The 69,666-nt window shown below is 56.5% G+C and overlaps 1 protein-coding gene and 1 long non-coding RNA gene across 3 annotated transcripts; one reads left to right on the top strand and one right to left on the bottom strand.

Annotated features, from left to right (window-relative positions):
• The first annotated feature begins 19,428 nt into the window (after positions 1-19,428).
• Positions 19,429-62,721, top strand: LOC131818975 (uncharacterized). Its single transcript, XR_009348994.1, has 4 exons — positions 19,429-21,777; positions 33,818-33,938; positions 56,362-58,686; positions 62,088-62,721. It is a non-coding gene; the product is annotated as an uncharacterized LOC131818975 (long non-coding RNA).
• On the bottom strand, positions 41,493-67,841 carry ZDHHC7 (zinc finger DHHC-type palmitoyltransferase 7). Of its 2 annotated transcripts, none has more exons than XM_059153792.1 (8): positions 67,600-67,841; positions 55,553-55,638; positions 52,378-52,708; positions 45,796-45,920; positions 45,524-45,620; positions 44,979-45,060; positions 44,121-44,164; positions 41,493-43,488 (listed from the first exon to the last, which is right to left on the bottom strand). In XM_059153792.1, exons 3-8 carry the CDS (start codon positions 52,690-52,692, stop codon positions 43,312-43,314), a joined length of 840 nt encoding a protein of 279 aa, XP_059009775.1. In that variant the 5' UTR covers positions 52,693-52,708; positions 55,553-55,638; positions 67,600-67,841; the 3' UTR covers positions 41,493-43,311. The 2 variants fall into 2 exon arrangements, with proteins under 2 accessions (XP_059009775.1, XP_059009774.1); XM_059153791.1 differs by having other exon boundaries at positions 44,121-44,251; positions 67,600-67,838.
• Between the last annotated feature and the right edge of the window lie 1,825 nt (positions 67,842-69,666).

Genomic DNA, 69,666 nt, shown 5'->3' with positions numbered 1-69,666 from the left:
GGTCTCCCTGCCTCCCCGGCCTCCCTTCCTTCCCCGCTGCTGTCCCTGCCGACAGCTGACCCTGGGTCCCCACCCTCCCCATCGCATCCCCGACCTCGGGTGTCCTTGACACGAGGCCCGCCTCCGCCATCTCCGGCCTTGTCTCTTCCGAGGCCTGTAGCCTTCTAGAGCAGCAGCCACAGGCCCGTCTCCTTGGACCTTCCTGACCCTTCAGCTTGCCAGGTGCAAGGGAGCAGGCCTCCTAGCCTGTCTGCACCCCCACGGCCACGTCCGTGAGCTAAGGATCGGCGGCAGCTCTGACCTCGGAGGACCGCCCGGGAAGATACAGCGGGAAGCTGAGCACGGGCAAGTGCTCAGAATCAGAGGTTAGTGTCTTACCCGGCAGCTGCAAAGGCACACCCCACACGTCCAGGTCAGGAGCCCAGGGAAGCTGGAGGCAGGACCTCGGCCAGGTTCCCCCACATGCCAGGCTCAGAGGACACAGTTGCTCTCCAGGTGTCTGGAAAGACACCCCTGCCCCTTCCTTCTCCAGCCCACGAAACAAAGCCAAGGCGGAGCCTTCCTGCCCTTCCGTGATGAGCTCTGGGGTTAGGAAGCAATCTCCCTGGAGAGGACAGACTAGAACTTGAACTGACTCTTACTAAAGTACAAATGACTGATAGCAGATTGGTTACCAAGAGAAAGCAGTTACGAGGAGGCTGGCCTGGGGGCCCCTGGAGCAGGTCCCTGCGTCAGTCTGCAGTCAGGGGGCACCTCCCAAAGGGGGGGGGATGCAGAATTGCCCACCACCAGGGGGCAGCAGAGCACTAGGGATCAATTTATAGATCTAAACCCAGGGGTCCGAAAGAATACTCCGGAAATGGCAAACCTCCCCCATCTAGGCAGCCCGCCTTCCACCTCCCAGATGCCCGTGTGTCTCATCAGCGTACCCCATAGCACGCCGGGCGGGGGACCAGAAAGGTCTGAAGCACCTCCCTTGTGATTCAAGGAAGCTTCCTGCGGACCAGCCCAGGACCAAAGACCTTCTCAAGGTGGGAAGCGCTTTCTTTGCAGACATACATCGATAGGGCCTTGGGGAAGAAAAGGAAGAACGCGGCGGGACGCAGGGCGCTACAGGGGTTGGTCTGAGCAGGGGAGCCCGTGGCGGGCCTGAGGGGAGTCCGCGACGGTCACACAAGCACTGGGACTCAGCCCAAACAATTTCCAGGAGAAGGAGGGAGACCGCGGCCGCAGGGTTCCGGTTCTCCACGATGAGCACGGCCAAAAAGGAGTAAAAAGGAGACACGGAGGCTTTTCCGGGGGCTAGAACGAACAGAGACCACCCTTCGGGAGGCATCAGAAAGCGACGGTTCAAATCCCTGCTCTGCGCTTGCAGGCTGGGCCGCGCTGCGGGGTGACTCAACCTCTCTGATTCATCTGTTCCTGCCCCTGAGCAGTGAGGCCAACAACAGTGCCCACTGCCAGATAAGCCGGCTGTGAGGATAAACTAAGATAATTTCCGGGACCCCCGGCTCTGAGCCGACACGTAACAGGTGTCCATGAATGTTCTTCATAAACACGTCGTGTATGTTGGAAACACCCATGTTTTCCCAGTCCGGCTGTTCCCAAGGTGAAATGGATTTCCCGTACGACCCAGGCATTCTGTGTGTAAGGAGACATCCACCTAAGTCCCCACGGAAACCTGCCTCGAGATGCCCCCAGCAGCCAGAAGGAGACTCTCCTGCTGGAAGCTTGCCAGGGCCGTGGGTCACAAAGCCCAGGCCTCCCTTTATACGGAGAGTCTGGAATGCGCAAATCCACAGATACCGAAAGCAGATTCATGGCTGCAGGGGGCCGGGCGAGGGGTCGGGACATTGAAAGGGACGGCTCAGGGTACAGGGTGACGACAGGGTCGAGAGCAGACTGTATCCATAGCTTCACTCTGAATATGCCCCCGACAATCGAGTCGTACTCTAAACAGCTGAACGTGTCGTGTGCGATTTAAATCTCACAAGAGCTGTAAAAACAAAACAAAACAAGAAACAAAACCACCACGTTTTCCCCATGAGATGTCCAAAACTATTTTTGTTCGTAAGTGGGGTTGGGAGGTAGGTAAGCTTGGACATTGTAATTTCCCCCCAACTGACTGCTAAGCAAAGAGGGTTCGCAAAGGGACTTTAGCTCCGTTTTGTCTCCAAGGGAGCAGGGCGCTGTCATGGGCCCCTCCCTCAAGATCAGGCCCCCTGTAACAGCATTGCAAAGCAACCCCTCGAATTGTGCGAATTGTGCATTGTTTGGAAAGGCTGCAGGCTGTCTGTTTGCATTCTGTCTGTAAACACTCTGCAGACCAAGGTGGGTTAAGCCCCTAGGATCGTTATAGTCTCGGGGTTAACTTATCAGAAAAATTCCAGCATTCCCTGCCCAGGGAGGCACGTCCAGATCCACAGCTGTTCGCGAAGGCATCCCTCCAGGAAGGCCTGCGTAGACCTTATCTCCAGAAGGAAATGTCCCCACCCTGCTCCAAATGTTTGTCCAGAAGGAGAGGGCTGCAGGCCAGAGGGAACATCTCCAGGGAAAGGAGGGGCTCCTGGCACGGGGGCTGAAGGGCGCTTTGTCCCCTGCCTTGTCTGTTGCTCAGAGCCCCCTCTGGCTTCCCATCACCCTCCCATGGCCTTCAGGCTGGGGGGTGGGGTGCCCTCAGGTCCTGCAGCTTGCCCTCTATCTGCCTGTGCAGACTCTCCTGAGCCCTGATGCTTTTCCTCTCACCACAGACCCCTGGGCCTTTGCACGGGCTGGTATGGGAAGGCTCCACCAGGTCCTGGCTGCATGCCCTTGGGCAAGTTACTCCCTCCAGGGCCTTGGTCCCCACTGTAGGCTGAGGGGCCTCTGTAGGCTGCTTGTGAGGAACCCATCAGGTGAAGCCAGCCCAGGTGGACTCTGAGGCTCAGGGCCGAGCCAGTACTCTGACCCACTCCCACCTACAAGGTGGCTTCTCCGGGCTCAGCCTGCTGACCACCCACTCTCTTCCAGCTGCAGCTTCCCTCCTGCCTTACCCAAGGAACCTTCCAGAATGTCCAGGTGCACTGGGGCTCCTGTAGGATAGTCTGGTGGCCTGTTTCCTCTTTAGTCACAGTGACCACCCCTGGAGGGGCAGGCTCTCTGGGAAGGCGTTCCATGGAGTCAGTCTCCAGAATTCTCTATCTGCCATCATCTTTCTGCGTCTTCACTGGTCCCTGGGGGCAAGAAACAGGCTATTGGTCCATGTGGACAGCTGAGAAAGTGAGCCTCAGGGGACTGGGCTCAAGGCCTGCCTCCTCCTCCCCAGCCTCCTTGGGGGGATGGGGTAGTGAGAGAGGTTTTGGGAGGTCTGGGGGAGTCACCGAGAGTGAGCCACTGTGAACGGCTGAGCCCATCCTACGGGAGGACGGAAGCGTGTGTCACGCACTGGTACAGTGGCAGACGGGTCGCTCTCAAAGCTCCCAGTTGGCTGCAGGGAAGGTCTGTTTCTTCGAGCTGGGGAGCAGCTTGGGGAGCCCCAGCATCCTCAGGATGTATCTGGTCACATATCGCTCTCCCTAGCTGATGGTGGGGAAAGCCAAGTCTGTGCTTGGTGGATCCAGAAAGGGCCTGGTCCAAGTCTATGCTCGGCCCCCACGCAGTTTCTGGGTCACATTTGCTGGGCATTGGAATGTGGACATCTTTGGGGGTCATTAGTTCACTTTCCATGTACTCTACCCACGTGGTCTATACCTAAGAAAGTGGTTGGAATATCACTCACATCACTTCAAGTTTAGGGTTTGAACATAAATTTTCTTCCTATAGTTGCCACCAATATCCATCCCTTCCTTCCTTAGATGGTAGAATGTCTCCGCTTCACTGAGCCTAAGACCACCTCATCTGCTGCAAGGGATGACCCCATGGCTGTGTCTGGCCCTCGGAGTGAGGCAAGGTGGTTCGCGATACTGCTGGGTGGTGCCTTTAAAAAGAATGAGCATGGCTCCCTTTGCCTTTTCCTCCTTCCCACTTTCAGGGATGTAGACACGATGGTAGGGTCTGCAGCAACCACTTTGGATCCAGAGACAAAAAACCAAGTGCTGGGGCGCCTGGGTGGCTCACTGGGTGAAAGCCTCTGCCTTCGGCTCAGGTCGTGATCCCGGAGTCCTGGGATCAAGCCCTGCATTGGGCTCTCTGCTTGGCAGGGAGCCTGCTTCCCCCTCTCTCTCTGTCTGCCTCTCTGCCTACTTGTGATCTCTGTCTGTGAAATAAATAAAATCTTAAAAAAACAAAAAAAAAACAAAAAACAAGTGTTGAAGCTAGCAGAGCTGCCCTCCTAGCCCTGGACCGCCCCCCCCCCCACCTCTGGACAGTGAGAGAACTACTACCTTGTTTAAGGAATTAGGGGCCTCTTTGTCACAACAGACAACACCGTGGGTATGCAATACCTTCAGACCCATGGACCTATGTATCTGAGAAACTGCCTTGACCCTCACATTGCTAGTGACCCCAAGGGCCTCTACCTCCTCTGTCTACACCTCACCACTGCTGAGCCTGTGGAAACTATGGGCAAGATCATCAAACCTTCCTCACTCCGGCAGAGTGGGGATGTTGCCGAATGTTCGTCACATGTTCAAAGCCTTGGCCACAGGCCATTGGCATCACCTGGGAGCCTGTTAGACATGCTCACACCTTCCGCATCCACCGCCGCGCTCCAGGAGACTCTCACCTGGGACGTCTAATCTCAGCTCTTCGGGGCTGTGTGGACAGGCTGCCTCTGAGTCCTCTAGGGCTGTCCTTGGGGCTCCTCTGAGGGAAATGGGAAGCAGTTGGGTCTAGGTTTCCCACCCCTGCTTTAAAAAAGTCAACAGCACATTTTTTGTTTCATTTGACGAGGTTCTGCATGGGTTAATTTGCTCAAGTGGAGGAATTGGGAAGTCCTGGTCCTGGGCTGGGTCCCCTCCAGAGACCACGGCAGGGATTGCTGGAGGCTCCAGGGCACAAGGGGGCAGAGAGACCACTGCAGCGGAGTCCGGAATCCCGGGGCTCTCTCGGGCCTCACTGGACTGTTCTTCCATTTCCTGTGGAGGAGGCCATCTCCATGGGTGGAAAGGCCTGGAATCTCATCTCCAGATGCATTTGAGATTCTTATTTCTATTAATGTTGTTTTTAGATCATTTTCATTCATTTGTTTAGTCGATAAATGTTTATTGTGTGTTAGACATCATGCATTGGGAATAAGACACTGTTCATACCCAACAAACTTCTCTCATGGAGGTTACGTTTTCCCACATGTGTGTCCAGGAAAGAGACTTCAAGTCAAAGGGAACAGCCAGTGCAAAGGCCCTGAGGCCAGAGGAGCCAGGAGAGTGTGTGGAGCAGGTGGCTGGCCAGAGTGCTGTGGCTCGGGAATGAGGGGAGGCAGCAGGAAGGATGCACAGGGGTGGGGCAGTCATGGGTATATGGGGCGGTTAGACTGCTGGAGCAGACCCGCTGGATACCTTCCCTCCGTCCGTGGCCCCTCTGAACTCCCCATGGCAGCTTCCTACTTGCGGTGCATGGTAGGGACTTCTGAGACATTCTGTGGCTGTAGGAGCAAGTTCACTGTGCATCAGGGGGCCCGGAAGAGCCAGAGAGTCGGGTGACCAATTTGTGCCAGTTGGCCCAGACATCCCTGTCTCTAACACTCAAAGTCCCGGAGCCCAGGAAATGTCTGGGTCCCAGGTGGACTGGGAGGGTTGGTCACCCTTCGGAGGAGTTACTGTCCCAGGAGCAGCCCTCCAGCAAGGAAGGACAAGCTTGGGTGTATGCATCCCTGTCCCCTGGGGTCCCCAGCAGGATGCGCACCCAGGAGGCCTCATCCCTCTGCCCTGCCCCCTTTCCGCTTTCCCTCACTTGGGCTTCCTGGGAACACACACCCATGAACCACGCAGCCTGAGGCCTGAAGCAGAGGGGCTGGTGCATACAGGAGGGAGGCTAAGCCACCTGTGTGAGTTGCCCCTGTCTTATGGGGAAGGGTCTGGGAATCGGGGGGTGTCCTTGTCCTGAGTCCCCTCTCTGCCTGTGCTAAGTCTGGCCTTGAGTCAGGACACACATTTCAACTAAGAACCTGGGTGCCTCCCCAGACACCGAGGTCATCCCAGCTGCCCTGCCATCTCGGCCTCCCCCACAGCCCTTCATCAGCCCCTTCCCAACAGGAGGCAGCCAAGGTCTTGGCCAAGTGTGAGTGTTCTTTGCCCTCAGGCAGCAGCAGGGTCACTGCCAGGAACCCCCGGGCTGAGATGCAGCTCCTGCGACCGTCAGGCTCTGTGAGGCCCAGTCAGCATCTCCGTGCTGACTCTGGCCTGTGTGCTCAGCTGTGGCTTGGTTTGGAGCCCGGGAGCTGACACTGGCCTGCTGACCCGGCCTGCCCCCGCGCCCTCTCTCCTTCACTTGGCTCAGCTAGTGCTGACCTCGAATTCCTTTCCTGGCCTCCGGCCCCGGAATCTCTAGTCCTCTTGCCATGGGGTACCCAGATGGCTGATGGCCTGCCCCTTCCTCGTGCTCTGACCTGCGGGGGCCTTGACGGAGCCCACACACTTGGGCCAGCGGGACCCTCTCAAGCCAGCTGGGTGGCTGCTCTGAACGAAGACCAGGGGACATCCTCGCGTCACCTCCCACGGGATGGCAGCCACTGGAGCACAGCTCCGCCACACGGAACGTGCATGTATCCTCTGGACACGTGTCTGGTGGCCAGCGGCCCCGCGCCCCGGCAGCCCCTTCCCCATGCTCACGGCAACACCCACGCCTTCCGACCGCCGCAGGCCGGGTCCGAGGTGCTGGTGGCCACAAGGAAACCCGGCCTTTCCTCTCTAATGACCGCTCTGGAAACCCCTTATCCCCAACACCTGAATCACATCCTGCCTTAATACCAGCTCATGGAAAGTTCTCTTGTTCTCCAGCCGGCTTCACAGACTTGGCCAAATCGAGATCTTTTTCCCCCTGTCATAGCGAAGCAAGAGTGATTGTGAGGTCTGCAAACTGCTTTCTTCGAAAGGAGGCCCCCACTTCCTTTCAGATAAAAAGGTTTTTTCAGATTCAAAGACAACTTTGCCTTTAGTGGACCATTTGTGCCAGAGCCGGCGGACCCCTACGCCTTCCTAGAGCCTCCCTTGTTCTGTAATATGTCACTTCTGTGTCGGAGACTGGAAATCAGGTGTTGCCCGGGTCCCTCTGGGGCCCTTGCGGTCGGAGCTGAGGTATTAAAGCGCTGTGAGGAGTCCTTTGTGGTTCAGAATGTTTCCGTTTTATAAGAGTCATAACTGCAACCATTTTTAAGTGTTTGCAAAGTGCCCTGCCTAGTCTCTGTGACGCTCTCCCCGCGAGGTGCCCTAGCGGCCATCCCCATTTTATGGGTCAGGAAACAGAGGTTCGGAAAGCCCAAGTAATTTGCCCAGAGGTGCACAGCGGGACTCAGACCTGGCCCATCAAAGAGGGCCAGAGAGGCCCCGGTGACTCATTCTGGAATGTCTTAAGATGGATTTTGGAATCAGCATTTATTTTACTCTTCGTCTTCTTGTGGGTTTTGTTTTTCCAAATCAAAACCAGTTGCTGTTTTTTCTGATTCAGTTGGGTCCTAGGAGGACCTCCCCAAAGCAGGAGGAGATGTCTTTCCAGAATAAATGGAAACCGTTTACACAACAGTTGTCAAATGCGTTAGCAGGAAATAAATCATATAGAATAACGCTTGAAAAGCTGAAATAAATCTGTGTGGGCAGCTGGTTTAACCCCCAAATTGGTTCCAGCCTTAAAAAAAAAAAGAAAAAGAAAAAAAGAAACAAAACAAAAGCACACTTTCCCCCTCTTTTTCTTGTTGATTTCAGCTGATTTTTTTTTCTTACACATATTTTCCAGGCCTGGCTGTCCGTGATGTGTTGTCGGTGAGTCAAACCATCCCGCTTATCTGAATGTTACTAAGGGGCACCCTGGTTCCTGTGTGTCTTCGTTCAGACACAAGGACAGAGGTAGCCAGGAGGGGTGTCCCCATGGGAAGGGTTCCCAGAGGGGTCGCAGGTTGCCGCGCCTGCTGAGCTCCACCAAACCCCTTCCTGTCGGGGGTCCCGACCCGGCCCTCCAGGGGATCTGCATTGTGACGTGTGCCCCGCGTTGGACCCACTGATCCCCGCAAAGGAAGCCGGGGCGGACAGGATGTTCCGCTACGGCTCCTGGAGCACAGAGAGGACCTGAGGCTCCCATCTAGGTTCGCTCATCCGAGGGACGGCTCTTGGGAACGATGTCGGGTTCACAGCACCCTGGCCCGGCCGTGCCCACCCCAGGGCAAACGTCTGCTGGGCTGAGGGCTGAAGGAGCAGCTCAGAGACGGGATAATAGCCCCCGACCACCTTCACCGTCGCCTCGGCGTGGACAAGTCACTTCTGCCCGTTTCCACATCATTTTCCCTCAACACATCACAAATAACGTCGAAGAAAAGTTGGGAACTGCCATGCCTGTGTCTCCGAGTGCACAGATAGTAGAATGAACCCTCGGAGTCCAGACAAGCCCTTTCTCTGGGGCTCCCGGGGGTCATCCACTCGTGTAGCAAACCCTTCTTTGAGCTTCTACGGCGTAGGAGGCACAGACCCAGAGGGACGGCTGGACGGGAGCCAGCCGCGCCCCTGCCCTCCCCGGGGCTGACAGCTGGGAGACACCCCGTGTGACAAAATATGGAAGCAGGGGCTCCGAGGGCTCACGGTGGGCTGTGACCCAGTTAAGGAAGCTGGGGACTGTGTCCCCTGAGAGCTGGCGGGGGTGGGGTAGTGGGGTGAAGGGGGCTGGGCTGGCGTTTGTGACAAAGGAACAGCCCAGGGAAGGCCCTGCAGTGGGACAGGACTTGGGGCATATTAGGGTCCGGAGGCAGTAGAGAGTCTGGTGAGATGGCGTGATGTGAGTCCTCGTGCCCCATGTGAAGGTTCCAGAACACCCTGTCCATCCTGCTTTTTTCCGGCCAAATCTGGGACAGGATCCAAGTGGGATCTGCCTCTCAGCTGTCCCTCTGGCCATCAGATGTGAGTCCCTCAGGTGCCCTGGGCCATCCGCTTGGCCCCGGTCCCGAGTTAGCCGAGGGCCGCCTGCGTGGAGATTGGGAAATCGGGTAAGGTATTCCAGATGTCCAAGGCAAATCCAGGCCTGGCTTCTAAGAAAAACACTTTGTTGGGCTCTCTGAGGTTTACAAACAGCGGGATAAGGTTCCCTTCCTCTCCCTCATGAGATCTGCGCGTGAGGAAGCCAGAGGCCTGCCATCCCCGTGGCTCCTGGGGCGGGCGGGGGGGGACAAGGGGGCCCTTCCCGGCCGGCGATGCTGGCCTCTGAGGACACAGGCATTGTTCCGAAGGCTGCTGCTGCTCACGCCTGTCCGTCCTGCACCCTTTGCCTCCCGGGGCCCTCCTGTAGGGACCAGCTGCCTTTGGGGTCCTGTGGGATTTGGCCAGTGGGAGACACAAGCAGGAGCTGGGGGAGATACGCGGGTATTTGTTCCCCCAATTTCCTCCCTGTGGGTCTTGGGGGCTGGCCAACTGCAGGTCTGGGCATGGCGCACAGACTTCCCAGCCCCTTTCTCCGGCCCCGCGCTGCCCACCTGAGCACGGACGGCTCCCGGACCCTCCCTCAGTCATCCTGATGTGGGCGTGCCCGCGGGAGCCGCTCCGCCCAGCCGCTGTACCGGGAAGCGGCTTTCCCTCTACCAGACCCAGGGAAGCCCTTTCCATGACCCCCTGCCTCCAGCCCAGATCCCGGGCAAGAGAGAGAGCCCGCCGCTCTCGGGCCGGGAGCTGTTCCTGCAGCCGAGGCTTGGCTCTAAGTTCCCAAACCCCGTGGCCATGTTAAGAGGGGACCCTTCTAAAATGTATTTCTGGAAGGGACGGTTGTAGGTTGTAAGAAACTAAGCATGAAATTGAGCAAAGCGTGTGCGATTTGAAATTGTGCAGATGCGACCTGCCCCAACCCATCCCTGAATGGAACCGTCTCTCCCCCTAGTAAAATGGGGGGAGACATCGTGATGCTGACGGGTGATGGGGAAGGAGGGTCTGATAAATCTTGGCCAGCACCTCGGGCGTATCGCAGTGATGTAAAGACAAAGGTTGATAATCGTGGGGGCCGTGTGCTCAGTGCCCAGCGCATCGCACACATTTCCACTGCGCTACCCGCCAGGGCTCGCTGTCACCCCATTCCACAGAAGGACTAGTCGAGGCACAGAGAGATCGGGCGGCTGGACCCCCAGTTAAACAGCTAGAGGGTGGCACAGCTAGTCTTGACTCCAGGTCCCCCAACCCTGAGCCCAAGTTTGTAACCCTGTGGTGATCCCCCAAAACCTGCCACAGGGATTCCCTGGGGCCGTTCGGTCACCTGCTTAAACAGAGACTCGGGTTCACCTGATCATGACTATTGCCTTAGGGAGGCTCGTGCCCTCCCAGGGTCGGTGTTGATTAAAATATTGCCCACCCTGATCCCCAAAGGTCTCTCTGAGACTTGGGTATCCTCCGTAGCATTTCTGCTCCCCGTTCAGGGCGTAAGGGTTCCATTCCGCGCCCAAGTGCCCGGAGCCCAGCCCCCAGCGAGAACGAGCCAGGAAAACCCCACAAACTTGAGGAAAGTTGTGCTGCCGTTGGACCAGGCACAGAGGATTCCGGGACACGCCTGTGACATGAGCACAGCCCCCTGCTGCCTACGAGACCCCCCGGCCCCACGTGGCGCCTCCCCACACAGTCACATTCACCCGTCTGCCGCCAGGCTCAGCGGAGGCGCCGGCCGCTCCGACATCGGGGCTCAGCCCCCGGGATGTGGTGGGGAAGGCTGGTTTCAGATGACAAGACACAGCGCCTGTTTCCCCAGATAGATGAGGAGCGTGCCCTCCTGCTGACTCACTTAGTGGCAGATGCTCCCAAGAGCAGCCCTGGGGGGAGTCGCTCCCAGCACCACAAACCCAACGCAGAAACAGCTCGTTGCTCTTCTTCTAGAAGCTTCCAGAGGCCCCCGATGATCCTCACCGTCCCCGCCCTCCCCCGCTGCCCCCTCCTCTGGAAGCTAGGGCACCTCTGTCCTCTCTTTGTCCATATCTCTCTGCACACCCCTGTCCCTTCCTAGCCCCCCTCTGCCCGCATGCTCCCGAAAGACTGCCCAGCTCCAGCCCGTCTCCCAGAGTTCAGGCTTGCCCAGAGTGGGACTTTGTTGTTGTTGTTGTTTTTTAAATAATTAACCGAGGGAACTCACATAACATGTAATTAACTCTTTGAAGTGAGCCATCTGGAGGCGATCGTGCACTCACGATGTTGTACAGCTGTGAGCTCCGCCTCTGTCAACAGGCGTCCGTCACCCCCAAGTCAGCCCCCGTACGATGACACGATTGCTTTTATCCGCTCTCCCCCAGGCCCCGTCTCTGGGTTTATCTGTTCCGGACATCTCCTGCCCATGGAATCACGCCGTGTGACCGCTTGTGTCTGGCGTCTTTCACGCGGGGCGTCAGGTTCAAGGTTGGCCCCTGTTGCTCCTGTATCAGCGCCTCCGTCTTGTTTATGACAAAATGAAGTTCACCATCGACCAGACCATGCGCCGTTCACCCGTCATCGGCTGGCGGGACCCTGGGGCGGTTTCCGACTTTTGCTCTTGGGAAATCCACGTACAAGCCCTTGTTCCGGTCCCTGCTTTCATAATTCTGGGCACATCCCTAGGAGGGGGGTGGCAGGGTCGTAAGGTGACGCTGTGTGTAACTTTCTGAGAAGCCCCTGTATGTCTGTACGATCTTTGACCTCCGTCCTTGAGAGGCAGAGGCTCATTCCCCTCCCTTCCATGTGGACCTGCTCACTAAGTCACTAAGTCACCTGCTCACATCTAACCAGTAGAACGTGGTGGAGGTGATGCTGGCCCACCTCCCAGGCTGATTCCTGGGAAGGAGCCCCCTCTGCCTGCCTCCCCATCCCTTGGGTCACTTGCTCTGGGGGGAGCCGGCTGCCACGCCGCGAGGACACTCAGGCGGCCCGTGGAGAGCCCTCGCGGAGGGAGACCAACATGGCGCCCACGAGTGGCTCCTCTCTCTGCCATCCTTCAGGCCTGCACCTTGGCCCTAGGAAACCCCAAGCCAGAACTATCCCACTGAGCCGTTCCCAAATGCCTGGTCCACAAAACGGCGAGAATGTTCCCACGTTGGTGCTGGGGTGGTTTGTTACGCAGCAGTGGCTGGCTAAGACACCCCAGCCATAGAATGGGTGAAACATGCGCACCACCTAGATGGCAACAGAAGGAAAGAATAAGTGAGTAACTGAAGGGAAGAGAAAACTCTCTCCGGAAAGAAAAGGTGTCTCCCTGACAACCATTTATCTGCCGGGTCGTGTATCTGCCAACAAAGGAATGCGTTAGGAACGAGGCGATGAGGTCCCTCACAAGAGACGATGTTTGGAGTAACAGGGCATTTATAATCTCAACGTCCCCCGCCCCCCAATTATTTATAATTTACAAAGGGGAAATGGTAACTTTTCAGTGGACAAAACCGGCAGACACAAGCCTAATCAAGTGGTCAGAACTAACACCAGCAGTTCCCCAGCCCCCACTCCACGCCAGCCCCCGCCACCCCCGGCAGCTGGGGCCCTCATGCGGCTCTGCAGCGGGACCCAGCCACCCCCCGCCCCGCCCCGGACAGAGAGAAAACACCAGCTGTGGAACGGGGAACACGGGCCCCTGGGCATGTGGCCGTTCTTTATAGAAGGTTCGTCTGGGCTCGAAGCTGGCCCTGCTCCAGAATGGAATATGAGTCGTCTGTTCGTCACTTCTGTATCTCTGTTGACATTTGGGGCAAGCGTGCTCGCTCACAGATCGAGCTCCGTCCGTCTGTCATCGCAGAAGGAAAAGACAAGCAACGTATCTTGGGCCTAAAGGATTGTGATTTTCTGTTCGTGAGGGGGACATGTTCTGTTCGCTTACAGTTTTGCAGGGAACTTAAGAATTGATTTTGAGGAATCTCTTATTTCCTAAAACAAATTAACTTTTATTTATTTATTTATTTTTAAAAACACAACATCACCTGTATTAGACCAAACCAACATCATGTCTTCAGAGGAGACGTGCTCAGGGGATGGGAACATTCCTTCTTCGGGATTCCTGCCCCGAACGCAGAACCAGGGTCTGGGTGTGAGACAAACCCAAACTGTGATGCTCTACAAAATAACGGGCTCATGCGCTTCAGAACTGTCGCCATGAAGACCAAGAAAAGAAGAAAAGGCCGAGTTGTCCACGCACGAGGGAAGGACAGTCAGGAGACCCGGCAGGTGAATACGGGGTCCTGGGCTGCATTCTAGAAACAGCAGACACAGCCACAGGAGACGAACAGGACGGGGTGAGATGGGAATACGAGCCACGTGAAATGGGTTAGATACGAGGGTGTCCGCGGGGATGTCCCGACTTCGATCCGGTTAAGGAAGAGAATGTCCTCGTTCTCGGGAGCTGCCCACGAAGTGTTTCTGTCACCATTTTGTCAGCGCACGGTGGACACCCAGAAAGCTCTCCGCGTTCAACGCACACAACTCGATGTGTTTGGAGATTAGGCTACACCCATGAAGCCAGGCCCGTGGTCTATGCCGTGAACATCCGCATCACCTCCAAAGCTTCCTTCCTTCCTTCCTTCAGTGATGACCACGTTTGACACGGGAGCCACACTCCTAGCAACAGCTCCCCATTTTTGCCGACAGCTCTGTGCCGTGCGGTGGGCCCACGGGAGGGCCCCATCTTACGGACCTGACGCTACGTGCCCTTCGACGACCCCCTCTGCTCCTACGGGTCTGACTGTTGGCGTCCCGGATGTGGTCACCTGCGGCGTTTGTCCTTCTTTGTTTGGCTTGTTTCTGAGCATCACGTCCTCCGGGTTCAGCCACGTGGCAGCAAACGGCAGGCCCTGCCTCCTCCTTTCTTTGGGCTCTGAAATCGTCTGTGACACGTGTTTGCACACTTTCTTTTTGGGGGACACATCTGTGACATGTGTTTGCACACTTTCTTTTTGGGGGACACGTCTCTGGCTTCTGTCACACCGCAGTGTGCACAGGTGGCCGCGTCTGGGGCTGTGACTTACGGTCACGTGGCTCAGGGAGGGGACAAGCCTCCACAGACGCCCAGAGCAACACATGGGTGTGAAGCAAATGGAACAAAACCCAAACAGCGGGTGAGTCTGCGTGAAGGGCTCCCGGGAGGTCCATGGTACTGTTCTTGCAAATTTTCTGTGAGCTTGAAATTACACCCAGTTTAAAGGTTCCCAATTAAAAGAAAAAAATATTCAGTGTGGGCCAAAGCAAGCAAGCTGTTTGGGCCAGGCGAACCCACAGGCTGCCAGGTTTCAAGATGGGGACTGGCCTGTAACCAAGGCGAGGACAGACCCGTCTCAGCTTCCTCACCCAAGTCCCCAGAACAGAGAACAACGTCCCAGTTCGGAACTTGTCTTTGGGTCAGAGAGGTAGTCCCAGAAGCAAGTGGGACAAAGAGAAGGTTCTGGGACAGTCCAGGGAAGGAGCTGGATGAACGGAGCCTTCTTGCTGGTCCTCAAACATGCCAGACACAGTGCCGCCCCAGGACCTTTGCATCTGCTGTGCCCTCTCCTGTGGGATGCCTTTCCCCAGAGACCTCACTTCCTCCCCACCCTCTGTGAGACCTTCCTTCCCCGGGCTACCCCAGCCAAGAGCCCCTCACCCCTCACCCCTCACTGGCAAAGTGAATCTCCTTTCCTTACTTTTGCCTCCCAGAGTGCACTTCGAAATTTACTTTTGAATTTATTTTCTTTTAGAAAGGGAGAGGGAGATAGAGAATCTCAAGCAGTCTCCAAGCCCAGTGCAGAGCCCGATGCGGGGCTCGATCTCTCAACCCCGAGATCACGACCTGTGAGCCAAAATCAAGGGTCGGACGCTTCACCGACGGAGCTACCCAGGAGCCCCTTGGAACTTATTTTTATTTATTTATTTTCTTGTCTTTCTCCCACTAAAATGTAAATTCCACCGAGACAGGATTTTTTGTTCTTTCCATTGGCTGCTGAATCCCCAGTGCCCAGCAGAGTATCTGGGACCTCGTAGGCATTTAGTAAATATTGGGCAGAATCAAAAGAACAGGAAGAGAGGGAGGGGAGGGGAGGAGGCATAATCACACATCTCCCCTTCTCCCCGGCCAGAAAGCCTCTTCAGCCTCATTTGAGGGCCACCAAGCCCCCCCCCCCCCCCCGCAGCTTCCTACTGCCACGTAGGCGAGCTGGTCTCCAGTTTGGGTCAGCCCACGCTCAGTGCGAGGCTGTTGGCCGGGGAAAGACCTGGTCTCTCTCCAAGGACGGAGTCTTCTCCTGAACGCTGATGGACATTTCCACTTAAAAAGAGATTGTCCGGCCCGAAGAAGCCCATTGTGCACTTCCTGTCTACACTGCCTGCTCGGCTGGGGCCCGCGCCCGGCCAGCTCTGGCCTTGCACACTCTCCGAGCGTTTCAGTGACCCTCTGCTCTGGTCCCGTTTTGGCCGCCCACCTCTCACTAACAAGAGGCAGAGTGGGGGTCCCAGCCGCCGGGCTGATCCTCCGTGGGACGGGCGGAGCTGGGCTCCGTGGATGGGCCGAGCCAGAGGCTGGCACTTCGTCTTGATCAGACCTTAATCCTCCCTCATCTTGGTCAGAAAGGAATGTGGTTGGTGTGACACTGTGGACGGGCCCAGGAACCAGCCAGAAAGAAGGCACACACCTTCCATCTGGGGGCCGGGTGTGGATTAATCCGAACAGCTCACAGACGACCCCAGCCTGCTCCCGGCCGCATGAGGTCCCTGGCCGGCCTCGCAGGCCACGCCTCCAGGTCATCACACATTTTATAAAAGGGGAAACTGAGGCTCGCACAGCTCCTGCCTGACCCTAATGGAGGCCACCAGGTAATCCCCTCTCTCTTCTCCTTCCTTATTCCTTTAGGGATCTTCCCTCCAGTGGTGGAGGTCCCTGTTTTCTCTTTGTCCCCAAGGACATGGGGCCAGTGGCTGTCCTTACAGGTGTCCGAGCATCAGGACCAAAGCCTTAAACCATCTTCACCGGATCATGGCTCGCAAGACCTGCCTTCAGGGACGTGGAACCGGGCGGAGCTGGGGACAAACGCACAGGGCTCAGGCCGCGGCACCCGCGTGCTGACCACCGCCTGTGGGACGGTGATGTAAAACGTGCAAACCCATTCCGAGACCTCTCTGATGGCAGGAAGCGTGGCCTCTCGTGCCCCGGGGGATGGGAAGGCTGCGCGCTCAGCCTGGAGGGCTGCTCGCCCGCATGGGGCCGGATCTGACCAGGCCTCTCCCTGCAGACGCGACCCCGCGCCGGCCCGGGCCAGCGGGAGTGGCGGGAATGAAGGTCGGGGTTGAAAGAAACAGAATTTACCACGTTTGGTCTCAATGGGCGAACCGAGGCTCTCTCGCACTTTGAAAAAGGGAAGAGGCATTTAAATGAGGGGACGTGAAAGGGGGTCCCCTCCCCATTAAATGTCCTGGGCCGTGAGTGAAGAGGGTGAGGGGAAGTCAGCCCAGCCAAGCCCAAGCCAAGGGCACGTGTTTCTCGTGGTCCAGGGACCACATTTCTGGTGTGGACATGTGGACGTGGCCCACACCACTCTCCTCGCCATTCCAGAGCCGCCGCGTGGCTCCAGAGCCCCACGGACGGAGCCTGCTCGGGCCTGAGGACTCTCCTCTGTGCCCAGCTTCTGTTTTTGGGAGCACAGGCTATTGCCTGTCTGGAGCCTTTGGTTTTGGGATTCTGGGCCCCATCTCCCTAGTCAGGGGCAGGCAGCACTGGGTAAAATCAAGAACATCTGACGGGATTGCCACACGTGGGGCAGGCATGTCCCCCTCGGCCAAGGCCACTGCTCGCTCAGGCCGGATTCGAGTCCCCGCTGCCCCTCCTGCCGGGTGCTTTCATTCAGTGCAGAAACTTCACAGCTACAGCGCGGGAGAGGGGGCCCTGGTCACCAGATGTTTGGAACCTGTGTTCCTTAAACTCTAACCAAGTTCCTAACGCACGTGCCGAGCGCCAGGCCATGCACAGCAGGTCACACGCGATGGCCAGACACGCCCTTGCAGGCTTCGCCGGATTAGTAATGCCTGTTTGGAGAGCTGGGATCTGTTTGTCATGTCTGCCGTGGCCCCGGGAGGGGTCCGGGGAGCATGGTGTGTGAGCAACCGTCACTGGTTCTGTTTCTCAGCTTGTCCCAGTGGGCACCCGGGCAGGAGGTGTCGACGGCCCTTGCTTTCAAGGGCAGGTTCACAGGCAGGAACAGAACAATGAATGATCGGCTCCAGCCCAGGGTCATGGTTCACGTGTGGCTGGAGAGTGTTTGGAGGCATTTGTTCATGTGGAATTTTTCTCACTGGGTCACCGCCCCCCGCCCACCATCCAGATAGCAGCATGGCTGACCCCACTGCCTGGGGAAGGTGCTTGGAAGCCACGTGGGGGGGAGGCCGCTGGCCTTCCTGGCCTGGCTTCCCAGTGTCCCAACCCCATGGGGTAGGCAGAGCCGAAGCAGAGTCACGGGCTGGCAGGAAAGAACCAGCATGACTCCGGCAGCAAAGAGATTCAGACGCCACCTCAGGGCCACCAAGCTGTTCCCGTCGTCCTTCAGCACTCAGCTCCTGCTGGGCCCCATGGCTCTCATGCCAAAGAAATGACCCTCTAACTGTGAAATTTCAGGCCAGATGGGAAAAGGAATAAAAGGTCATCTCTGAGCCATTAAATTACTCTATTAATTTAAATTCATGTATTTTATTAAATGAGTAAATACAAGTTCGGTTGGTATGTTGTGAAATTAACATAAAAGTTATATGTTCATGTAAATCTACTATTGGTTTATTAATTACTACTCAACGAACTGCTGCCTGACTGCCATCCAGCATTCCTAGATCCGGCCCTGGGCCATCTCGGTGCAGCCCGCCGACCGGCTGTCCTGCAGTGGGGCTCGAGACGGGTCCCCGTCCAGACCGGCTTCTAACCAGTAAACCCTGACACCTGGCGGCTGAACACACTGAGGGTTGCTCCTTGCTTATTGTCTGGGCCCACGACAGGTGAGCAGAGGTGGGCTCCTCACCGACACCAGGGATGCCAGGAGAGGAGCCGCCGTCCCCTGACCGTCGTGACACCGTGCGGGAGGAGCGTCCTGGCCGCGAGATGCTGGGCAGCGGCGGATCTCTGCTGCTCGCAGCTCGTCTCTGACAAGGAGTCCTCCCAGGGGCCCAGGAAGGTAGGAATCCAGAAGTATTTGGTGGCTAGCACCCACGTCCACCACAGGCAGCCTTCCAGCAGGGGTCAAGGCCATGCTGGCATCATGTGGGCGGGGGCGTCTGCCATGAACGAGGCTCGCAGACAGTCTAGCTGGGGAGAAGAGGTCACAGAAGCCCTGCAGCCACAGGAGGTATCGTCTCTCCCAGGAACGGCAAGACGGCCCTTGTTGCCTGAGCAGAGCATGGAGGGTGAGGAGAAGCCAGGAAGGCTGGCAGTCACATCATCCCTGGCCTAGGAAGCTGACTCTGTGAATCTGGCCTTTCTTCGGAGAGCACTGGGGAGCCATGGAAGGTGTCGGCGAGTGTGATGTGGCCATGGACGGCGCCCTCTGTTGGCTCTGTGAGGAATGGCCTCTTCAATGCTTGCCGCAGGTCCAGGCTGTAGAAACTGTAGCCAGGGCTTGGTCTGTTTCTTGTGGTCCTTCTGAGATGTCCCTCCTGTGATGGCTGGTGGACGCGACTCGCAGAGGCCAGCCTCCCAAGACATGCCACCAAGCCACGCTCTCCAGGGGACACCAGCTGGACCTGCCTGCCACTATGGCATGAAAGAGATGCATAGAGCAATTCGGGCTGGCCTGGACGGTCTGGGTCTGACTGCGGACAGGGAGGGGAGCCGTCCCCTTAGTCATCTCCGACCTTTGATCCCAGATCTCAGAGAGTGTGTGCCCGTGAGTGCTCAGAGACCAGCGAGCAGACGGAATGATGGCGACTGTAACCCTCCCCATCACCAAAGGTCGATAAGCCCTGGGCAGCCAGAAGACGGGGCATCTGGCGTCTGCTGCGCTCACCGTCCCTGGCACACTTCTGACCTGTTTCTGCCTGACCCACAAACGCGTATCACAAGTGGCGGGCGAGGGGGCTGGCAGGGCACAGCCTCAAGCTGGAGACTTTAAGCAGCTGTTTTTCATTTTTTCCCTGTATTTCAGACAGGATGGCTTGAGCCAACTGGACTTTTTGGAAAGCACAATGAGATGTTTTTCCTCCTCCATTTTCAGAAGGTAATGCCCACGCCCAGCAAAACAGAGCCAAAGGGACGGTCAGGGACCCTGGCTTCCTCCTGCCCCAACCCCGCTGCCCTCAGGTAGCAGCATCTTCTGTCCTTCCGGAGAGACCTGGCTTATGGGGCAGCCACATGTCACTAGTCTCTATGGACATTTGCTCCTGCGGATACTTTCTGTCGCTCGCTGGCGGCTGGTTTCACGTCTATAGAGGAAGGATATTATGGAAGAGTTCAGAGCTTTTCTTTTGGGGTGTCCCTCATCAGCCCCCCTACTGCTGTCGCAAACCTGCCACAAAATGCAGCTTATCGCTGGGGGAGGAGAAGAAGAGACACAAAAGGAGACACACTCAGCTTTGAGCTTCAAAGTAACTTTCTGAGGTTTTCTTACGTCCTCAGTGTTCTTGGAAGTCAGGCACCCAGTGTACATGGTGTTTCTGGAATTCCCAGACCTGGGTGTTCTCCCATGAAGAGCTACACGCGGAGAACCGGCCTCGGCCCCAATCCAAGGGAAGGAAAAAACCCCTGGAGGGGAGAGCGGGTGAAGCCAGTGGCCGGGTGCGGTGGCGCCGTGGGAAGCGGAGGCCGGAGTAGCCATCGGGGCCAGCCCGGGAAACACGCTCCCCCAGCACTTTGACGGAGGTCACGGAATGCAGGGAGCTGGCCGTGCGGGCCACAGAACGCTGAGAAGCCACGGGGCTGTGCCGCGACCTGAGTTCAGTGAGCACAAGAGGCCACCAGACCCACAGGGGAGGAGGGGGCAGCCGGCTTCTCCTCCAGTGCCCCCCTTGGCCTCCATCGGCAGACCAGGCATCTGGGAAACACAGCCGCTGGGGATCCAGAGGAGGGGAAGACCCAGATGCCCCAGCCCAGGGCCGGTTCCACATGGGCCTGGATGCTAGAGGAGAAAGGGCGCGAGTGGGGTCCCGGGAAGGAGCTGCCCCAAGAGCCCGGCTTCCTACGGCTTGTGCATGGCGTGTTGGGCTTCAGGAGTCCCGTGGACCCCAGAGGAGAAAGGGGGATATGGCCAAGCAGGCAGGCTGGTTCACTCCTGGGGCACGGGGGTAGAGGGGTCACCAGTGCAAGGAGCAAAGTGACCCCGATTGAGGACCCAGAACAGCCAAGCTAGGGAGCGACCAACGCAGTATCTGAGTTCAGGGTTCCGCGGCTCAAATCATGGAACACGAGTGACCGAACACCAGGGTAGGCCTTAGGCCGCCGCAGTCCTGCCTCGGGAGCCTGAGAGCCGTTTGAAGAGGTTTGCGGAAATGTGAGAGTAGAAAGTACTTCTGAAAGCTGATCTGATCTTCATCACGTGCCAATGCTAAAATTTAAAAAAATGCTAAAATTTTAAAAATGCTAAAATTAAAAAAAAACAAAAACAAAAACAAGAGCAAGGAATAACTGACTCAGGTTTGCACATCTGAACGCCCGTCCACAGGTTTCGACACCGGACTGCCGGGGTTGAGAAACGGACGCTCAATGCCACCGCCTTCGCTGCCCTGACTTACATGTTATCCTGCGTGTCTTTGGCACCTGTGCGTTTTTCTGCAAACTCGTCCTCATTCTGGACTGTAAGTCCTTTTGGGCATGAGGCATCTCTTCGTACCAGGAGTGACGTCGGAGCCCTGTCCCCGCTCGGAGAAGCACGGGGCACAAGGCACAAGGACACACGAGCTGCGGAAGTAAGCCAGTCCCCACGTTTCGGTGACTTAACACACCCGGAGTTTGTTTTTGGCTCAGCGGAGCAAAGCAGGTGTTAGGTGGGTGATGTTTCCACCGGGGACTTAGGGACCAGGCTCTTCCTGTCTTTGGCTTGGGCCACCCACCAGCAGTCTCGGCTTCAGGCTCCCGGGGCTGCGCAGAACAAGGAGGAGCAGGTGTGGCCTGCTCGGGCCCAGGTCGGGCCCAGGTCGGGCCCAGGACGGCGCCTGCCTGCAAGGGCTGCTGGGAAATGTAGTCCAGCGGGCCCAGGCAGACGAGGACATGAACAGCAGGCCGGTGGCCCCACACTCAGCCAGAGGCCCCCTGAGAGTGCCCGGACAAGGCCATAAGCGTCTCCTCCCGTCCCGGCAGATGGAGCTGGTTGGAAGCCCACCGGTTAGACCTTCGCTGCCGAGGCCCGTGGGCGCCACGCCTCTCTCGCTCCGGCTCTCCCTGCGCCACGCCGCCCAGACGTGCCCCTGGACCGTCCTCCGCGCACTGAGCGCGCGTCGGCCGCGTGGCTCGCGCTGGTCCTCCAGCCCCGCCCCCGACGGCTTTCCGTGTGTCCAGAGCCGCCAGACCCAGGAGGGAACTGCGGCGCACGGGAGCGAGGGCGCAGACCTTCTGCGCGCGCCTGTGCAGCGGGAGGCTGTCCCCGGAGCTCCGGCCAACGGCCCCCCGCGGAGGGAGGCCCCAGGAAGGACGCCACGTTCTGGGCACGCAGCCTGCTCTGTCCTCCCGCCCCGCGGACCCTCGCACCGGCCGCCGGCGCACCTCTCCGAGCAGGAGCGGGGCCCTGGGAGCGGCCGCCTCGTGCAGGTGGGTTACGCGCGCACGGGGTCGTGACTCCTCCGTGCGCCCCAGGCTTTCTGAGGCCTTTTGGCCATGGGCCAGATAATCCACGGCCGTGGGGCGGGGGTGGTAGTGGTGGTGGTGGTCTGCTGTGTCCGGTAGGAGCTTTGTTGAGCAGCATTCCCGACCTCCGTCTGCTGGAGACCACCCACTCCCCCAGTCTGAGTTGTAACAACCAGAAACGTCTCCAGACCCGGCCAAGTGCCCCCTGGGGAGCAAAGGCGTCCCCAGCTGAGAAGCGTTGACTTAGAGCCGTGGTTCTCAGCACCTGATTACACATCTGGGTCCCCTGTGAAGCTGCGGAAATGGACTGGTCCAGACTCAGCAGGTCCCCTCCTAGATATGTGTCCGAGGTGGGTGGACGGGTACTTCCGCAGAGGACCACAGGCCACTGTTCCTATCCGCTTGGTCCGTAATAACGGACACCTGAGGGCGGTCTGGTGCCCACCAGTGATGACTAGATGAGCAAACTGTGCTTGTCCCCGGTCCCATGTGCGTGAAGCCCTTCAGCGGGCATGGTGAAGCCTTGCGAGAGCAGCCGGGAGAGCAGTTATTTCTGGGGAGCCTTCTGGGGTGCTGGGGACGTTCTGTCGTGATCTACAGGGGGTCACGCAGGGACACGTGCATAACAGTCCATCGGGCTGTGGCTGATGGGAGCCGTGTGTGAGCTGTTCCTCATGGGCGTTTGCTTGCGACTGCTGTTGTCAGTTACCGCAAACTTGGGGTGTAGAAGAACGGAACCGACTGTCTGAGTTCTGGAGGCCAGAATTGTGAGACACGGGTGTCAGGGCCTGAAAGCTCTCGTCTCTTCTGGCTTCTGGCGGCTGCTGGCACGTCCTTGCTGGTGGCTAGATCCCCCGTCTCTGCTCCTGGGGTCACGCCATCTTCCCTTCTGTGTGGTGCACCTCCCTCTGCCTCCCTGTGGGGGACACAAGTGCTCTAGGGCCCACCAGATAACCCAGGATCCCGCTTACCCATCTCAGGAGCCTTTGTCGTATCCTCGAAGTCTTTGCCACAGAAGGAAACATTTACAGGTTTCCGGGATTAGGACCTGGTATCTTTGGGGACTGTTATGAAGCCTGCCACACGCCTAAGTTAAAAAGAAATTTTACAGATTCCCAGGGTGATAGGCCCACCCCACCCCAGTTGAACCAGAGTCTGCGCTGTGTTTGTTCATAAGTTCCGCAGTGGTCCTGCTGCGTAGGGTCCTGGGGCTTCCCTTTCCCTCGGTGCACCGTGGGGCACAGGGAATGCACACAGCTGACCTCTCGTTACGGGACCCTGAACGAGAGAATGCATGAATGAATATAGATTCGACTAAGATCTGTGTCTCACTCCTAACAGTTCTGACTCAAATTTGGGGGTTTTCCATACCCAGGCATTCTCCGGTTCCCTGCGGACACCAGCTGTGTGTCCCACGACTTTCTTCAATTCTCATGCTCCCTGGAGTGAGCCCAGTCCCACAAGACTGCCCCCACTGGAGAGGCCCGTGCAAGCAGTGGGTCCCCAGACTGCCCGCACTTCTGTCCGACATGGCCACACATGGAGGGTCCCCCCCGCCCCGGCCCCATCAGGTTTGATCATCTGCATTATCAGCTCACGGCACTCCAGGAAACACTGCCTTACGTAACTGGTTTATTATAAAGGAGAGAAACCAACAGCCAGGTGCAGAGGTACGTCGGGGGAGGTCCAGAAGGAACATCTGTCCCCTTGGGGCTTGAGGTGTGTCACCCTCCTGGCACATGAGTGCCTTCCTCAAACGGAAACTTTCCAAACCCCCTCATTTAGGATGTTCTTAGAGGTGCCATTACGTAGACGGGATGGGCTCAGTCACGGGCCGCCGGTGATCAACTCCGTCCCCAGCCCCTCTCCCTTTCCTGGAGGTCAAGGATGGGGCTGCCACTTGCAAGCCTCTCATCACACAGCTGGTTCCTCTGCCCGCCAACCCCAGGCTGAAGCCACCTAGGGGCCACCAAGGGTCACCTCACTGGCCTCGGCTCAGCTGTGGTGGAAGGGGTCTTGCTCCGGATAAACTAAGACGTCCGTCCCACCCCCTGAGGAAGTGACCCGGGTCCGAGGGCCAAAGACCACGTAGGTACTTCCTATCACAGTGGAGAGGCGTGTTGCCACCGTAAACTAGAAAGATTTTTTAAAGTCAGAAGACTCGGCTGTGAACCCCAGCCCTGCCACTTAGCGGCTGAGTGACCGTGGCCCAGGCCCTCCCCTGTGCCAGCCTGCTTCCTCATCAGGAAAGTGGGGATGAATTCACGAGATGACGTGTGGCCTTACAAGCTGTTTGAAATCCAGAAATGTGCCCTTCCTCCGTGCGGAAGTGTCCGACCCCCAGCCCGTGTGCAGGTGCTTCTGGGTAAATCAAGGTCAAAAGCTACTGGGAGTTAGGCCGGGGCGACGTGTCTGCCTGCGTCCGTGTTGGCATAAGATCGTCTCCCTGCAAATGTGCAGGGCTTGCGAGATGGCAGAGCCCCCTCCCACCCCCGCCACCGGAGGATGGACCCCTGAAGAATTTAAGCAGGGATGACCAAGGCCCTTCTGAAGAGGAGGGCTGGCGAACTCTTTCCAGGTTGGTGATGTCCTGAGTCAGGTTTGCTTTGCCTGCATGGCCATAGACCTGGGGCCATTTTAGCTCAGGGTCGGGGGTCGGGGGGCACTAACAAGCAAAAGAAAAGAAACACCGCCGCCGCCACCACCACCGCCACCGCCACCGCCACCACCACCACCACCACGCAAGCCCCATCTGGGAGAGCTTGAAGGCTGAAGGCTTCTCCACAAGAAGCCCGGCCGGGTCTGGGATTCCAGGCAGGGCTCTGGGGGAAGAAAAGGGCCCGATCTCATGGAAATTTCCTAGTAGGGTTTATTTTGAAGCGAAGTTTTGGCAGCCCTGCCCCAGTCTCCTTGGCTAGACAGTACCTCTTTGAAGAGAGTCAAAAACAGCAGAAGGATGGGAAATGGTTCTGGAATGGAATCCTCTTGGTCCAAAAAGAACTGCCAGAGACCAGGCCAGGTTTCCCCTGCTTGATGGAATTCAACGCCACTCACCTGTGGTCAGCAAACCAACACCCCACCCCTGCCCTGACGTCCTTGTCCTAATTCCCAGGACCTGTGCCTATGGGACCTCGCGCGGCAAAAGGGACTTTGCAGCTGGGACTAAGTTCGGGGCGTTGTGGTATGGAGGGTGTCCCGGGTTGCCCAGAGGGGCTCAACTTGTCCAGCTGTGATCACAGGAAGGGCAAGGCTCACAGAGACAGTGTTGCTGGCTCTGAGCTCTGGGGGGCCAGGAGCCCAGGAATACCCCCTCTAGAAGCTGGACGGGCAAGGAGTAGACTGTCCCCCAGAACCCCCAGAGGGAACTCAGCCCCGCTGACACCTTGACTGAGCCCAGGGACACCTGTGTTGCCCTTCTAACCTCTAGGCTGAAGACAGGAAATCCCTGCTATTTAAGCTGGTGAGTCTGTGGAAACTGAGTCCAGCTGATAGAAATCAGAAACGCCGCCCGTCTCGGGCACCTGCCGTGTGCCGGTGCTGCCGGGAGGGAATCCCGATGACATTGAACTTGCGATCCCGTCGCGGCTCTGGAAGCTGAGGCTCCGTGATGTGACGGGACCCCCGAGAGGCCTGCTGGGGAGGCCTTGGCTGAGTCCGGTGGCCTGGAGCGTCCGGCGGCTCACAGGGAGGACGGGCGTGCGCGGGTGAGCCTTGCTTCCCGAGGGCCACTGGGGCGCCCTTATCAAGGCCACCCCGGCTTCCCCTGTGCGGAGAGCTCCCGACGGACGCCGTCTCGGTGCACGAAGGCTGCGAGTCTCCCACAGGCAGAATGGGAGGCAGTGCCCCCGCCCCTCCCCCACAGGCCCTGACTGATGGCTGTGTGACCTCGGGCAGGTCCCCACACCTCTCTGGGAAGTGTGTTGATGGGGTTGGGAAGCATTCTCCACTGAGCCAGCCTCTGGGAGCCTGGGAGCCAGCCAGAGGACTGGTCGGGGTGGCGACTGCTGTGGGCTCTGTGCATGTGCCTGGGAAGTGCCACAGGGCCCTTACGACAAGGTTAAGTCCTTCTGCCATCCAACAGGCAAAGGTGTTGATTTCTCTCCGCCATGAATTCTCGCTCTTGTGGCCCATCCTTCCTGGGGTCTGTGTGCGGGGCTGGGGCAGAGACGCTGAGCTTCCTTCCCCAGGACCCAGTCCAGCCTGGGCCCAGCACCGGAGCTCTGCGTTCTGGCGTGGCTTTGTCCATGGGCACCTGGCTGACCTCGGGTTGGCTGCCCCTTGCAAGGGAGACATGGGGAACCTACATCTGTGGGGGCAGGTGGGACAGCCTGGGAGTCCCCAGCTGTGCTGGCTGTCCCCCTCCCCCAGACCTGGCCAGGAGGGAATTGTCCCGCTCCCCAGCCATTCTGACTCCTCACTGTCCGTGTGGGAGGGATGAGCCCTGTGAGAAGATCCATTACCCCCAAAGCTGTGACTGACCTTGTTTGGAAATAGGGTCTTTGCCAATGTCAAGTTAAATGTGGTCATACCGGATGATGGTGGGCCTGAAGCTGGTGATGGGGGTCCTTATGAGAAGAGAGGAACTTGGACACCCAGAGAAGGCCATGTTGTGATGAGATGGAGGTTGGTCAGGTCTGTAAGCCAAGGGACACCAAGATTGCTGGGGGCCCCAGAAGCCAGGACGGCAGGCAAGGGTTCTTGGGAGAGACCATAGCCTGCCCACACCTTGACCTTAGACCTCCAGCCTCCAGAACTACAGGTCTGCTGTGCTGAGCTCCCAGTCTGTACCACTTTGTCACATGGGGCCCAGGACGCACACACATTCACGGCCCCTGTCACCTGTTTCCCACGCTCAGTGCTCGGTGGGAACCCCAGCGAATGGGCCGGTGTCCCCACAGCGGAGCATGTCGGGATTCAGGGGCTGGCCTCTCCTCACAGCCTGTGTGCTTTCTTCGCTGTTGAGGGTTAAGCTGTCCTTTGGTGCAGGGAAGGCGGCCAGAGATCGCCCATCTAGCAGATGGAAAAACTGAGGCTCCAAGTGCTGCCCACGCAGTCGCTCCGCACCTCCCTGCCACGTCTCTTGCCGCCTGGCCAGTCCAGTGCATGGAACCAGGTCAGCCTCCTGCCTGCCCAGATGTTGGACCAAGTCCTCCGAATTCCCGGCAGAAGGGAGAGGTCTACAAGAAATTGCAGAGCTCAAATTAGGACAGTTGCCTGGCTCTGGGACCGGCTTCATGGAGAGCTTGGGAGGGGACTCCAGCCTGGGCAGCACGACCCGTTTCCATGGGTGCAAACCACCCAGAGCCCTGCTGAAACAGAAGCAGGCTCCAGGCCTGAGGTTGCGGCCGCCGGACTCCCGCGAGCCCTGCTGGGCAGCCCAGCCCAAGCCGCATGGCCACCGAAAGCCACCAGAAGCCACAGGAGTCTCCCCACCCAGGTGACCTCGCCTGCACTGTGCAGGCCCTGTTGTCTGCTCGAGCACCCACAGGCGCCCACCCCAGGGAGGGTCAGACCGGGTCCAGCCTTCCCTCCCTCGAATGCGCCGCACACACACCGGCTGCCAGGAAGGTGCATGGGCATCGTGCGTGTGGGCAGGGCACTGTTTCTGCAGAGCTACGGGGGCTGGGAGGCCACCTCCAAATGGGCCCCTTCGAGCCCTGGAATCCCTTATCTCAGAAGAGGACACCAGGGCCCCGAGAGGAGGAGCGGCTCCCTCAAGGTTCCGGTATTTTCAGCCTCCCATGGTGACAGGGGGCAAATGTGTCCTGCACGGTGTGTGATCGGTCACAGAATGTTGGGAGAAGCGCGGGCCCTTGGGCCAGGACATTGGAGACGACTCGTGGGGGTGGGGGGCATTGAGGCCAGTGTACAAAGGGTGTCATGGACCATCAGGGAGTCGGAACTCTCTGGAAAGCCAAGCAGACGTAGCTGGGGCTGATGGGTCAGCTCCATATGGAGCTCTCAGCTACACTGGGGGGCCTGACCTTCCTTGCTGGTGCACACCATGCTTCCTGGAACTCCGTCTGGTCACAGCTGGCTCTCCCCATGGATGGCACCTCTGTCACTCCGGTTTCTCAGGCTCAGATCCCTGGATTTCCCTGGGGCACACATTCAAATGCTGGGTCACTACCTGTTACTCCACTTTCAAAATGCAGCAGCCCGAGGCCAGGCACTTGCCCCTACCTGCCTTCCTCCACCTGGCCCGAGCCACGTGCCTCTCGCCCGGACCTTGCAGGGAGCTCCTTGCTGCTGACCCTGTGCCCGCCCTTCCTCTGGGATCTGGCCCAGAGCGTCAGGCGGAGGGATGCTCCCGTGTATGCCCCGCTTAGAAGCCTTCTAGGGCTTTCCATCTGTGCTGGGGTGAACGGTGTCCCCCTACGATTCACATCCATCTGGAACCTGTGTGTGTGTGTGTGTGTGAGCCTATTTGGAAATAGAATCTTGGCAGAAGTCAAGTTTACATGAGGTCTTACTAGAGCGGGTGGGCGTGATGACTGCAGTCCTCGTAAGAAGAGGGGATTTGGACGCAGACACGGAGAGCAGACAAGCGTGCGAAGGCAGCCAGGGGACATCTGGGGCCACCAAGAATTGGAAGAGCAAGGAAGGATCTTCTCCCTGAGCTGTCAGAGGGAGCTTGGCCCTGCTCACACCTTGCTCTTGGGCCTCCAGCCACTGGAACTAAGAAAGGATGTTTTATTTTTTGCTACCCAGGTCTTGATTCTTTGTTACAGCAGCCCCAGAAAAGGAATGCAGTGGCCAAACATGGCGCAGAAACCCACCACACCCTCCATCTGCCCAGTGAGACCTGGAATGGCCTGCTATATAGCAAAGGCCCTGAGAAGTCCTGCAGGGAAGAGCACGTTCCATTTTCCCGAACGCATTTAGACGCAGAAGCATTCATTGCCATCCACCGTCGAACCTCTTATGGGATCCCCTTTGGGAAATGTTGCATTTGAAAAGCGGGAAGGTCTTCTCCAGCCTGAAAATCCTGTAGCTTTTGGAATTGGAAGCCAGGCCGTGAAATCAATAGAAATTTATATGCATAGTTAGGTGTTGTTTTTTTAAAACAGCCAAAATGCTCTTCCGTGTTGGGGGGAAACAAAATCAGCCTGTGGAAGGGCACCCGTTCCAGTAAGTGATGAGACGCGCGCTCCGTTGACCGCCCCGGACCCTCCATCTGAGATCCATCCCCGTGGGAATGAGAACAGTCGCGCCGTGCGGGATTATTCCTGGGGCTGTGTTCCTAGAAGTGGAGCGGCTGAGTCAAAGACGGTGTATTTTTAAAGACCTTGGATTCGTAGTGTCGAGTTGCCCTCCAAAAAGTTGTACGGATTTGACCTTCCACCGGCAGAGACCGGAGGAGCCCACCTCCGTGCCCGCAGTGGGCATCCGCCTGCTGGACGCCTTTAAACTGTCCTGTGTGTTTTGGCCACAGAGGTAAGTAAGAGCTTTTATTGGGTTATCTGAGTTTCTGTTGACTCGCGTCCACAGCAGCTTGCCCGCTCGCCTGTCCCCGCCAGCAGATGACTCTTGCCAGGGACCCGGCCGCGGTGCCCTGAGGTCAGGCCAAGCTTTTCAGGGGAAACAGCAAACTTCACTCAGATTTGGCCCAAAATACTAAACACTGAAAAAGAGACGATTCAGTGTCATTGGACCCTTCCCTGGGGGCAGAGCTGGGTAGAGAAAAGAGGTCGGGATTGGGAGGCAGGAGAACCCCGGATGTGTCCCGGTGTGGCCCCTTTCTGGCTCCCTGACCTTGGGCAACTCACATGACCTCTTCGTGCCTCCATTCTGTCATCTTTGATGTGGGATAATGACAGCCCCGGTCTCTCCGAGTCGTGATGAGGATTAAATTATCTCCTTGTTGCGAGATGGGCTTTGCGAGTGTAACCCTGCTATGAGCCACGTTTCCAGACGGCACGGTCCGGAGAGAGCTGCAGGGAAGGGCGATCCAGGCACCCACCGGGGAGAGGACGGACTCTGGAATTTTGCTTGCGATTCCCTAAAACATGGAAGGCATCTGCTTCACCCACGGTTTTATTTCCCAAATCTTGCCGTGACCCGGGATGCCTCCCTCATTCACTCCCTCCAGACCTCACCCCCCAAATCTGGCTGTTGTGTTTGCCTCTCGCCCGCTCCCAGCCTCAGCCCTGCTTTCTGATGAAGACGAGCTTCCTGCCCCCAGTTTTGCTTGTTTCCTTGTCCCTTCCTCTAAGGTCTAGATTCTCTGCAAGAAGCGGGAGAGCCCTCACCTGCGTTCTCCTGCCCCGGTAGGTCCTGGCTCCCTCCATCTCTCCCCAGTCCTGCCTAGAACCTGGAACCAGCCTGGGAACAACAGGATCCTGTTTGGAAGGCAAGGAGGAAGCCGGGTGGGGGAAGGCCAGACAGCCTGTGATGGGTGCGGGCCGTGCGAGTGTGAGGGCCCCCAACTCGCCAGCCCCGGGCTCTCCTCAGCGTCTCTTCTCTTTTGACTGAAGCCCTTGACATCGTCAGGGTCTCCCTGAGAGAACGTGGGTTCCCCACCCTCTCCCCGAGGGAGAGGTGAAGGGGCCGATCCTAACCTGGGCTTTGTAGCCAACATGGCAGTCCTGGCCTCAGGGGGCCTGGGGGTGGGGGCGCGCTCTCTGCTTTGGGGAGTCTTTTCCCTCCCACTGACCAAGGGCCTGTGTGTGCAGATGGGGCGGCGCCTCAGGATCACGTCTCCGCCTCGTCCACCCTTCCTGCCAGCATCGCTGAGAGTGGCAGGACACAGGCCACGTCTCCCATTTCCCCGAGCCTCAGCTCCCCCTCCTGGGCTCCCCAGCGCACTCTGCTCCTGTGTGTCCCCTCTGGCCCCAACAGGAGGGTGGAAGCAAGGTCCAGGGCAGGTCAGCCTGGAGCTGCCCAGCTCCCATGTTTAGTAGCCATGTAGCCTCAGGTAAGATGTGGACCGTTCAGAGCCTCAGCTTCCCATCTGCAAAATGGGTGTGACGGCAGAGCTGGGTGGAAACAAATTGTTAGGTGTGCTCAGATGCGGTGTTGATGACGGCAGAGGTGGCTTCTGCTGTCTGTTTGTCCCTGGCCACATGCCAGGCATTGTGGGCTCACCGTTCACCTCCCTGTGTGGTCCTGCCTACTCCTGGAGGTACCAGGAGGAATGGAGGCCCATGTGATGGCTGCCGACACAGTGCTATCGGCTACAACCCATGAGTTTATGTGCTGTGCTATGCATACGGGCCCCTGGGCCTCAAGGAAGAGCCAAGACCCTGGGAAGGCTTCCTGGAGGAGGCGGCATCTGATCTAGGCCTTAAACAATGAGTGATAAGTAGCTATTCACTTTTTCGTTCCTTTGATTACCAGGCATCTCCCCTGTGTCCATGGGGCCCAGGGGCCGAAAGTGCTGTCAGGTGTTGGCTCTGGGAAGTCGGAGGCCAGGAAACTGGAGGCCATCTCTGACCTCCCTTTCCAGGCTGGGGGTGTGGGTGCTGGTGGGGCTGGCCCACTCCTGAGGGTCACAGCGCCTAGAGGCTCCCGGGGCCTCGCCCGACAGCAGCTGTGCACTGGTTGCATGTGCAGCAGGGAATGGGTGGAGCTCTGTGTGCACGCGGGAGAGCGAGCACAGTGCCTGGCACATATTGTGTGGCCGTAGTGCCACTGACAAATGCGTGTGCACACGTGTGTGCATGCGTGTGTGCGCGGGTGTGAGCGATGCCCAGGGCAGGGTCCGGCCAAGAAACTGCTTCGCGGATCCTGGTCTGAGGCTGTGCGCCCAAGAGGATCCTGGCTGTTGACCCAAGGGGCCCCAGGGTTGCAGTGAGCCAGCAAGTCTCTGGGGGGTCAGAGGGGGATCCAGAGGGGCCAACGGGCTGGGATCCCAGGGGCTGCTGTGCGTGACTGCGCTGTGTGCGTGTAACATGTGCACACGGGCCGGGAAAAGGAACAGAGCTCAGAGCCAGGCTGCGACCCGGAGGAGCCCTGAAGACAGTCTCAGCGAGGAAGGCAGCCCGCTTGCGTGATCCGGGCTGTGAGAAAGGCCCGCAGAGGCCGATCCTAGAGGCGGAGTAGACAGGTAGTTGCCAGGGGAAGGGAAGCGGGAGGGACAGCTCACGGGCATGGGGGTTCTCAGGGTGGGTGCTCGGCACTCTCAGGGCCCAAGGTCCCTCTCGGCTGTTTGCTTGAAAGTGCTGAATTTTAGGTTATGTGAATCTCTCTTCAATAGGTTGTTGAAAAAGGAAAACAGGGTGCACCTGGCTGGCTCAGTGGGAGTGTGAGCCTTGATCTTGGGGCTGTGGGTTTAAGCCCCATGATGGGCATAGAGCTCACTGGAAAAAAGAGAGAGGGAGATTGAAACGGGCACGTGTGCATTTAGGGGAATGGCCGCCAGCTCCAGGCAGGGTGGCCAGCAGGAATGCGCCCCGGGAGCCTGTGAATCTGCATTTGCAGGTGAGCTGTCCTCATCTGTACGTGGGAGTGACTGATGGGGTGTTTTACCAGCACCATGGGACCACGTTCAGGTCACACCACCAGCTTGCAGCCGCTCCCAAAGCCAGGGGCAGAGTGCCCGCCCCCGGTCCAGCACTGGGCTGGCCGCCCCCATGTCCTCAGGCTCTCCGGGAGAAAGGAGAGCAGATGGAAAAGTACCTCCCAGCAGAGAAAGGCCTAGACAAACATGAAGACGCTGGTGGCTTTTAAAGGCATGAGCCACAGCCTGTTTAAATTTGCGGGGGATTGCAGATGTTTGCTCTGGTGGGACTTTGTTATAAATGGACTTGGTTTTGTTTAGCTGGTTAAGTTTTTGTGTTTAAAAAATAAAAAGCCTGCAAGACCTTCTTAACTAAGAACACTATGTTAGTCCAGAAAAACTAAGAAAAGGGCAAAAGACGTGGGCGAGGAGTCCAAGCACCCGCTGCTCGTCAGGTGGGGCGTGAGGTCGTGCGGTGGCCACGAGGCCCTGACCCAGGGACAGATAGCACAGCGCAAGGGCACCTCGGCTGCGCTCACAGCCCCAGGCCTCCCGCAGGCTGCACAGGGAGGACCGCAACGGCATCATTTCGCAGCTGAGGCCACTGAGGCAGAGGGAAAGTGCCCGCCCCAGGTCCCGCCGCTGGAAGGTGGCAGCAGTGGGAACCACAGCCACGTCCCACACGCTCTCGTGGCCACCCAGAGCCAAACCTTGGAGTGAGGCTCCTGGAGGCCACCTAATGGCCGAGTTTTCGGGGGGATTGGATGTAGTCCCTTGCCAGGTAGCTGTCAAGTCCATCCAGTAAGCCACTGCCCCTGGGTCTCACCTGGACCGAGGCCAGAGAAAGGTCATGCACAGGCCGCTCCCAACTACTCAAACCTGCTCCCCTGCACCTCTGGGGCACTTCCCACAGCAAATGCCTCTCTGCTACCCCCTGCCCACCTGAGGACCCCTCACACCCCACCCCGGAGGGGAATGTCTAAAGCCCCCGATCTTCAGAAGCCCATCTGCTTTGCTGCTGGCCTGTTCTTTAGGAAACCTACTTGGATGAGCCTCCGCCCCACCTGGCTGGTAACCCTTGGTGTGCACGTGTTAGCAGGCTCGGCGCCTTCTCCGAGCCCAGCAGGCTGGGCCACCTGAGCTCTGCCCACTTCCAGTTTGATGTTAGATGAAACTCAACACCAGCCAGCCCTTCCTTGCCCCAGGGCCTTTGCATGTGCTGTTGCCCCCACCTGGATGGCTGTTCTCTCCCTCAGGGCCCTTCCCTGAGTCCTCATTCTCCATGAAGTCCACCCTGGTCTTCCCTCTCCTGCTGCTGTTCATTTATAGCATGAATCACAGTATATAATTTAATTTCTTGTATCCATGTCTGCTGAGGGCAGAGGCCTCACTGGCACAGGGTAGGCATTCCTCGGTATTTGTGGATGGCCTCGGGGGATGAGCCCTGGCGGGGAGTGTCTGTGGCTGCAGGCCTGTGTGGACATCTGCTGTCTGGTGGCGCCCTCTGGTGGACATTATGCTGATGCCAGGCTGAGGGCCAACGCCTGCTGCTTTCCCTTTCAGATTCCCTACCCTTGGGTGGCCCACTTGTGCAGGACCCTGGCCACCAAGGTGACGTATGTGAGCCCGTGGGCAGCAGAAGTTGGTCCTCCTGGAGTCCTGTGAGCTGCTTCTGGAGGAGCAGGTGAGTTGGGAGCTCAGCCCACTTATGTTTTTATTAAGCTGCTGTTAACATTAAACATAAAATGGTCATTTTGTGCCACTTGTGGGCTGCAAAGCAGCCTCTCCTGGTCATCCTCTGGGACCCCCAGGGCCCTAGTTCCCTCCCTTTCTCAGCAGCTGGCTCCTCCAGGCTGCGATGGAGGCTGTGGTAGGCAGGTCCTGGCCACCGACCCAGCTGTCCCCTCCTTCCCCCAGGATTTGCACTAAAGGTCACAGAAAAGATCTGGAGGCTTTTAGAGTCTGAGCCAGGGAGTGTGAAGCTGTGGACACACACATCTGAGACACTGAAAAATCAGGGTCTGAATGTCAGAGTGGAGCCAGAAATTCCAGGTTGGGCCCTGCACCGGCACAGGTGTAAAGGCCAGCACAAAGGCTTCCCTGGAGGAAAGGGGTCACGAGGACACGGACAGGCCTTGCTCCCGCGCCCAGGGGGACATGACTTAGCCTGGAAACAGCAGTGAAGTTTTTGGGATATATTCGCAGTTCAAACGCAACTAAAAATATTTCATTGAAAATAACCTCAGTGAAGGTTGCAATTTGTGTTACCGTTTTGGACCTATTTACTCAAAAGGGCTTTTTGAAATTACTTTTTAAACTCAGTAATTAGAAAAATAAAAACAGAGGAGGAGCTAGATTAGAAAAAGTGTTTTATTCTAGCCTGAATGCCCCTGTGGGGTCCTCTTCTTTCCCTCCCCGTGAGGACTGGGGGGCATTTTGGTCACCGTAGGGAGCCTGTCTTTTGGTCTGTGAAACGGGCATTGTGTTATCTGCCGCAGGGCTCCAGTGAGATGGGATGGGCTCATGGGCCCGACGGCATTTTAGAACCAGAAGGGTTGAAATGGTGTCTTGGTGGTCATGTCATTGTTGAACCTTGCCCTGGATGCTTTTCTCGGAGCTCAAGCCAGCTCTTCCAGCCAGGGGAAGATGGCCGGTCTGCAGGTGGACAGCGTCCCCGTCGGTGCACACGGGCGTGCCCACCTGCGGCCTGATGGCATGTGGAGCCGGGCGGTCGTCAGAAGAGGGGGTTTCAGATTTGGCGTGCCATCCTGCAGGTCTTGCCTGGGACATGGCAAAGCCTGACTGCTAAGTCAGAATAATGCCGTGACCTCATGTAGAGCTTCTGCCCCGAGAGGGCCATTTCCTTTCAAGTGGTCCCCTGGGAACCTCCGTGCTGATTCGATGAGGCCTCTGGGGCCAAACCAGTCCTTCAGATGAGGAGGGTGCCGTCACAGCTGGGTGACTTCTGTCCTCGGGATGGCTGGGCTGGGACCAGCAGTCAAGGTTGTGCTGAGACAGACCGCCAGAGTGACCCTGCCCACGTCCAAGAGCAGCCGGCGTGAGGGCTTTGTGGGAAACGCTTCCCACCTCCCAGATGATACCATGGGGCACCGTTGTCCACTGTCCGAATCGTTTCCTGCTTCGTCCCTCAGCCACACTTCCTACCTGACCTGTGCCAGCTTCTAGGCTTTTCTCAGTGAGCCAGGAACTCTTCCCCAAATGATTAAGTTTTAGACTTTGTAGAGTAGACGATAAAGAGCTCAAAGGAATGGTCTGCTTTCGGGATTGAGCACTTTCTTCCTTTTAATTGCTGATTCCGCAAACACCTGCCCACTTTGAAATTCTCCAAAAGGCTCATTGCATCATCAAGTCCAATTGCTTTACTTTTCTCTCTGTTCTTCCTGGTCTGACTTTACAAGGGTGTGTGTGTGTGTGTGTGTGTGTGTGTGTGTACATGCATACATGATCTTGACACGGGAGAAGATGGGCTTCTTCACTTGTGCAAGCATATTTCAGTGTTGTCAAATGGTTAATACTTTCATTGAGGAGCTACGGGGCGTTAACTAACTCTTCCCATGGTGGCTGACATTTAGCTTTTACTACTCAGTGTGGGTCTGTGGACCAGAAGTGTTAGTGTCACCAGGAGTTGGTTAGAGACGCCGAAATCTCAGGCTGAGCCCCAGGCCTGCTGAGTCAGGATCTAACCTTTACCAGGATGCCAGGAAATGTGTATGTACATTACGGTATGAGCAGCTCTGGTTCAGAACTTGTAAAATGCTGAAATTACTTTGCATGTCGTGGCGATGCCCTTACAAAAATAAGGCCTTGCGAGGCCATCAGTTTTCATGTGTGGGACTAATCTTAAGAAGAACCCGAGGGGCTTTGGGACCCCAAGTAACTGGACCTGCTTGCTCCCATCTCATGAGCCTGCAAAGTCACATTCCTTTAGGCTGTCCCAACACTGAAAAAAATCACATCCATGGGGCAAAGCTTCGCCGCCAGACCTGGTCCGGGGAGAGGGGGCTGCACGTGGCCAAGGTGTTTTTAGGGTCTGGGTGGATATACACGAGACGGGAGGTGGGGTGACAATGGAGCGCCGCGGTCTCTGTACTTGTACGAAGTGAGGTCCCTGCGGGTCTCTGCGGTTGTCTGGGCTTACGTGGTTGCCGTGTTTGTGTTACTTGGAAGACAAGCAGTGACCACGTTCACGTCAGACCTGCATGCTTGCCAACGCGCCTGTGGCCCCTTTCATTCAAAGCTCTTGGTGGTTCATGCGTCTTGCAACAGGCTTGTGAACGTGCCTATTTTGGAGAAATTGTCAGCAAATGGTCTCCTTGGTCTTGGCTGGTAGGAGCTTTTGTTTCCTCCTTCCTAGCACATTCGTTATGACGCTCTCAAGGATGACAATCGAAACGAGGGGATGCAATAAAAGGAAGGATAGTGAAATCCAAACATTTCATTTAGTTTGAATTTTGCTTCCTAATCTGTTGGTGGTCTCAATCCCTCCTCCCAGTAAAATCCTTCCTCAAGATAAAGACCTGCCACTAACACGCCTGACCCCCAGGGCACTCCTACAGGACGTTAGCTGTGCCCAGGGGTTGGAGCGGGATGGGGGGATCCCACGGCCCTCGTGCAGGTGGAATCGTTAAGTGGTGTGCTTTTTCTTCGTGATTCAGTCTTGGTAGGGGGTACATTTCTAGGAGTGCATCCTCTCTAAGCTCTCCCCTTTGTTGGCACAGGACTGTTTGCAGTAGTCTCCTATAGTCATTTTTTTCGTATGGTGTTGGTTATAATGTCTCCTCCTTCATTTCTGATTTTATTAAGTCTTCACAGACCTATAACAAATACTGAAATTGAATCAGTAATCAAACCCCCCCAACAAATACAAGTCCAGGACTAGACAGCTTCACTGGTGAACTCTACCAAACATTAAGGGAAGAATTGGAGCCAGTCCTTCTCAAACTCTTCCAGAAAATTTAAGAGGAGACACTTCTAAACTCAATCTACGAGGACAGCACTATGCTGATTCCAAAGCCAGACACAGCTACTATAGGAAAACTACAGCCCAATGTCCCTTATGAAAACAGATGTAAAAGTCTTCAACAAAACAATAGCAAACCAAATCCAACAGCACATTAAAAGAAGCATACACTGTGACCAAGTGGTATTTTCCCCCTGAATACAAGGGTGGTTCAACAAACGTCAACTCATGTGATTCACCTGCATTAGCAGAATAAAGCATAAAATTCACACGATCATGTCAACAGACAAAAGATGTCTGACAAAACTCAACACTCTTTCATGCTTAAAAACAACAACAAATGAAGCCCTCAACTGTAAATAGAAAGTACTTCAACATAATAAAGATCATGTCTGAAAAGCCCACAGCTAACATCATACTCAGCAGTAACAATACGAAACAAGACAAGGAAACATCATACTCAGCAGTAACAATACGAAACAAGACAAGGAAACATCATACTCAGCAGTAACAATACGAAACAGGACAAGGACACCTTTTACTTTCACTCCTTTCGTTCAGCACGGTACTGGAAGTCCTAACCAGAGCACTTATCCACAAAAAAGTAAAACACATCCAAACTGGAAAGGGAGAGAGAAAACCATGCCTGTCTGCAGATAACATGATCTTATATATAAAAAACTCTATAGATTCCCCCCAGAACAAACCCAAATAAATAAATACACTGTTAAAACTAAGAAATTTAATAATAAAAGTTGCAGGATATAAAATCAACATACAAAAGTCAGTCACGTGTCTATACACTAACAACAAATTACCTCAAAAGGAAATCAGGAAAACAATCCCATTTACTTCAAAAAGATAAAATACTTAGGAATAAACAAAGGGAGTGGAGAACTTGTATAAACTCCAACAACACTGGTAAAAAATCAAAGACACACATGGAAAGGCATCCCATGTTCATGGATTGGAAGATGTATTACTAATATGCCCACACCCCCCAAACCCATCTGTAGAGCCAGTGTGACCCCCATCAGAGTCCCAATGCCACAAAAACAATTCTAAAACTCATAGAGAACCACACTAGCCCACCAATCATGAAAGCAAAGAATAAAGCTGAAGATCACACTTCCTGATTTCAAAATAGATTTTTTAAAAAAGATTTTATTTATTTATTTGATAGAGATCACAAGTAGGCAGAGAGGCAGACAGAGAGAGAGAGGAGGAAGTAGGCTCCCTGCAGAGTGGAGAGCCCAACGCGGGGCTCGATCCCAAGACCCCAGGACTATGACCTGAGCCGAAGGCAGAGGCTTAACCCCACTGAGCCACCCAGGTGCCCCTCAAAATAGATTTTGAAGCCATAGGAATCCAAACAATACGGTACTAGCATAGAGACAGAGACCAATGAAACAGAACGGAGAGCCCAGAAATAAGCCCGGGCATCTGTGGCCAACTGAGCTTCGACAGAGGGTACCAGAAACACAAAGGGGAGAGGGCAGTCTCTTCGACAAATGGTGGAGTTGGGAAAATGGGAGAATGAAAATGGACCCCTGACCTTCCCTCATACACAAACGTCAACTCAAACAGGAGACCTGAAACTGTAAAACTCCCCCCAGAACACACAGGGCTTGAAGACTTCGGTCCACGTAGGTCCACACAGACACCTGCACGTGGATGTTTCTAGCAGCTCCACTCACAGCCGCCAACGCTGGGCGGCAATCGAGATGCTCTTGAGCAGCTGGATCACCTGCACCTGTAATCAGATATTAGCGCTAAAGAGGAAGCCATCAACCCGGGAAGAGACAGGACACTCACGTGCTTGTACCTGAGGGACCGAAGCCCACGTGAGAAGTCCACGTACAGTGAGATTCCGACCAGATGACCTTTCTGAGGGACGAAACTACAAAGACAGTGAAAAGATAAGCAGATGCCAGGCAGGGTAGAGGGGAAGGAGAGATGAGGTGGAGCCACGGCTTTTTCCGGGTAGTGGAGATACCGTGTATGTGGACACCCGTCACTAGACATTGTTCCAAACCCACTGAAGTAACACTAAGAGTGAACCCTAATGTAAACTGTGGGCTTTGGGTCATGTGTCACTGTGGGCTCATCAGCTGGGGTGGCGGTACCCTCCGGTGGGGGACGCTGATGCGGAGGTATATGGGGCATACAGAAGCCCACTGAACCGTCCCCTCAGTTTTGCTGGTAATCTGAAACCACTTTTTTAAAAATGGTGTGTGTGTGTGTGTGTGTTTCTTTAAGAAAGAAAATAAGGACAAAGGAACTATAAAAAGCCCTTGGAAACTATCATAACCTAAAAAAAATAATTCTGCTAGAAGACAAAATTAAGAGTATTTTCCAGAAACACGGCATAGACACTAAGAAAATCAGAGGAGCGATCTAGGCAGGGCGACATTTGATTTGTAAGAGTTAGAAAAAACAAGAAAACGGAGAGGATGGGTCATCTGCCAGGACCAAGAGGATATGTCTGGGACGGGAAGGTGCACATGCACAAGGCCAGCCGCGGGGACATCCGAGGACCATACAGGCTTCCTGTGGTCGGAAACACACGCATAGACGCATGAGGACACACGGGAACCCGGGGGCACACACCGTCTCAGGGGCTGTGCTGGGGGAAATGACGATATGGCGTTTCTAGCCGGACGACGGAAGAGACCACAACTAGAACTCACAATCTGGTCATACTGTCTGTCAGCCAAGGTGAAGGTAGAATAAAAGCGTTTTCCAACCGGCTACCGTGTTGGAAACCTTGACCGACAACACCCCTCCTCGAGGAAGCACGGAACATTCTGCAGCAGCTGCAGAACCCAGATGTGGAACCCAGGAAAGGGGAGGCTCGAACACGTGCTTCAGGACGACAGCTACTTGACACAGCCTGAGAAGCTGGGTTCTGAGAGCAGGAATGGGTCCGGGTGTGTGTGTGTGTGTGTGTGTGTGTGCAGGCAGAACCTCCCCGAGACCAGAGAGGCTCGCGGGGTGGGAGAGGAAGGCCTAGTGATGGGGACCAGGGCATGCACTGCACTTCTCTCTCTAAGGAAAGCAAAGACCCTACTTGGCTGAGCAGTTTTTCATGCAGCCATCATAAACTATACAAGCAAGATGTGGGGCTGCGAATACGCTGGGGGCGTGGGCAGGGGGAGGGAGGCAGGCGGGAATCCCGGGAAACCCTGTGTTCCTGGGCCTGCAGACTTCCCAGTCTTCCCCAGCAGGCCTGGCAGCCAAGCTGTGCTTCCCTTGGATCAAAAGCAAAACCAGCCACAAACTGACAGCAGCTTATCGTCCCTTCATGTCTTCAGGCCGTCTTTGCTTCCATTATCAGCTGAGAGGAAGCCCTGTGGTTTTAAGTCTGGTGCCCAGTCAGGGCTGTAGGGAGCTCACCCTTTCCCCAAGAGCGGCGGAACGCCATCCCGAGCCGCCGTGGGTTTGGCGGGCACGCCGCTCTCCGTGGGCTTTTTCCGGGCCACCTTATAGGATGTTGCCTCTGCTTCAGCAGCCAACCAAGTTCACGTACATGAAAACTGAATTCGGCCACCTTCGTATGTGGGTGCCACTTCCATTACTCATCTTAATGCCAATGTCCTACTTATGAGCAGTCCACCCGCACCCCCTAACAGTGAATACAGGGGATGTGGCAGCAAAACCCTGCACCGAGAGCCGCCGCCGGCCTGGCTGCCGGGCTCAGGGCTGTGTCTCCGTGCTCCGGTGTACCCGAAACGCTGGCAGGGGCCTCGCGGAACAGCGTGTGGGCAGCGTCCCTGCCAGCGGGCACCGCGGTCACAAACGTAGCTGCCCGTCCTCCCACCATGGCGGTCGGAGCACCCGCAGGCTCGCCCTCCTCATGGCCCTTTGGCTCCCTCGGGCCAAAAGTTGTAGGTGCCCGAGATTCTGGATCCAAGAAAGAGATTTTTTTTAATTGGTTTTATTTCAAAGTGCACTAAAGAAATGACAGGAATGCTCCGAACCAAGTCAAGTCGGATGACGCACACCAGCTTGGAGCAGACAGTAAATGTGGGCCGGGCACAGTCTGGGAGGGCAGTGCCGCCGGCCACGCCACTCGTCACAGCACCAGGGCATTTGGGGCTCTGGGGCAGCGGTGGCGGCGGCTGGCGCTGCTGGTCGGTGGACTCGCGCCACTTGCCCAGCTGTGTGGGGCCATCACCAGCGACTCTGTTTCATAGAAAAGCGACGCTGAAGAGCTGGAAGTCGACACTGGATTTGCACACCTGCAAGTCTCACGGGTTCAACCACTTCGACCTTGTTTTTATTGATAAACAGGTATACATGTTAAAAGCCTCACACTGAAGCCGGACATACACGTCCACCCCAGACAACACATGTGCAAATGAACACGCAACACGACCTCTGGACGCACGTCGTGTCTGGCCCCCTCGGGCCCGTCCCTCTGGTGGGGACACGGCCCTACCCCATGGCTCACACGTGTGTGCAGACTCGGTCCGTTGCCGAGACGTCCCCCAGCTTTGCTTGCCTGGCGACAGCTGTGTCTCAGGTAGGTCCCCCTGTGGATCTGCATCAGCAGCGGCAGAAGCCCTGATTAGGATAGGATACGGATTAATTCCAAACAGAAACGGAACAGTTCACAGATGAACAGAAAGGCGTCCGAGCCAGGAATGAAACACCAACTCTTCTGGGCCTGCAGGCGGGGCTGGAGGAGCATCCCGGACCGCGTCCCGGCTCGCGTCCTCACGGGTCCCACAGAACAGCCGCAGACCAGGCAAGTTTAAGGCGAGTCCCCAAGGAGGGGAGCTGTTTACTTTCTGACAGCATTTTCAGCTCTGCACTTAAGGGCCTGTTTTATCGCTCGTGACGTGGGAGAGAAACAAACATAAATGATACAAAGAATAAAGCTGTTGCCATCCTGAATACTCTGGGACAGTGAGTGAGGCTCAGAGTCCGGGGCTCTGCCTTGGGGTCCCCTCACGTGCTCAGCGAGGGCCAGAGGGCCCCCCCACCCCGCTCTCTCTGTGAGTCCCCGTGGCCGGCCCGTCCTGCTCCGCACCCAGAGCGACATCCGGCGGCACAAAGGGTGAGGCCGGCCCGAGCCTTCACTGTCCCCTTCACTGAGGTGCCGTCCGTACTCTGCTGACGTGGCTGGAACAAAACCACGGCAGCTCCAAGGCCCTCACGCACCCAAGATCTTCACAATAAAGTTAAAGCAGGTGGGCAGCGAAGGGCCACACGCGAGTGATTGTTCTTTGGATCAAGATATTCTCCAAAACGCAATACATTCATAGTAACGCCCGCGGGACGAGGGTCCCGTGGCAGCTCTCTCCTCTTCCCTGAAACGTCGGCTTCTAAGAAACAGCTTGTTGGCTGCACGCGGCTATTACCGGTCACCTCCCCTAGACAACACTGCCAGTGCTGAAGCGCACACGCACACACACGCGCACAGACATGCGCACGCGCACACACACACAAACTTGCCGAAAGGGTCCAAGCACGCGCTTCCGGGGCAGTGCGAGCGAACCTGAAGCCACCGCCGCGGTTCGGTGCCCAGATCGTCTGCGTATTCAGTGCAAAGTGTCGGAGCTCACTGAGATCACAGTGTGTCTCTGTGCAAGCGCCCCTTCTTGCTTGAGCGAGGGCACTCACGAAGCCCCGGGTCGACAGGAACGCCCTGAAACCGTTAGCTGGAGAAGTCTCAGTCACTGGATTGACTTTTGTTTTTTCTTCATGATTGAAAAAAGCAGCTTAGTACACAGGACTTTAATCACCATGGAACAGCCCACGCGACTTCTCAGAAAACGCCAAGTGTTCTTAACAAAAACCCTAACCGTGAGGAAGATAATGACATTTGGCTTCTTCACGTGGCCACGTACCTGTCGTTAGTCGTACAGGCAAAAACTGGCCAGAGCGTCACCCCATCACCGGTCTGGAAAAATCTGGTCTGTGACTCTAAATCTAGAAAACTCTGCTTGCTGCAAGCAACTGGTCTGTGTAGGCTCCGTCTGCCCTAATGGTCACAGGGGAGCTGCTCATACCCTTTCAGACCCCAAAGAAATCACTTAAGTCTGGTGACAAGTCCCGGCACGATGAGGCCTCAGACCGAGAACTCTGGGCCCCCCTTCCTGGGTCTGGTCTGCAGCCGCCCAAACCGGAAGCCAACAAAGGGGTTCATCCAGAGGAGTGAGGGGGGCCCCCCGAAGACAGACCGCATCCCCTCCCATCGCAGCCTTCGCTCCCACGTCGGCTTCTCGCTCTTCAGCCTCTCGATCTCCTGGAAGCAGAGAGGATCGCAGGTGGGCGGCAGGCCCCCCCGAATGCCCACCACGCACAGGCCAGGCCCCGTGCTCTCCACAGAGGAGCCAGACCCAGAGTCTGAAATCCGGTTCCACGTGACAGCTCTGGCGACGTGTGGGCCCCAGAGGTCAGCAGAGCAGACCCTCCTTGCTGTGCCAGCCCCATGGCCAGCCAGTGCCCCCCACCAAGCCCCTGCCCCACACACAGCCCGGACAGCCACGGTGGTGGCAGGAAGGAGCTGGTCCTCGGGGTCAGGCCACTGGCCTTTTTTCATTTGTTACAAGTATTTATCAAGTGCCTGCTCTAGATATACGGTTCAAAGGCACGAAGGCAATTTGTTGACGCACCTCACGGAGCTGCTCCGGGAGGCTGGGTCTCCTAGAATCTGGGAATCGGCCTGGCTCTACCTGCCCGGGGCCGCTGACTCTCTAACCAAACGGATCCTTGAGTTTGCGGCACGCATAAAGGCAGGAAGGACAGACACAGAGGAGTGGACCTAGCAATCTCCCGAGTTAGCACGCCCACACCTGCTGGTGACCCTGACCCTGGGACTGCCCACGTACTCAAGCCAAGTAACGTGAAGCAGGCGTGGCGGCCAAGGAAGCGTACCGTTTCATCGTTGCATATGGAGTGGATCTGGGTGCCGAACATGACTGCAGTGAAAGTGAAAAACAGAAGACTCTCAAGGCACAGGAAGACCAACAGGATTACAGTCACGGGGGGTGAGAAGTCACTGCACTCTGCGGACAGAGAGGGCGGCTGTGAGTGTGCCCCAGCGCACACCAACACCCAGAGCGCATGCGAGCGTGGTGCTCGGCTCACAGAAGGATCCTCGTGGAGCCAGGCCCGGAGCCGGCCCCAGCAAAGGCCGTGCTTGCCCATCGACGGGCACCTTCGCTGCACACCACGGGGCGGAGGTGGTCAGTCCTTCTGGGCCCAAACCCACCCCACCCGCTGTGGGGCAGTGCTTCCTTCTCACCCGAGGCTTCTGTGAGAGCTGAACCTGTGCGCTGACCTTTAGGGAAAGGAGGAGAGAGGACAGCCCTGCGTCCCCGCCCTGCGTGGCTACTCACACGGGCCCCCGGGGGGCGCGTCTGGCCGACCCACTGTCCCCTCCAGGGAGGCGTGATCACTGCCCGCTTTAGCCCACCTGCCGCAGCTCGCTCCCAGCCAGGAAGGCAAGGACCACACTGAATTCCCAGCCAGCCAGCCGGAAAACAAACACGAGCTCTGGCAGAACGACACTCATTTCCAGGTCGTCTCAGACTCGGCACAACTGCTTTGCAGGAACTATTACATGGCTAAGGAAGGACTGTGTGTGGCTTCGATACACGAGTGAAACCGACTTGAAACCCATATTCCTCACTAGAAGAATTTAGGAACGGACTGGCACATTGGTTCTCTTGGCTCTTCCCATTTTGCCCAACGGCACGCGCTTGCGGGCAGGGGACACAGGGCATGACTCACCAGTCCACTGCCCTCGGACACAGGAAACGAACTGGAGCCCACAGAGGATGAGAGCGTGGACGGAGGACAGAGCTATGTACATCTGGAATGAGAGAAGCCCATCAGGACCGGGGAGCAGCCACAGGTTTCTAGGAGCAAAGGCCACATCGGCTGTCCACTGTCTCGCTTCATTCCTTCATAAATGAACGAGGGGGGGACCCCATTAGGGCAGCGGGCAGCTGCCGTCCAAGGTCGCTCTACACCAAGGTGCCACCTCCCTGAACTGCAGCAGGTAAGGGGATCCCAGCGTGCCTCGGCAGACCCTGTGAGCAGCTGGCACTGATGGTGCTGGAGAGACGGAGACCAAGTCTCTGACCTAAATCCCCTACGAGTCACACGGCAGCAGGCGCCTGTAGCCAAGGACAGCGCGGCATCGCGGTCTCGTCCCAGAGAGGAGCTTCTAGAGAAGCTGGTCTGCCGTGAGAACAGATTCCCCTGCTGTGGGCCAGGCTCCCATTAAAGAGGGGAGCACTCTGTGAGTCCCCATGTGACCGCGCTTTACTCACCGTGAAGAGCACAAAAAACCTCTGATTCTTTTCTCCTACACAGTTGTTCACCCACGGGCAGTGATGGTCCATCTTCCGAATACATCTTTTGCAAATACTGAAAAGGAGAAATCCGGTTTTCAGTATGCCGCACTCTGAGAACACACAACCCGGGTCCCACATGCAATACACACAGTCCGGTGCCGTCGACAGGCCAAGGGCCTCCTGCTCTTGGGAGGGGCTGCGGTCCCCAGGGCGGCGGGCACCCGGGCTGCTCGGGGAGGGCCGCGTACCTGCAGTGGTGGGCGCGCTCGGGCTTGATGCAGCAGCACTTGGGGCACTTGTAGATGACCTCCCCCGGCTTCAGCTGCAAGCTCTCCATGTACTCTTTCGTCGCGTTTCCTTTGGGTACTGCCCCCTGCAGTTTACGGAGGATGTTTTGGTGGGAGAGAAGGAAAGATCAGCAGTCAGCACAGCAGCTCTGATCTGACAGCTGCGCTGCAATCCGTAGCGCTGGGGCTGCCACTCCAGCTACGCTAGTGTGAAAACAAGGGGGCACGTGGGTGGCTCCAGGGGTGAGGGGACAACTCCTGATCTCAGCTCAGGTCTTGATCCCGGGGTTGTGAGTTCAAGCCCCACCACGGCTCCCACTGGGCATGGAGCCTACTTAAAAACCAAAAGACAAAAATGAGAAGTGACTGTGTAACTCAGACACGATCAGGAGTTTTACTTCCATAGAAAAGTAGCATATGTATTAAAACGAACTCAAAATGCTTTATCCTTCTTAAGTGGGTAAGTCACCTGAGTTCTTTCTCGCTTCACGTGGGACACACCAGAGGTGAGGCTTGTGGAGTCATTCCAGCTCAAGGGCGGCTCATTGTCCCCAAAGGGTGGAATGTTCTGTGGACTGCACTCCTGAGTCACCCCATTCTCCGGGTGGGGCTTCATGATAAGAGTGCCCCACAGAGCCTTCCTATCCACTGCGTAGGGCCGCGCTGAACAGACCCGTGATAAGGAGAGGGACTTTATCTCATGTTTGCAGAGTTGCGCAGTGCACCTGCGCCGGAGGCCTCATCAGGCCTCCACACACCTGGGAAGTGTGGCCCTGAGCTCCTGACCGCACCCGCTGTGGGTGGGGAGAGCCCTGGGCGGAACAGCGCCCAGGTGGCAGCAGAGCATTTGCCGGTGTCCCACACGCTGGCCGAGGCAGCGCACAGGCAGCCAGGAGCGGGCAGGGACGGCCTTGTTCTTTGGGCAGTGGAGATGCTCAGTGAACAACACTGTGGGACAGGACCCCAGGAGCCATGTGGGGTGCACTGAAGACGGGGACCCACGAGAGTGCAGGAGGTTCTGCGCGTGGCAGGCGGGAACAAGGTCTCATTTCCCGTTGGTTAGTGCCTCGGAGCCTGCACTTGAGCAGAAATGCGCTTCAGGAAGAGCAGGCCAGGGCTGTGGTGGGAGCACGAGCCCAGGGAGATGCAAGGCGGCTGTGAGCAGCAGTGGGGACGGCGAGGGACTCCTCCCAGGCCGGATGCCCAGGCGGATGCCAGGCCCAAAGATCTGAGCCCCCGTGGGAGGGGGGCCAGCATCCACGCTTGACAGGGCACAGCAGTGAGTGTGCTGGGCCAGGAGACTGAGGACTGCCGGCTCCAGGCCCCCATCAAGCCAGACCTAGAGCCCCTGAGCCAGCGAGAGAGGCTACACCTCCAGGAGGCGTCCCGCCCACTGAGGACAGGAGGGGCGGCTTCCTGCCCACCTTCTACCACAGTGCGTTTCCCTCTGCGCAGCCGCCAGTCCCTTCATTGTCCCATCACGGGGAAGCTATTCTGGTCCTAGCGTTTCCTAACACTCTAATTGTCTTCGTAAACGAGATTAAAAAGTGAAGGGTTTAGGATGTTTTGACTTTGAAAACTTAAACCAGAATGTCAGGCACAATATTTTATGACGAAACCTACATAGCACAATGTGGAGACTTTCATCAAGTTTCCTCCACTGGTCCAGGAATCTTAAAGACACAGTGATTCTGTAAATCCCATGACATCGACATTGTGCTCACTCCTGGTGACAGCTCAGTGCCCTATGTTTCTGTGACAGGAAACGCACCAGTTTTCAAACTCCACACACCTTAATTTTGATGCCTTCTTCTGCAAAGTGTGATCTGCTGCAACGCGCCTGCGTAAAGCGGCACGGCCCAGTAAGTGCCCGTCTTTCCAAGGACCGTCTCCTGAGGCGAGGGCAGGGGGCGCCGCTGGCTGGGGGCCGCCACGCGCTGCCTTGGGCATCTTAGGGATCCTGCTGGAGAGCTTCTGGGCCGCTGCTCAGAACCCTGGGCAGGCAGCACAGCTGATCAGGGCTTCTGGGCCACCCAGCTGACGCCCGGCAGCTGGTGACCAAACCCTCGGATTCTGCGTCTCTCGCTATGCCTTCACAGAGCAGACCACAAGCTGAAGGCTGGAGATGCGGTCCTCAGTCTTGCATTCCTACTTTGGCCATCACCCGTCAGGGGTGCTTCTTCTGAGACCCATCTGTGTGCCTCACCTCGGCTCCCCGGGCCCCAGCCACGCCTTCGGGCATCCTGTGACCCCGAACAGCTTTCAGCTCTACTGCCGCTTTTTCCAGTGTCCGGTCCCTGCGCCACCCACACACAGCTCTCTGCCACTTCGGGGCAGGGAACCAGATGCCTGCCCTTGGGGACACGGCTTCCAGGCACAGCCTGTGGCCAGGGAGGTGACGCTTCGCAATGTACTTCTTTCTCTTTTCCCTCGTATCTTTCCATCTCGTCTCCCCGACTCCCCGTCATGTATTCTGGATCCCCAGGACCTACACAAGGTCCAGCTGAGAACGGGGCTTCCCCGGGACCTAAAGACACATTTACGATTGCCCAGGGGACAGGCCATGGGTGGAAACGGGCATGGGGTGTAAGCTGCAAACTCCGGAGGGCAACAAAAGCCCTGGGACAGAAGGCCCATGTTTCTACCACTAAAAAATCCCAAGAGACACAGAGACTGAGAGGTGTAAGACACAGGTCACCCAGCATCCAAGTGCAGGCCTTACTGGAGGCCTGCTCCCGCCAAGGAGTGGGCGGACCGAGACCCCGAGGTCGCCGGCACATGGGCACACACACATGGAGGGGTCGCCCCGCCATCTGCGGGAGCCGCCGTACAGGAGAAAGCCCCTCCTCTCGCAACGTCCGTGCCGAGATTTACAAACCAAGCTTTACTGTGTCTGTGATTTACCTCCAGGTGCTCTGGGGAGGGGAAGAGAGGGAGCAGGAAGGGTATCGCTGATGCGAGCCTGACCGGGACAAGCTAACAAAGCTCCCGCTCCACTTTTGGGTGCTGCGAACGGTCTGCAGGAAGTGAACAGAAAGACAGGGACTCTGGTGACAGGCGAAGCTTGTTCAAGCCTTGCTTTGTTTCCTGTTCAGTCCTGTTTTCTGGTGTGGACTGACCACCATGTCTGCGAGCTGGTGGGCTGCCAGAGGGGTGCCCTCTGTCGGGTGCCTGGGACAGGACCGCAGGTGCCACGAGGGCCTGGTCAACACCAGGCGCTCAACCAACACCTGCTGAGAAGGTGGACATTCGTACACAGATCAGGGTCTGGGACAGCGGGCTCTGGGTCGTGGGTGGTCTCTCTCAGTTTTCAGTCCTCAGCGTGTTCCAGAATGTTAAGATTGGTGACAGTCTCACCTTCTGATAGGAAGACCATCCCCTCTCAAGGACGCCACTTCCTTCCTGTTCCTCAGAGCCAGGGCCTGTTCTCAGGAACCATGTGACCCGAAGCCAGTGCCGGCACAGACTAACTGGTCCTGCTGCCTCGTAAACTGTGAGGTCCCAGTGGGGTCTGTGCCCTGCCGTCATGTGGCAGTTCGGTTCCAGTGCAGCCGAGACTGGACTCCGGGACGGTAAAGCTGTGACCGCAAAGACAGCAGACTCCCCGTGCTGAGGGACAAAGGGCGGATGCGCGACTCTGCGGGGCCGTGCCCTCTCCCGTCAGCCGTGGGGATCTGGCCCCCAAGGATTCCAACGTGCTCTGGTCTGGGGACTCCTCTTCCTCACCAGACGGCAAGGAGAGACAGACAGACGCCCCAAGGACAGAGACGCGCAAGGAGTCTGTCCCTTTCGCCTGCTGGTCCGCCCTGACAAAAGACTCCATGACCCAGTTCCAAGGCCTGTCGGGAGCCAGGCATATCCTTGTCCTTGGGCTCCTCAGGCTGCCCTGGACGTCCCCGGTTTTATGTACATTAACTCCAGCAGTGTCTGCAGTCTTCAGCAGCGTCCGGACACGAAACAGCGACTTCAAAGGGACAAAGAACTTGAAGGGACAGTTGTCCAAAGAAGATACAAATGGCCATAAGCTCACGGAACGACACTCAGCATCCTCAGTCACTAGGGAGATGCGGACAGAAACCACAGTATGACTCGGCTTCACGCCCGCAAAGCTGCAGTCGTCCACAAGACGGACCAGGGCCTGAGGTGTGGATGAGCTGCAGCCCTCACGCCGTGGCTGGGCACATGCTCTCCAGTGTGGGGAACAGTCTGGAAGTTCTCCCAGCGTTGAACGTAGAGTTCGCCCGGGACCCAACAGTTCCACTGCAAGGCATCTCCCCAAGGGACACGAGACACACCTCCAGAACACCGGCGCAGGAGCATGTGCGGCAGCGTCCTCGGTAAAGCTGGACAGTGCAAGCGCCCTAGTGTCCCTCGGCAGATCACGCCGGGAAATGAAACGTGGTGTATCCGGACACGGATGTCCTTCTGCCGTAAAAAAACACAGTACTGACACGGCTACGAGGCGGACGGTCCAGGCAGGCAGAGCCCCATCTGACAGGGTTCCGTGCGGGTGATGTGTCCAGCACCGGCCCGTCCGCAGACGCAAAGCAAGCTGGCAGGTGTCAAGGGGTTGGGGGGAGAAGGGCCCGGGCGGTGACAGCTAAGGGGCGCAGGGCTTCTCCTCTGGGTGATGAAAATGTCCTAAAACTGACTGTGGTGGTGGACGCACAAGTTGGAATACGTAACACCCACTTAACCGTGCATTTTGTGCTGTGTGAATTCAGTCTGAATTCCAACGCTGATGTCCAGGACCCCAAACTTCTCCTTGACCTTGGACCTCCCTCCCTCCTGCCGCTTTGCCCAGCATTCTCTGTAGTGACCCGGCAGGGAGAATAAGCGTGCCCACGAGGGACAGGGGCAGCGTCGCACACACGCCTTCTCCCCACCACGCAGCATGCCCGGCTCTGGGGTCCTCCGCGAAGCGTGAGACCTTCTCCCACAGGAGCAGGGGTTGGGACGGGAGCAGCACTGTGGATGTTAGGAGCAGGGTTTCGCTCCTGGAGAGAGGCTTTGCTACAGGAAAGGAAGGGAGGAGAGGGCCCAGAGAAGTCTGTGAGGGGACATCAGACGGGGCTGTGGCCAGAGATGGCACAGTCTTCGTGAGGTGAGTTACAGAGTCATCAGCAGACCTTGCATCCGAGTCTGTCCCGTGGCGCTGCTCCTCGCTGCTCCCTGGCCGGGTCTGTGACACTGTCCTCTGCCCAAGAGTCCCCCTCAGCAAGGGACTGAGTGAACAGTGTAGGAAGAGCCCCTGGGGTGCAAACTCAGCACAAGTCAGATAAATGCGCACGTAACCACACTGGGTGGGCCGGCCGGTATCAGTTCACCCTCAGACGGATTCCTGATATGATTTATAAAATAATCTGTACCAATAAGATATTAACTTCTCAGTATATTCTGCAGAGAAAGCTACCAACAGACATGAACCGGGTAGATGCTAATTCACCCGTCAGGAGCCCCTGTGCCAGTAGCGGAAAACTGTGGTTTTACTGCTGTTGGAAGCAGCTTTTCTCTAACACTGCTCCACAGGGACCACCGGGTGGTACCACCCGCCGCACAGCCCCGCTGACGGTGGGCACATCCTCCGGGCTCTGCAGTGAGCCTGGAACCCAGCGTCTGGGGGTGACTCCTGGCTGAGCTGCCAGGGTCCGTACCCCTCTGCCTACCCCGAGGAAGTCTCAAACCTCAGAGAGAGAGCCTGACCCAACACAGAGGTTCTGAATCTAGTGGCCTTCAAGACCTCAGGGACCAAGGGCAGTTCACAGTGGTAGATCTGCCCCTCTCGACTCTCAGGGAAACTGCTCCCAAAGGACCCCACCTGGCCTCAGACTTGATGTGACACAGAATGATCAGGGAATTGTAGAGATGCAGGGAACTCAAGATTAGCTACATGGTGAAATCCAGAACCTACATCTCTGGCCGTGAGTCTTTTCTTTAGAGGAACAGAGTATCTGAACCGGGAGGAATTTATGAATCTTCTAGTCACCATCTGTCCATCTGTACAAACTGCCCAGCGGGATATTTTCCATTTGTGCACTGTGACATCATTTGTGTCGAGTGATGTTTATTCTCCAGTTAAAACATGGAAAACGTGGGGCGTCTGCATGGCTCCGTCAGTTGCGTGTCTGACTCCTGGTTTCGGTTCAGGTCAGGATCTCAGGTTCGTGCTCAGAGTCCCACATCGGGTTCCATGCTCAGTGGGGAGTCAGGTGGAGGTTCTCTCCCTCTGCCCCTCCCCCCATTTGTGCACGGGCCCTCTCTCTCGCTTGCGCTCTCTCTCTCAAATAAATCTTAAAGTAAGACACGAAAAATGTGGGACGCCTGGCTGGCTGAGTCAGTAGAAAAGCGACTCTTGGTCTGGGGGTTGTGAGTTCAAGTCCCGTGTTGGATGTAAGGATCACTTTAAATAAATAAACAAACTTAAAAAAAGAAACCATGAAAAACACCAAGCCTTTACCCAGGAAATAAAAGCCTGAGGCCACAGGGTCTGTGGGGCCACACAAGCAGACATGAAGGAAGTGCAGGGTGACAGCGAGTACTCACAGGGTCGGTGAGCATGGTTCTCAGGTGGGACGCCAGGGCCAGCACCGCTAGGCAGTTAAACAGGACTCCATTGACCACAGAGTACCAGAAGTCTTTGGAAGGCAGCAGCATGACAAATGTCACCACAAAATCAGCGTAGACGACCAGGAGCCACGTCATGACGGCACAGATCATGCCGCAGCCATCGCGGATGAACCAGACCCTGTCTGCCACGTCGGCCTCCGAGGACGAGGAGGACGAAGAGTCGTAACTGTCATTTTCGGTCAGGAGAGGGTGATGCTCGACATCCCGGAGCCGGTGTCCTGATGACGGCATGATTTCCCCGCGCACCCTAGAGGGGGACAGAGAGCTGGTGAGGACCAGGGGACACATGCACGCTTGCTCGTGTGCCCCCTGAAACCTGACGGGTTCCCTGTTCTGGGCTGTCTCACGGGGACCGTCTAAATACACGTGACAGAAAAGACGACAACTGAACAAGATTTGAACCTTAAAATCTTTCACTTCCGTGACTAGCTGACAGCCTGTGACACTATTCGCCCCACTGTGTGGGCGATGCCGAGACGTGCGCACTGTCCCCTGCAGCCAGCCACAGGGGAGCCACGACGACAGGACAGGCCAGATGCAGACTCCCAGCCCAGGGGGAGACAGAGTGAGTGGCACCGAGCCCGCGCTGGCCCATGGGTGCGGAGGCCCAGCCCCCGAGCCACCCTCTGTGGGCAGCTCTGAGCTCCTGCCTGCCCTCCCCCACTGTGCCCAGGCCGCGGCTGATGGTGCGCTCGCCCTCAGTTCTGCACCTTCTGGAAGGCCTTCCTTTCTGCTGTCCTCTCTTACAAGCTTTCTTCACTTGCTAATCCATTTCTCCAGCTCTCCTTCCGCACCGTTCCCGTTTCCCGCAGTCCCGGAACCAGGCATGCAGCGGGGGTGCAGGAGCTCCCGAGCCTTTCCCGGACTGGCTGACGGCTGCCTTCATGCACACCCTTCTGTCACTGGCGTGTGACCGAGCAGCAGCAGGACACTTGTGGCAAACATCAGGGGTCCGTTCAACGGCCCCGGAGGCGCTCACATGAGGGAGAGAGGCCCGGGCGGCCGGAGTACTTCCTTGGCCAGAGCCCGACGAAGCAGGGGCTGCAGCGGGCTGCGGATGCCCTCGGGCCGCCACACGCCCTCCACGCACCATCCTTCCGCCCAGGCACGGCCTCCTTTCCTCCTGCTACCATGGCACCACCGTGACAGGCACGGCGGTGACAAGGACCGCGCAAAGCCGTGGGAGGTCATGCGGCACAACCTCGGCAGAGCTCCCTCTCGCTGGGCAAATACTCACTCGAAGCGGTTTCCCACTGTCCGTAAATTAACCCTGCTCCTGGGTCTGACGAAAACAGCTCTCGGGTTTTTCATAGGAGAAACAGAAGAAACTAAAGACGCAGTGACTGTGCACGGGTCACGGCCGGCCGACCTCGTGGCTGGCACCCGCTGAGCCTGCCACCGTCCCAGCCCATCCGCCACCTCCCTGTCACGCATCGGGACCCTCCGTGCCCCCTGGGGCCGGACCTTCCTCCCTCCCAAGCAAGCCACCCCAAAGGGCTCTCCTTCCTCTCAAGAGCACGCTCTGAGGGTGGGGGGGTTCTGGGCCGCAGATGGGATGGGGCGACCTGAAGAGGACAGCCGACCCTGGCTCTGCCCACACCCGGCCATCAGGGGCCGAGACGGGCGGACGCTGCCCCCTTCCCTGGGATGCCCAGTCAGTGCTGCCCGCAGCGCACAGAGCCCCCGTGTGTCCCGCTCCTGACCGACTCACACGGAGGCTCTGGTCTGCTCTCCCCGTACGCCCTTTCACTGTGCACACGTGCGGCCTCCAGCAAGTGCCTGTTTGTTGTCAGGCAGAAGCACCAGCGAGAACCTGGTCCCCTGCTCAGATTCCAGGAGTCTCCCAGTGACTTCCTTAAGAGGGTCCGAGTGAGTCCTAACTACACACCACCAAGCACTGAAGCAGAAAAACTCCTCCAACCAGAAATCATTTTGCTTTATGGCTCCTCCTCCAGCAGGACAGCGCCCTTGACAAGTGGGCACCCACCTGCTGTGCAGTAAGATGGGAAGCGACAGGCTCGCTTCCTGTCCCGGCGTGTCTGTACAGTCGGAGTTCCATCCAGAAAGCCCGAGCCCGCCAGTCCTCTGGCGGCACACACAGTGAAGACGGAACCTTCCCAGTGGAGACGCTGGTGAGAAGCTCCCCCATCCCCCACCCCCCAAGAGCATGGTACAGCTCTGTCGTGGCATGTCCCTAACCCACTGTAGAGGGCAAGTCTGTTCCTACAGGAAGAGAAGCCACAAACATGGCAGCACTGGGTGTGGTGGGAGCTTCCCAGACAAGCTTATGAGAATATAGATGCATGAAGTCTGCGTGCAAATGTTACAAAGCCGCATCTGTACAGCCCACCAGAAGGCAACAGGAAAATCCCAACACCCGAAAGCAGTCAATGAACACAGCGGGGTACAGCGGACAGAGTCCACTCTCCGTAGCCCACGGCACGGGCGTTCTGCCGCGTCACCGCGCTTCTCCTTCGTGGATGCAGGAGGAAGGGCACGGAGGAGAGGAGGCAGCAGCCCTTCACACGGAACCATCTGAGTCTTCTGGAAACAGGACAGCAGCGGCTTAATGACACTAAGTGAGCCCATCGTTGGGGTCGGGGCGCGTCTCCTCCCACACTCAGTGCCACACTGCCCTCGAGCTCCTGAAGACCGTTTCTGAGAGACACCAGAACGCACCATGGGCCATCAGAGGGCACATCAGCATTTTTGACTTTAGTGGCCCATTTAACGGGATTCTGTCCACACTCCCAAACCCAAGCTTAGTTGAGCTCATGTCAGAGAAAGCCCCGTTTCCCAGAACATGGCCAGCGCCACCGGAGATCGCCACACAACTCGATAGGATGATCATGCGAGCAACACCTTCCACTAATGTCACTCGGCACATGCCTCGCCCTGTAACACCTGCTGGTAACTTACACAGTCACTTCCCGGAATCCCCCCTGCGCAGTGGTGAGCAGACCGTAGGTGGCGGCCGGCGGGTAGACAGACCGGCCTTCTGCACCGCCCGTGCTGCCCTCTCCATGAATGCAGTTGGCGTCCGCGGCAGAAAGGACGCCAGGACGAGACACCAGCATAGTCACTCGCTTACCTCACAGATGATCTTGAAACATTACTTGAATATCTTGCGCCTTTTCTTCAGGATCTTAAGGTGCATAGTGTCGCGTGTGACGGGATCTGGAAGACAACAAACTCTCATTAAAAAAGTTACTGATTCAATGACCAAAGCGTGTGACGCTCCGTAGGACAGGATTGATTTGGAGAGCTGTAGAACCAGTGTAACATTTGACAGCCACGTAACCACGAAATCGTTACTCCTCTGTGTTTTCATTACTAACAAACTACGAAATGATGGGACAGTCCTGAAAACAAAGTCATTTACTGTACATCTGCCCGTTTCCCCCTCCTGCTACCTAAGCCCCAGCATCAAATACAAGTCTAGAAGCCAAAATCTCCTGAGAAAGATCCCCAGGGATCCCCCAAACCAAACCAGATCAGCCTGTATTTCAAAGGTCAACAAGCGTTTTAGCAGCCACAGCAAAAGACTTCCAGAGAAAATGGTAGCGTGAGACCAAGAGGTGAGACCCGCTGAGGAGGGAGCGCGGCACAGGAAGGCAGGTGGGGCACCGGACGTGTCCATCTCCTGAAGGAAGAAAGTCCCAGCTGGCATCTCCCTCCTGGCTCCCGGATCACCGGCAGGCCGGTGACTTGCCATGGCATCTCTAGAAGCCTGTGGCCTGAGAGGAAAGGCCTAAAGATACCAAGATGGGGGCGGGGGGAGCCCCCAACAAAACTAGTCTTTATTTCCAGCACAAACCTTTTCATGAGTTTTTTTAAGCTGTCCATTTATTTCCAGTCTTAATGTCATATAACTGACGAGCGTCCCTGTGTGTGTTCTAGGTGGACAGCAGAATGCTTCGACTGACCTACAGGTCAAAGGTTTTGAAGAGAGCCCGAATTAGGTCTCCTGAGAGACAGAGCCCAGAAAGAGGGGAAAAGGAATTCCGAAGAAGTAAAACGTAGAGAGAAACCTTAAAAATTAAAACACTGTATCTGTGAAACCAAAAGGAACATTCTGACTTCCTAGTTACTGAAAAATAAAATGAGAGAATTAAATTTAAAAACAAAGAAACAAACAAAAAACAGGACTGGATGAGAGATGTGGAACTCTCCCAAAAGGAGAATTAAGTGATGAAGACAGAGACCTCAGGCGACAACATAAAATCCAACTAGCCGGCCTGGCGTCCCAGCAGCAGGAGGACTTCCTGCCGCAGTCTCGCTTCCCTCCTGGCTGCCTGCTCTGTCCTCACCCTGTTTCCTTCTAAGAGATGATTTTTCTACTTAAGCCAACGCTCCATCGGGGTCTATCTTTTGAAACCAAGACCCCTAAGACAGCAGGAAGCTGGCCTGGAAGAGGGGTGGGGGGTCAGCGGTGACAGGGAACCCCCTAGTCTCGGCCACTAGCCAGACTCCCCAGGGCAGAGCGGAGGCCACTCTCTGTCCGCTCTTCTGCCCGGCCGCCACTGCAGGGCTCCTCGGGAGCCGCTTCTCCCCCAGCACTTACCGACAGCCCCCTGCCCGCCCTTCCACCGCCACCCACCGGCCAGCGTTCCCAAGTGCCTGCCGGCTCGGACCCCTTCCAGCTTGGAGCCCCTTCTGGATGTCTGAGGGACACATGTGGCCGTGACCCCACGCAGCTGACACTAATGCAGGCGACTTTCCAAATACGGTATTTACGCAGAGTAACTACGTTCACGGGCTATGTACGCAACAGCCAACAACTTTAAATACCTAATGGTATTCTGAACTGTTTGCAGATAAGCTTATGCTGACCATGTTTTAAAATAAAACTGGCTTTGGAAGACACAAGACTACCCATCTCAGACATCAGGTTTCCAGAAGAATCTCTACAATGAGATCAAATCCCCAATTACTTTTATGCATTTTAAAAAGTAACCAACACAGCAACCCCTTCAAAAAGCGGCCTGGCACTTTCTCCAAGTTCAACACCCACCCTGCGAGTCAACAACTCCACCTGGAGGTACTTAAACAGAAGTGAATGTGAACCCAAAACGCACACACAACTGTCCGCAGCTTTATCCGTAGTACTCCCCAGACCACAAACAACCCTAACATCCACCACCAAGGAGGCACCGAGAAACTATGGCATAGTCATACCAGGGCACACTGCTCCGTGGCACAGAGGAAGGAGATTAATGAGATCTGCAACCACACGATGAATCTCAAAGATGTCATGTCACGCGCACGGCACCTGAAGCCAGGCAGCAGCAATTTATTTTTAAGGAAATCAGAACAGGGGTTTGAACATAGCAGGATGACTGAGAAGAGCCCAGGGTAACTTTCTGGGGTGATGGAAATGCCCCATATCCTGACCTCACTGGTGCCACCGGCATGTGCGTCTCTCAAAACAAAAGTCAATGAGCTATTAAAAAAAAAATCAACAGTACACTTACGATTGTACATTTCATTGTACGATTAAAAAAAAAAATGCACAGGAGAAAAATCAGCAGCACGGGACCAGGTGCTGGGTGGGAAAGGTGAAGCGGAGGCCAACCTCCAGCCAGAAGCTTCCTCCAGAAACTTCACGCAGGGCCCAGGAGGTCTCTGACCAACTTCTGTCTGAATCTTCAGGCGGGGTTCTTGGCCTCTTTCCTCACCTTTTCCTTGGCTGTGAACAGACAATGTACTCTCAAATACAAACTAAAAACGAACGAAAAGACGTCAGTATTCTTTGGTGGCCAATAACTACAAAGAAGATCAAGACGGGCGCCTGGCTGGCTCAGTCGGTAGAGCGTGCAACTCGTGGTCTCAGGGATGTGAGTTCAAGCCCCAGGCTAGGTGTAGAGATGACTTAAAAATAAAACCTTAAAAAAAAGAATCAGGTACTTTCATTATTGCAATAAAAAGAATGTCTACCCTAGAGCCTGATATTCATGTTTATGTTAAGGTGCTGTTTAAACTCATTATGGCTTTACTATCCACACACCCACTGATGACCTATAAAAAGCAGGAATCAGCAGCTCTGCTTCAGGCATAGCAGCAGCACACGAAGCCAACGCGAGCCATGAGAGAGCTGCTTAATTCAGACACGGAGAGGGGGAGCGCCAAGCACGGTGTTCTCTGGCCCGGGCCCCAGGATGCGCAGCCCCAGATGGGAGCTGTAGCCCGCAGGAGCTCACACAGACCCGCAGAGGTGGGAATCAGGTCGGTAAACAATGTGCTAAGTGTTATCCCCAAATTAGGAGCACAGTGTGAGGACGGAGAGAGATGACAGCAGCTAACTCCATCCGGAGGAGCCAGAGAAGGTGTGAAAGAAGCCGCCAGCATGGTGGGCCCTGACAACAGCGGTACAGACCGAGGTGAGAACAGTGCGAGGAGCCCAGGTGGGAGCAGGAGCACGGCAAGCCCGAGAGCCGCGGGCTCAAGGTGAAGGAGGGGGAGAAGGCCAAAGGGGAAGGGCAGACTGGGGCCGCTCAGAGTACTCAGAATGCCCAGCTGCGCCGTCTGGAAGTCTGGACTTGTTCTAGTACGGGAGGCACCAGATCTTTGGCAAATGCACAGATGTTTTAAAAAATAATTGGTGACACCAAGGACGGAAGGAGGAAGCTGGCCAACCAGGAGGCTGGCACCACCTAGAACGGAGAAAGCACCCACAGGGGCCTAGAGGGAAGCAGGGCCTGCAGGGGACTGAGAGCTGTTCCGGGAAGCAAAAGCCCAGCGGGCGCCAATGGCGAGGTGTGGCTGGGGCGCAGCACGGGGAAGTGAAAGGGCTTCGGAGGCGTTTCTGCCCCGCCTGTGTCTCCTGGAATACGGGAGCCGCAGATCAGGAAGAGCACTCCCCCGAGACTGGGGCTCACAGAATTTAAGGAGCTTCTGGAAAACTAGCAGATTATCACCTGCCCTCCTGCTACTCCACCCTAGAGAGACCAGGTGGGAACGGACGCGACCAGCCAAGGGGCCCCAGCAGTGTGGGGCTGGAGCTCTGACAAGGGTCCAATGAGCCAGCAAGGGAGTCGGGGGGCTTAAGAGCACAAAGGCTGGAGCAGTCCGTGCCCTCAAAGCAGGCGCTGGGAGAGGCTCAGCAGGGACCCCTCCCCACCAGGTTCTGTCATGTGCCGTGAGCTGGGGAGACTGGGGGGTGAGGAAATTAAAGAAACACCTTTTTAAAGACGCAGGTAAGTCCTGGACACACACAGCTAGAAGGGAAAGTCGAGGGAATCCTTCTTGAGCTTCCGCTCCCCGCATGATCTCATGTCCCGCTCGGACAGCGATCGTGACTCTGGAATAATACGGGGGCTGTGTCTTCATCCCTGCCCCAAACCGTCGAAAATCCACTTACAACTTCTGACTCCCCCAAATTTAACTCGTAATAGCCTACTGTTGACCTGAAGTCTTACAGTAACAAACACCACAATTTTTGTATGTGTTATTATTTTTTTAAATTTTATTTATTTATTTGACAGAGAGATCACAAGTAGGCAGAGAGGCAGGCAGAGAGAGAGGAGGAAGCAGGCTCCCTGCTGAGCAGAGAGCCTGATGTGGGGCTCGATCCCAGGACCCTGAGATCATGACCTGAGCTGAAGGCAGAGACTCAACCCACTGAGCCACCCAGGCGCCCCAATTTTTGTATGTATTCTTATGGCAAAGTAAACAAGAGACACCAAAGTGTTAAGAAAATCCTAAGGGGTGCCTGAGTGGCTCAGCTGCTTACATGTCTGCTTTCAGCTCAGGTCATGATCGCTGGTCCTGGGATCGAACCCTGCACTGGGCTCCCACCCTGCACTGGGCTCCCCGCTCAAAGGGAAGCCTGCTTCTCTCTCTCCCTTTGCCGTTCCCTCTCTCTCTCTGTCAAATAAATAAACAAAATCTTAAAAACAAACAAAAAAAAATCCTAAGAGAAAATACATTTACAGCACTGTATTATATTTATCAAAAAAAAAAAAAAGCTGACATGTAAGTAACTGCGCAGTCACACCCATGTTGTTAAAGGGTCACCCGGGCTTCATCTCCACATTCGCACACGGGCCGCCTTGGACCCGAGGGGTTAAGTCCCCGCCACCCCCGACCCCCGTGAGTCCCTGGGGCTCCATACAAATCCCACCACAGGGCATCCTGCCTTGACCATGGCTAGCTTTTAAAAGCCGAGGACAGCCCCAAAAGGGACTTAGCGGAAGCAGAACAAAGAAGCAGGTGCAGTTAGGCCAGTGAAGCTGGGGTGGAAGAGAAGGTCGGCAGAGAGGCCGCCACACTTGCTCCTGTTTGCTTTCTCGACCCGAACTTACTGGAACTCTTCTTGCAACTACAAGGACAATCCAGGCGCTCTGTGGTTTTCTGTTTTTGAAAAGACTGAGTGTCCAAGTTTGCCGACTCGGGGGATGACCCTTCTTCCTGAGCCGGAGGAAGCAACAGTGGGGCGGGCGGGGCCTGTCCGCGGAGAGCCGCGCAGACCGACTGAAGCGAAAGCCGTTCACACGCCATCCCGCCGTCTCCTGGGCACGGAGTCAGGAGCGGGCTGGGGGCATTCCAAGCGCGGGAGGCAACAGACTGCAGAAGGGACGCTGCGGGGGGATAATCCAGGAAGCCGTGGGCCTGGGCAGTGCGGCGGACCCCCAGGTTCTGACAACGGGAGGGGGAGGGGCTCGCGCTGCTCTCCAGAAGCCCGGCTCGGCCCCCACAGGCCTAACGGGCTGGAGAGTGGCCAAGAATACAGGAGAGAAAACCAGGGTATCCAAGGCAAGACCTGAGCTGAGATGATTCACCGGGCCCGGAGCGCAGGACGAAGGGGAGAGGCCTGACAAGCCGGGGTGACCGAGAAGTCCGGGGAACTGGAGGTCCTGGGGAGACTAAGAACCTGCTGGGGAGGAAGCGACGAGGCGGCCAGGTGGGGCTGAGGCTGGGTCAGCGCTGAGAGCTCCGCGGAGGCACCGCTCAGGGGACCGGTAAGAGCCGGCAGGTCCCGACCTGGAAGGGGAGTGGGAGCGAGTGAAGGGGAAGGTCTGGCGGCCTCTGCGGGGGCGTCCCGCCGCCTGGCTGCTAAGCGAGCCCGGACGGAATGGGAAGACCGTGCACGGTCCTAGCTGAACCTGCAGCCACAGTGGGGCGCTCAGATTATCTGCTCCAGTGTGTTTATGGCAATTACGTTCTCAAATGTTCTTTCCGTCCATTTGCGATCATGAAAGATTTAGCTCGCGCTTTCAAACCCTACCAACAGCGTATGCCGTACGAAACCACTGTCTCCTCAAATTATTGTATCTAAAGAACAGAATATTAACCTTTAAGGGAAAAAAGAAGCAGAATATTCAGCTAACTAAAGCTAAGCCTCAATCGCATGCTGGCACATTCCCCATACTGTGAACGGTAAACTTATTTAAGGTTTCTAGAAAGGCCTTCCACACTAAAATATGGAAGGATGGCAAATGGAGGAATGTGCCCACGTTGTGGGGGGCCGACAGGACTGGGAACGGAGTCAGTCTCATGAATGGGGGCGGGGCCGCGCCGGGTCCTTTCCCACCGGCCACAATTCAGTCTCTTACTGGGTCCTCGTCTGTGGACACCTCAGTGTTGCCAGTGCCCAGCTCAACCCTGGGTCTTCCCTTTATCTACAGGCTCTCTAAACGACCTTCTAGACTCTCGGGCCCACTGTCACTGCTGAAGACACATCTGTCCCGGAAGCTCCCAAACCGAGCAGGCACCCCAGGTAAATCCCGCCGCTGCTCAACAACCACCCCACCCACGGGCCCTTACGACCTTCGTGGCTGCATGGAGGCACCTCCAACTAGTTGTCAAGGTCAAAACACAGGAGTCAACCTTCAATGGGCTTTCCCCGAACCCCCCACCAAACCCTTAAGCAAGTCCTGAGGGCACAATCTCCAAAACCAACCACAGTGGGGCCTCCTCCCCCTCCCACCCGCCAAACCAAGGCCCAGGAGCCTGACCCCGGGCAGTCCGCAGGGCGCCTCCTACACGTGCTCCTTTTCTGCTCTCCCTGCGGCCCTCGCCCCACGATCCACCCCCATTCAGCCCCGAGTAAGTTCCCACAGATAGAAATCATACTGCGTTCCTCCATTTCTTAAAACCACCCAGTGAGTGCCTCTGCCTCTGCAGGCCTCCCTGCAGTGAACCCCCCCCCCAACCCCAAGGCATGCTGACCTCACTTCTCACCCTCCCCACCTGGCTGGCCGTCTGGCGCCTCTGTCATCACCATCACACCACGTTCCCAGCTATGTCCCGGCCCACACCCAGGACCCATCTGTGGAATGAACCAGTGAGAGAACCGGGGAGCGCACCAGAGGGAGCCCACAGGAACAGAACAGGGAGGCAATCAAGTGAGATCTGGCCTGCGAGGAGAGGTCGGGAGTCTGGGAGCCTTGGGGAAAAGCAGTCAGGGAGAAATGTGGAAGGTTACCGGGAGAGAGGGAGATGAGGAAGAGAGAAACCCACTTGTAGGGGTTTTCCGGGGGCGCCTCCCTTCCTGGGGCAACAGCCGAGCGTGCCGGCTTGACGAGGCCGTCTCACGGGTGCGCTCACCCACACGCCAGAGGTCTCGCTGCTACCACCGTACCGCAGCCACAGCTGGATTCTCAAAGTCAAATGGAGCAGCTCTTTTCAAAATCCCAAGAAGGTCAATGAACCCCGAGGAATTCTAAATCCAGAAACAGAAAGAACACCAGAGTTCCAAACTCTCTAGGAGTCCTGTCCCGGGAACTAGCGGAACCTCAATCAGGCTCGTAAATCCCAGCCTCTTTCCAGATGTTCCTAAATAGGGTTTCCTTGTTTAAAATGAAATGAACTTTTTTTTTTAATTTTTTTTTTTTAAGATTTTTTTTTTTTTTTTTGACATAGAGAGAGATCACAAGTAGGCAGAGAGGCAGGCAGAAAGAGAGAGAGGAGGAAGCAGGCTCCCTGCTGAGCAGAGAGCCCGATGCGGGGCTCGATCCCAGGACTCTGGGATCATGACCTGAGCCGAAGGCAGAGGCTTAACCCACTGAGCCACCCAGGCGCCCCTGAAATGAACTTTTTTAACATGAGACTCCATTGAACCCGAAGCGCTACGAACACGGGCCGCACCACTCCTGAGCTAGCTGTCAGCGGCAAATCAGTGACCGCCCAGAGGCTGGAAAGGGAAAGGCAAGGCCAGCTCCGACTACCCGTCTCCTGGCGCGGGGCTTCACACGCATCCGTGCACCAGAACCCGCTGCTACCTCAAAAGCAAGGCGCTAGTATCGGCTCATTTGAGCCACGGGCCCATGAAGCCTTAAGATGGCAGTAACTTGCCCAAGCTCACAGCCAGGAAAGGGTGCACGCAGGACTGTCCTGACACCAGAGCCCACGCTCTTCCATTAAAATACACTGCCTCGCAGAGTAGCTGGTTTTAGAAAGTGCTTTCTCTAATGAATAAAGTGAATTAGGGACTGTGGGACTCTGAGAATCCAAAACATTTCAACAAAGAAATGATACTGCAGAAGCCTGTCTCGAGAGACACCGGAAGCTTCTCCATCCCGACTGTTTCTCGCTTACAGGGTGCCGCGAGGGAAGAGCACCCCTCCCGGAATGCAGAGCCTAGGACCACACCCTTTCCAAAGCACCAGCAACACAGGGAGCTGGCCTCTGCTCCCACGTCCTAAGAACACCCCTCATGCAACCAGTATTCATTTAGTTCCTCTTACCCTCTAGACATACAGCCCCTCACCCCTTCCTACCTGCGTGAGGACACTCCCTGCTTAGGGCTCTGCCCCCTCCCACAACCAAGTTTAGGCACCCTCACCTCTGGCGGTTGTCTCTGCAGAATCCCAATCTCAAGGTCACCAGGTCCAACCACCACCCTCTGGGTAGCCACAGGAGTTACAGCCAAATACACGGTGCGGGTCACAGAGGCAATGTGGTCCCAAACCTGTTAGCCCTGCCCATGGCACTCAAGGTTCCAGTGAATCCGGCTCCCATACCTTTTGGGACTTAGTGCGCACACTCTGTGCCACGGGGCGCTCATGCTGGTCTCCTCTCCACACCCTTTCACCCCTCCGTGCTTCTGCTCCTGCTCTCTCCTCCAGCAAGAGGACGTTGACTCTCTGCCCGGCCAGCTGAGTTGTTAATCAAGCACCTCCCAAGCCCCCTCGACGGAGAAGGCATCCCTGGATGACTTAAGTGTTTTCAAAACCGTAAGATGCTGTACCAAGGGAAGGCACCATCCTGGGGCCACACGGAGTCTGGGTTTTATGAGACAACAGGGTTCTAAGAAGGCTCTACCGGAATGGAGTAAAACTCAGCGATAAGCAGAGCTACAAACAGCAAGACAAGAATGTGTTTGCAGAGAGATGCAAAGAAGTCAGTGAGTGGGAAGAAATCAAAGAGGCAAACGTGAGAGGAAATGCCTAATGGCCTGTGCCGTGACAGGCAGGGCAAAGAACAGACACAGAGTTCATGGGAAGTAGGGACTCTCTCTTCCTCAGAGGCAGAGGGAAGAAAAAGACTGATGGACACTGAGAGAGATTTTTAGGTAGAAAAGACTCAAGGTTGAGAGAACTCTTCCAGTAGCCTCTGTTTCCTCCGTGTTCTAGAAGGTAGTCATCTGTCAGTGGTAAAACAAAAGGGTGTGTTTTTAAGTAGAAAAGGACCATGAAGGAAGGAAGGATGCTGCTGTGCAATCAAAAAATACAACCTTGCCCAAAAGGAGGTTTGGTCTTGGCTGACAATCCGACTCGGGGTGGGAGATGGGCACCCCAGAAAGACCCATACTGTGATTCGGGGAGCCTTTGGGTCTCACAGTATCCGCGTGGTCAATTAACGAATCCGTTACACTTACAAAATAGAACCCACGTAAAGACTCTGTGAACACCGAGGCGCACATGAGTTTCCCGGGTTGGCAGAACCCCGTGCACACTGTCTCCTATCGATGCTAGGAGTGTAACATCGGAATCCACAGAGAGAGGACAACAGAAGCTTCACCCCTGCCCCTCCTCAGACTCTGTGCGCGAAGCCTCTCCCCTTGGCTGACTTTAATCTTTATCCTTTACCTGTAATAAACCACAACCATGAGCATAACGGCCTTCAGGAAGTTCTGGGAGTCCTTCTAAATGATCGTCCAGCCTGAGAGTGGTTTTGAGAACCCCGAGACTTGCCACTGATGTCAGAAGTGAGGGTGGTCTTGCATGACTGTCTCCCTCTGAACTCTGCAGCTGCCTCTCACAGTCGGCCTGAGAACTTCTCAGATGCTACAGCCCAAGGGTCACAAAGCGAGTCAATACGGATGCTGGACACTGGCTCTGGGGCCGAAAGGAGATTCACATTCAGTGAGTACTTAGACTTCAGGCTCTGCTCTAGTGTTGGACTTTTTTTTTTTAAACAAAATAATCTGTATTATTTTTCTAATTGAGATATTATTTTTAAGAAACATAATCCCAAAAAGCTGCTTTAGGAAAATTGTCTTGTAGAGCTGCCCAACATGGAGTGGAGCAGGGCAGCTCCAAAATCAGGAAAACTACTTCCCACTTCATCCCAAACATTAAGTTCACATGTAAACTTACTTCTAGTCCCATTTCTCAAACGACCAAAAACTATTAGTTCTACCACTAGAAAGTCCCAGGCCTGCAGGTGACAGTTCCAGCAGGTACGTGGACGTCAGTCCATACCTCTGACTGAATCAAGACGTTTTAGTATTTTCTCTCTCACTGAGAGGGCTGTGAACTGACAACGCTGATGCCGTGTGACCCATTCCGTGCATACGAATGCTTGTGCTTTCTGGAAGGCGCCTGCTCTTATGGTGGACCGGTCAGCAGAGCTGTAAGGTCCAATCTGCGCACTGTCCGCGGAGGCAGGCTCTGAGCCATTCGTAGTGGAGTGCTTCTGCACACACTTTACCCCCTCTGCTTTGAGCTGAGACAGTGGCATAAAAAGTTCCCACGGCGATTTAATGAATTCCTCAGGAAACCACCTTTCAGATGGCCTTGTTCTCCTCCGTTTCGCTACTCAAAAGTGAAGGTGCACCCACCAGCCTAACCCCCCAAAATATACAACCCAAACGACTTCGGTAACTCAAACCCTTTTATCTTCCAGACTGTTCAAGAAATGCAACTGAATGCTCCTGTCCCATTCCCCCCGCCCACTTTTTTCAAATATCCCAAGATCCTTTCACATTAAACAAGTTCAATAAGGTGACTTTTTAAAAGGTGACTTTGGGTTAAGTACAAGTGGTAAAACAAGGTCAAAAAGATTAAAGTTGTCATCTGTGAGGTGAAGAGTTTAGGAAGAAATAGTTACTGGCCCAGATTTCTCGACCACCTCAGACAGGAAGGGTACAACAGACAAATACAGGTGCGGGAGGTACATACACCAAGCGGACTCACTGCGCAAATGGTCAGTGGAAGAAACTTCAAGGCCGCTGCCCCGACAGCTCTTCGGCTCCCATGTAACCACCATCATAAACGGGTTATTTATAAGCTAATAAAGTTTCTCCATCCCAGCAAAGGGACTTAGTTCCCGCAGCAGTGACTCCCCAGGAGAGATGGACCTTGGCTGCAGCGAGAAGACGAGCAGACTGTCCGAGATGCCCTGCCCCGCAATCCCCACCCCACCCCCCGCCGCCAAAGATCACTGATGGGGGAAGGGAAGACAGCCACGAAGAGGAGCAAAGAATACAAGAACGGTTCAACGTTTTAAAAGGAAGGGAGGCACAGGAGCCTCCGAGGAGCCACGGGCGGCGTTCAGGGGAGCCCGTCGTAATACGTGCCTATAAACCACTCTTTACAGCTCCCAGTAGGGTTTTACAGTCTGTCTCTCTCCGCCCTCACAACAAGCCCGTGGTTAGTTTATCAGAGCGGAAGCCGCGGCTCCGAGAGCTGGGTGTCCTGCCCAAGGTCAGGCGACAAGCTAGGGCTGCCATTCGCGCCCGATCCCGAGAGATCAGCGGAGGAGGGACGGGGAGACACCTGGAAGGGAAGTCGCGCGCGGGCACCGAGGTGCCCCCGAGGGGCTCGGGAAGGTCGCCGGTGCGCGGCGGGTGGAGGAGAGGGCGCAGTGGGCCGAGGGAGGCGCGGCCGGGGCCCCGGAGCGGCCGGGAGTCCCCGGCGTGGGCACCTGCCCGGCCCCGGCCCGGCCCGGCCCGGCCCGGCCCGCCGCACTCACCCGAGGCCCGGGCGGGGTCGCCCGGCGCTGCGGCTTCTCCCGGCCTGCGGCGGCGGCGACTGCAGCGGCTGAGGCAGGGACGCATCATGCGGCCGCGCTCATGGCCGGGCCGGGGCGGGCCCCGCGGCTCGGTTCGGGTGGGTCCCGCCGCGCCGGTCGGAGGGAGGCGGCCGCCGAGCACACACGAGGGCGGCGAGCCCGGCCCGGAGAGCCGGCGGCGGCGCGACCCCCGGAAGTGAACCGCGCGGGGTCGGCGGCGCCGCGCTTGCGCAGTTCCGGGCGCGCCGCCGCCGGCCGCGGAGAGGGCGCTTGAGGCCGTCGGTGGGGTCTTGGGAGCCGGGATCTTCGCGGACCCGAGAGTCTCGAAGACGAACGGCTCCTTGTCCAGGGCAGCTCTTGGTCGAAAGCAGCGCTCGCCAAAATAAAGGGATCCCATCCACACCGAAGTCCGGAAGAGGAAGGATGGGGGCTACGGGCCGCCGCGCAGTCCAAGCCGCGCCGTCCGCCCGTGCAGTTCGCGGACCCCCCAGGCCGACGCCCGCGGCGCCGTCTCAGAGCCGGATTCAGGGGTGGCTGGTGCGGCGCGCGGAGCGAGAACCTCGACACTGCGGAAACAGAGGAGCGGGAGCGGCGGCGACTGAGCCAGAAGGCACGGGGGGGGAGGGGAAGCGCCCGGGCTGGGGGCTCCCGGGGCGCGCCGGGCCTCCGCTGCCCTCCCTGAGCGTCCCAGCGACCCCTGCAGACGCGGGTCCCGAGCGCTCGGAGGGCGGACACGCGCTCCTTATCTCTCGGCTCTGCTGCCGTGTTTGGGGCCGTGTCCGCAGGGCCGGGGAGCGGGTGCGCGGTCAGGGGCCGTCCCGACCCTGCTCAGGGCCGGCGGAGCCGCGGGGCGCGCGGGGGCGGGGGCGACAGCCGGGGCGCCCGGCGGGGCCCGACGTCCTGCGAGGCTTCGGCTCGCCGCCGACCGCCCTGGCTTTTCCAGAAGCTCTTCTTCCCGCCGAGCCGTGCCAAGTCCCGGGGTGCCTTTAAAGGTTTAGACCTGTGTTCCTGGACCTTGTTCCTCTTGATTCCCGGCGGCCCGCAGGCGCCCGGCTCCCGCTCTCTTAGCTTGGGGCGGCCGGAGGGTGAGCGGGGCCTTCAGCCCGCGATCTGTTCCGTCTGCCTTGGCCGGAAGAAAGGACGGTTATCTTTGAGTAACTCCAAGACCTCAGGTAGCCCTAGATTTGAGATGGCCTTCTTAGGAGCACTGTGAAAACAACAGGGGCTTTTGGTTTTTGGGTTTTGTTTTTTGAAAGAGAGAAAGAGAGAGCGTGGTGGGATGGGGGTCGGGGAGAGGAAAAAAGAGAGAATCCTGAGATGATGACCTGAGCCTATGAAATGAAGAGTGGGACGCTTAACTAACTCAGCCACCCAGGGGCCCCAGAATGGGTCTTTTTTTCAAAGATAAAAGATTTGGGCTCCTGGGTGGCTCAGTGGGTTAAGCCTCTGCCTTTGGCTCACGTCGTGGTCTCGGGGTCCTGGGATCGAGTCCCGCATCGGGGAGTCTGCTTCCCGTTCTCTCTCTGCCTACTTGTGATCTCTCTCTCTCTCTCTCTGTCAAATAAGTAAAACCTTATAAAAAAAATAAATAAAAGAGAAAAGGTTATCTGAGACCAACATAACCACATGTCAAGTCTTAATGGAACTCGCCCATTAATGAAGTATGTAAGATGATACCTATAGTTGGTTCATACATAAATCCAAAAGGCAGACGCATATCTAGGCAGTGAAGAATGCTAAAATGAATTTTCTTAATAGGTGCAGAGCTGGCTTCTATGGCCAGGCCGGGGGGGGGGGGGGTGGAATCAAATGAACTTTCACCAGAGAAAACTGACTTTATGTCTGATAATCTGTGGACAAGCCCTGCAACGTGTAAAGTTATAAATAGCTTAAAGAAAAGGACCCCAGGGAACAGATAACCCCAAAGGGTGTGCCAGACCTCTGGTTGTTCACTGAAGACACCCAATAATCATTTTGACCCATTTCAAAGTCTTTCCCAAAAAATGAACAAGTGGAGGAATCCTCACC

This window comes from Mustela lutreola, chromosome 16 (genome assembly GCF_030435805.1).
Source record: "Mustela lutreola isolate mMusLut2 chromosome 16, mMusLut2.pri, whole genome shotgun sequence".
Lineage (NCBI taxonomy): Eukaryota > Metazoa > Chordata > Mammalia > Carnivora > Mustelidae > Mustela > Mustela lutreola.
Note: the sequence above shows the minus strand (reverse complement) of the source record. Positions and strands in the feature narration are given on the sequence as shown.

Excerpts from the sequence above, each read along its gene's own strand:
- ZDHHC7 (XM_059153791.1), bottom strand. The coding sequence starts at position 52,692 with ATGCCGTCATCAGGACACCGGCTCCGGGATGTCGAGCATCACCCTCTC. Across the intron at positions 45,621-45,795 it reads GAGCGCGCCCACCACTGCAG|TATTTGCAAAAGATGTATTC; the intron begins GTACGCGGCCCT and ends TCTCCTTTTCAG. Across the intron at positions 43,489-44,120 it reads CCATATGCAACGATGAAACG|GAGATCGAGAGGCTGAAGAG; the intron begins GTACGCTTCCTT and ends CTCTGCTTCCAG.